Below are 72,089 nucleotides of genomic sequence, written 5' to 3' on the forward strand. Positions count from 1 at the left end.
GCTACAGGGCTGTGCCAGCTCGGGTTACAGGGCTGCTCCAGACACACCTCACAAAGGCCAGCAAAGCAGAGGCTAGAAACCAGCCCCTAATGAATCACGGACCGTTCGTGGCTGAATCGTCGTCAAAACAAAACTCTCTCAGACGCTCAGAAATCCAGGGTCCCTACAATGCAGCTCCCCAGGGCCCATTGCAAATATAAGCAGAATATAGGACGCACACTTCACAAAGGAGGTATTTCAACAGTGGATGTGTGTATGCAAATGCCCTGTGTTAATGGTCGTCAGGGAGATGAAAATTAAAACCGTCCTGAGATACCACAGCACAGCACAGAAGGGCTAAAATTTAAGAGTTCAACAACCTCAGGGCTCCTGGGTGGCTCAGTCGGTTAAGCATCCAACTTCAGCTCAGGTCGTGATCTTGAGGTTCGTGGGTTCAAGCCCCGCGTCAGGCTCCGGGCTGACTTCTCAGAGCCTGGAGTCTGCTTCAGATTCTCTCTCTCTCTGCCCCTTCCCTGCTCATGCCCACTCTCTCTCCCTCTCAAAATAAATAAATAAACTTTAAAAAAAAAGAATATTGAATAAGAAAGTGCGGTGTGTTCATACTAGGAATGCGACCCCACGCTGTTTTTAAAGGAACAAGGTGCATCACTCAGTAACCCAGGGGACCTCAAAACGTGCTAAACAACAGTCGTGAGCTCCAGAACAGGTCCAATCAATCAGCTTGTAGGGTGTCCAGGTGGAAGGCAGACTGTCTGGAAAGGGCCCGTGGAAAGGTTCGGCGTGCTGCAAATATCTCATCTTTCAATAAAGGGTTTACATGTTGGGACTCGCTCCAGCTCATTGAACTGTGACCCTTCAGGTTGTGGGTCTCTTTGTATGCAAATTATAAAATAAGCAACGACAGTGCACGTTTTTTAAAAAGCATTCACTCAATCCAAAAGAAGGAAGAAAAGGAGAAAAAAGAAAGGAAGCAGAGGAAAATCAGGACAATACAAACATAAGACACAGCAAGGGTGTCCCCAAGAACACAAACTGCATTCTCTAACCGCAGTGCAATTAATTCAGGTGAATCACAAAATATCTAAAAAATAAATCAAAACATTTCAAAAATTTTAAATATTCTACACATATTTTTTTTTTCAAAGGGGAAATCATAATGTCAATGAGAAATTCTGGAGGCTGGACTATAATTTTGAAAATGTCAAAAATTGTCGTATGCTGCTGAGGTGGTACTTAGGGGCAATTCAGCCTTAAATGCTCACATCGGAAAGAAGAAAGGCAGGAAATTGATGAGTTAAGCATTCAACTTCAGAGTATGCCCAAAGAACAGGAGAATAAGCCCAAAGAAAAGAGAGAATAGGAAATAACAAAGAAAGGGGCAGAAATCAATAAATAGATAGTAATACGAGGACACAATAGGAAGCTTACAAATGGATAGAAAATTGTTCGAAAGTGTATATGCCAAACGATTAACCAAAGTTACCTCTCTTTGGAGGTCAGGGTAAAATTGAGGCCAGAGTGCAGATGTGGAATACAAAAAGGAGAATTTTTAGTTTATATCATATATATAATTGGATGTAATTTACATCGTGTGATCATATAACTTGCTTTTCTGAGTAGGAACAGATTATTTATTTTATTTGAATGCTAACATATACTAGAAGAATAATACATTATTCTTTTGCCCCCCCTCCCCCGCCCGCTTCCCTTTAGGGAAGATGGAAAGGGAGAAGAGGGAGGGAAAGATGTTAAGGACACATGGTTATCCCTGCACATGGCTTTGATGAAGGAACCCTTACTCTCTGGCAAAAAGCAAATCTGAACGAGTCAAGTCAAAAGAAGATGAGAAAGATGAGAAAACGCCACAAAAAAATAGACAAAAAGCAGTAAAAGGGATACAATCATGACAGATCATGCTATGATCTCTGAATGGTGTGGGAGCTTGATGGAGGGCAAGAGATACCTTCCTTGGGACAGAAAGTTTAAGATGACATTTCCGAGATAAAAAGGCAGAAGCCCTCGTAAGAATGGAGACATTTAAGAAACAAAACAGAGGCATGACGGCTCAGTCAGTTAAGTATCCAACTTCGGCTCAGGTGAGGATCTCATGGTTCTTGAGTTCGAGCCCCATATCGGGCTCTGTGCTGACAGCTCGGAACCTGCTTGGGATTCTCTCTCTCTCCCTCTCTCTCTTCTCCACCCCTTCTCACTCTCTCTCTCTCTCTCTCTCAAAATAAATAAATAAACTTAAAAAAAAAAAGAAAGAAAACAGAGACAAGGAGAAACAAAACAACAGACTTAAATGCAGAGAACAAGGTTTCAGGAGCGGAGGCAGAAGGGTTAAGGAGGTAGGTGGGGGGTTAAGGGTGCACTTAGGTGATGATCACTGAGTGATGTATGCAGCCAGAGGTCACCAGGTTGTACACCTGAAACTCCTAGAACACCGTATGTTCACTGTACTTCAATGAAATTAAAAAAAAGAAAGAAAGAGAAATGTTAAACACAAAACAAAAGAAAGAAAGGGCACAAAGCTCTTGAGGCAGGAGAAATCTTAGCACATCTGAGGGGAAAGAGAACAGAATGATACGGCCACCGCGTGACTCGCTGGGAGACTGGCGGGAGATCAATCAGGGATTCGGGCCAAGGGACAGCACAAGGGCCCTCCGGCTATGAGATGCTGTTTGGGTTTTATTTCAGGGAGAGGACCCTCCCGGAGTTTCCCAATTCCCCTGTGTGATAAATCCTACCCACTTCATAGGTCGCTGTCTCCCTAGCTCTGTGGTCATTTTGCAGCTCTAGGTCGTATTTTCCTTTTAAATTGTTAGTTGCCCCCTTCCCAGACGAGGGGCGAGTCTGGGACTTCTCTGACGCCCATCCCGCCACGCTGGAGGCAGAGCTGCTGTTTAATCCGTTGGGGCAAATGGGCAGATTTCTGCTCCCGCCTCAGAAAGCCTCGCAGGCTGCTGGTCTCTGGGCCTGTGATTGCTGCTTGATAAGGCTCTAGATGTGTTCATAAAAGCAGCCCTCGAGTCTGGGCATCCCCCGCTGGTTTATTGCTCTTGACATGGCATGTCCATTACAGTTAACAGCCCTGTACCGGCTGCCACATTTCATCCTTAGCTCACCTGGTTGGACCACACGGAGGGAGCCCACGGGCTATGCAAGATTACTCCCAATTTAGAGACCTCCGTCACTCAGAAGAAAGATCGAGGAGTCAGACATTCTTCAGCGTTGGGGTGAGTCCTTCCTGCTAACCTAACCGTGTGCTTCCCACTGAATATGTAAAGCAGCGTGATGGGCAGGCGCCCTCCCCCCGCCCCCCGTCTGGGCAATCAGCACAGCCAGGGTTCAATCCAGACGGCGCTGTCCTCACTGCACGCGGGCACTTGTAATCAGTCTCTCCCTCCAGCCCACGGGACCCACATCGACTGACAGGCAGAGTATAGACATCCCTTTGCCTTTTTATCACAAAGAGCACATCTAGTAGGAAAATTGCATAGTTGATTGCATCTGCCTTTTGTTTAAGATTTTTCCTCCCAGCTTACCATGCAGCCCATCAACGTATGGAGAAAGAAGACAGCTAGTTTCGCCGAAGAAAAGCAGACCTGCTAATGACTTCAACCGGCCAAACCAAATTAACTCAGTTAGGGAAAAATTGCCCATACCCTGCATCTCTCAAAGATCTTTAGACCCAGATCATCCTGATTTTGTTCACTTCAGGCAAAGCAGAGTTGAGGAATGTGAAGCTAATTTGCAAATCAGACTCAAGGCAGCTCCAACCCTCCTGAACACAGCCATCAGCTTGAAAGTCAATGAGGGGCTTCTCGAAAGACGCGCCCCCAACACTGTGCCCTTCTGGGGAGGAGAACTTCATACCCGTTTGGGTCCTTGTCAGTTAGAATTGCCCACCCAGGAAGCAGAAAGTTAGCCACTGAGGCCGCTAGGGCGGTGACAGGAAGTAACGTCTGGTGAGCAGCAGGTTATAGAGGAACACAACCCAGAGGAGAGACTGGGACGGCAAAACGCTCTGCTTGTGATGAAAGTTCTCAGTTTCACAGAGGTGAGACTTTCCAGTCAACCACGGGCGAGAATGGTGTTGTCTATGACAACCCTCTCCCATCACAGAAAAGCTAAATCCATCATTCAACTCCATCATTATAAGAAGTAAGCGGTTTGTGCTTCTATAGTATGATTTGAAAAGCAAAACTCGAGGGGAGCCTGGGTGGCTCAGTCGTTTGAGCATCAGACTCTTTGATTCGGCTCGGGTCATGATCCCAGGGTTGTGGGATCGAGCCCCACGTCAGGCTCTGCACTGAGTGAACGTGGAGCCCGCTTGGGATTCTGCCCTTCCCCTGCTCATGCGTGTGCTCTCTCTCCGTCAGTAAAATAAAATAAGGTAAAATAAAATAAAATAAAATAAAATAAAATAAAATAAAATAACACACACACACACACACACACACACACAAGAAAAACACATAAAAGCCAGTCAAAATAACAAAAAGCTAGGCAGATGGTCTTTCCAACTCAAGGCAAGTCACATAACTGTTACATTTTGAGTTGACCAGCCGTCCCAGGTTGGCAGGGACAGATTTAGGGACTGACTTGGCTCCTGGGACTCAGGAACTTTCAGTTTTAAAGCTGGGATAGATCGAGGCAAAGCAAGTGAGTGATCACCCTACTTACCTCCCTACTTACCTACTTACTCTTCTCTGATCCAGGCACACGGATGTGGTCCCTGAGGTGATGCAGCGTTCTGCTTCCAGAACGGGGTTGCCGTGTGAGAACGTGATACATAGAGGAGTACTTTTCTGTCCTCACAGATGCCTCCGGGCAGGTGAAGGTAGGCGGGAAGAAGTGTCCCCAAGGGAGCTGGGACTCTCAGGTGAGAAAGTGACAGTGGGACCCTCCCTCACCAGGGAAAAGCCAAGTTCCCATGTTTTCCACTCCTCCCAGGAATGTCTTGAAATCCCTACTCATCCCCTTATTTTAATCGATGATAAATCATGGTGGGCTTAAGGAGGACCCTTTATCAGGCACTTTGAGAAACAGGTAAGTGAAGAATCTGACCAGCCTCCTGCAGGCTGACCCTCCCTCAGGAGTTGTCTGCCCAGTGACTATCTGGTCTACCAGATTCTTTGTATTGAGAAAACTATAATCACAGCTTCTAGGGAAGACACAACTTTATTTGCGGAGGCTGTCTGTCACCGTGACTCCACTTACTGGTCTCTGTAAGTATTCTCCTATGGTCTCAAGAGAAATGCACCATGTGAGAACCATATTGGATCCTTTCTTTCCTAAAAGTCCCCCAACAGCATCACCAAAAAGAGCAAGGCTCCCACGAATCCCTAAAGCCCACTGCATCATGTTGCTGAATAATATATACACCAACATTTATTTACATGTTGCTTTTAAATGTTTTCTAGATATTTAGCATGATGGAAATCATCACGCATGGGCTTAGGAGCTGGAGTCCTGTCTTCCATTCCATCCCAGTCCTTCAGAAAAGCCTAAAAAAAGAGAAACTAAGTGAACAAAGCATGTATTCAAGGGACAGGACTCCTGGGCATTGCCTTTGCCTTTGGATCAGTCCATTTGGACAAAAATGTAGCACCTTCTACTTTTTTTTTTTTTTTTGATATCATGCAGCTATGAAGAGTGCCTGGGTGGCTCAGCTGGCTAAGCGTCTGACTTCGGCTCAGGTCATGATCTCACGGTCTGTGGGTTTGAGCCCCGCATCAGGCTCTGTGCTGACAGCTCGGAGCCTGGAGCCTGCTTTGGATCCTCTGTCTCCCTCTCTCTCGGCCCCTCCCCCACTCACCTTCTCCCCCACCCTCTCTGTCTCCTTCTCTCTCTCTTAAAAACATATAAACATTAAAAAGACATTTTTAATATCATGCAGATATGAGAAGTTGCAAAAATGTGAGGACCTTAGTTTATCTGCTTTAATCTTCCTTGTCGAAATAAAACAGCTGCAAACATCTTATTAAATGGATGATGCCAGAGGAAGAAATAATGGAAAAGTCAGTATTGCCGTGTTCAGAAAATGCTCAGAGGTCTATTAAGTTAAAGTCTATAGCGAACTCATTAGGGAAACATGGAAAGATTGACCTTTTCTGACACCAAACAAACTGGAATCCAACCTTGAACTTTAGGAACATTCCGCTAATAATTGAAATGCTATTTTAATGGTACTTACAAATTAGCACATGTTCAAAGCTCTGTGATCCGAACATTTCCCAAACTGGCTTTGGTTACAGAAATGTTTAGGGAAACAAGAAACGAGCTCGATTTCCTGGGTAAAGATACCACATCACATGACGTGTCCTGGGATACCACGACACGTCGCGTGGACCAGAGGGTGACCGCACGGCCGAGTCCGGCCTGGGAAGGGGGGGATAGGAGACAGGGCTCCTAAGAACACCTTCCATTGACCAGGAATTGTCAGCACAGCTCCACAGGACTGGAAAGCAGCCACCGACTCCTCAAACAGGCCTTCATTCTGGCCCTCTGGCACGTGTGCTCTCGGTTCTCGATTACAAACGAGCAGCTGTGACCACCCTCCCCCTTGCTGGGCGCCCCCCCAAGCAGCCCCTCTCCTGAGCGGCGCCCCTGAGGTCACTGAAGCACATTATCTCCCCATGTGACTCGCTCCCCTCTCCCCGCAACTATTTCCTACACGGACGCAGCGTTTATAGAAAAGGCTTTCCTCAGCTTTCATCCAATCTAGGCTGCGGGCCTATTTGGCAACATTAATTCTCTCCCTCACCAACGGCCACATCAATTCAGTGCTTTATAAACTATTTCAGGGATCCGATTTATCAGGCCTGACAGTGTGCACGCCGAAATACACAGCCCTGCCTCAGCCTAACGCTCTCCGTGGCTCCTATTATGATTATTTAATTCAAGGGCCTAAAATTCTCTGACATTATTAATAGTAAGATGAATCACTGGAAAACTACAGAATCTGTGACCAACGAGGCTGAAATAATCCATTTCGGTGGAAATGTCTATGCGGGATTGCATCCCCGGATGGCGGGCCTCTCTCATTAGCAGCCGCGCGTACATCCGTGCTGGAGTGCCAAGGCATGAAGTCCCTCAAGACGGAGATAATTTGATGGCAATTGTCTTCCAGGCAGTTCACACCAGAGCTCGGAGGGAGGAGGGCGGGGGCCGTGGGGAGAGGGGCCGGTGTCAGCCACGGGATTCTTCTACTTTGTCTGTCACTCGACTTGCCGTGTACCAATTTAAGCCATTTTGTACTCGATTAACTTTAACTTGTGTGGCTTTGAACCCGGGAAGGCGCTGGACCTGGAACTCTGCTGGTTAATTATGAGAGCTGTGTGACTTAGACGCTCCGCGAGCATTGCGGGGCGGACTTCTGCCTTCAGCCTTCATTCCTGCCGTACTCCTCCCCTTCTGGTTGGCAGGAAAGACGCTTGCACGCCTACGTGGACATTTTCGCTTTGGAAAGAAACAATTCAGAAACAACTACGAATACACTGGTTTGTCCTTTATTCTAGAATCCAGGGGACACCGCGAATAGCACAAGTGAATCATCTCAGGGACAAGATTAATGGTCTTGAGCGAAGCTATGGAGTGAATATAATGGTAGAAGGATCCCTCCAATAAGGATGTGTTTCTTCTTTAAGCCTAGCAGGATAATCTTCCTAGAAGAAAAGTCTTTTGAAGTGATTTTTTAAATATTATAATTTTATAGTTGACCCAAGCACTATCAAGTAGGATTAAAATTAAATCTTCCCATCTTAAATATTTGACGGGAAAGACAGTGCTTGACTTTTCCCAGCAAATGCTCCCAGAAATACCACAAGGGTTATTTCCTATAAATAACTTCACTAACTGTACAAATGTAAGCCCGTGCCCTTCATTTCTATTCTCCGGAGCCAAGAAAGAAAATCTGGGCAGTGTGCTGTACTTGCCAGACTCCATTCATTTTCCCCCCGGCAAACCCTCTGCGTCCCAGGCTGTGTACAAGGCAGTGAGGATAGGTCAGACTAGTCACCGTCACTCTCAACATTTATTGGCAACAGGTGCTTTTTGCTGGGCACGCTGCCTTTGCGGAGTATATCATTCGATAATAGAGTCAAGAGAACCAGTCTGATCTCCCCCAGATGGGATACTCCCAACACTCCCACTGCTGTCTCCAAGATCTTATTCCTCAAGTCTTGAAGTGTTCCAGGTGTCTGTCTCTGTTTCTTCGATGTTCCTCTTAAGGTTTATGGGGAGAAGCCAAGAAAAAATAGCATGGAATTGTTCAAAAATAAACTTCTGTTTACCTACAAACACCCGACTTCTTGTCCTCCAATATGAACCAAATTCCATACTACCAATAGAAGGTTTATTTGGGAAGTGCATCAGGGCAATGGAGAGAAGGAGAAAACGAATCGGTTCGTGTGTTTGTATGTGTAGTCTCTGTTCCGTCTCCCTGCAAAATTGTGTCCTTACTAGCTATCTCATTTGATGGCAAATACCCTTCATCCTGCTGACTGAGGAGGAACCATGGATTGCTTCAGAAAGGATTGACCACACTGACTTCCAGCTCCTGGTCCAGCGTGCAAGAAGCTTAGAAGTCCTCACTGCCTCCAGCAACAAGATAAAAAAGAAAATAAGATGCTGAACAAACCGAAAATCACAAGTCTTCGTAGTCTCACCAAAGAACTGAGGTCCCAGAGCAAACCACTGCCCCCAGCACTGGAGGGACAGACAGGTGGCTACAGAGAATCACAACTTACCAGAGTGCAAATTCACAGGCAGAAACCACAAGAACCAGTACTCGGTTGCTTCTACCCAGTGCCTCATGTGTGGCCTGCAGCGGGAAGTCACAGGATACACCAAAAGACAAAGCACACAAGCAAACGTCAGAACCACACTTGGCTCCGGCAGGGATGTTGGGATCATCAGAGCGCGGAATTTAAAACAACTGTGACTGATATGCCGAGGGCTATCATAAAACAGGCGGACACCATGGAAGAACAGACGGGTAAGGTAAGCAGAGAGATGGAAATGCTCAGGAGGAATCAAAAGGAAACGCTAAAAAAAGAAAAGAATAAAAAAATAAAAACAAGAGGACAGAAGTGGAGAACGTCGATGGGCTTATCAAGAGACTGGACATAGCCAAGAAAAGAACTGATCACACCAAATCCCGTGGACACGTTTTCCTCGGCTTTGTTCAGTGGGTCTGAGGTTAATCCTAGCGACTTCCCCCTCTGGACTGCGCCGTCATGCACCGAAGATGAGCTCATCACCAGCACTCTCCACGTTACCATGTAGACCGCGCTCTCAAGCTGAGGGGGAGGCTCCCGGAAGTGGACTGTTGTCATGGATCTCTCCCACGTGTCGCCAGGAGACAGCAGGGATGCCTGCCTTCCTGAGCTTGATAATTAAGCTCAGAAATGCCTTAACTCTTTCTGGAGATCCAGGAGCACTTTGCGTTTCTGTTCTTTTCTTTTCTTTTCTTTTCTTTTCTTTTTCTTTTCTTTCTTTCTCTCTTTCTCTTTCTTTCCTTACTCTTTCTTTCTTTCCTTCTTTCTTTTCTTTCTCTCTCTCTTTTTCTTTCTTTCTGTCTTTCTTTCTTTCCTTTCTCTTTTTCTTTCCTTCCTTCTTTCTTTCTTTTCTTTCTTTCTTTTCTCCCTTTCTTTCTCTCTTTCTCTCTTTCTTTTTTCTTTCTTTCTTCCTTTCTTCTGTCTTGTCACTCAATTCAATGCACACGCACATCAGTATCAGGAACATTTCAATCAATCTAGTAAAATTTTTAAGTTCTATTGCAATAGTCACTGATTCAAAGACATACTTGTGTAAATAGCAATGATGAATTGGTTAAGAACGAAGCCCTTTCCCCTAAACAAATGTCCACTTTTTATCTAACGAGGGAAAAAAAATGATTGATTTGTTGAGGACAATATGCCTTGCAGGATTTCATCACTGAATTGTACAGAATGTACCCAAATGTTAATCACTGACATGAAATATCGGCTATTGTCTCAAAAGCTGTTTGTGAGAAAATCTGTAGTGACGATCTCCAATAAAGTGAAGCATTCTTAGATTGAGATGATTTGCTCTCAGTGCCAGGGAACTGCCACCCAATGCGAGAAGAGATATGTATATATATAGTTTCTCTTCTACACTCCCCCATCCCATGCAAAACTCACAGTTTTTCCAAAAGCAAATTCAGATATCTAAATAAGAGGTTTACAGGGCACCTGGGTGGCCCAGGGGGTTGAGCCTCCAACTCTTGATTTTGGCTCAGGTCATGATCCTAGGGTCACGGGATTGAGCCCTGCATCGGGCTCTGTGCTGAGTGTGGAGCCTTCTTGGGAGTCTCTCTCTCTCTCTCTCTCGCTCTCTCTCTCAAATAAAATTTAAAAAAAAAGAAAGAAACTTATGACCTGTGTTAATAGACTATGGTTAGCAGCACCAGGGCTCCATGCATACTTTATCTTGATTTCCCTGCAGCATTTTAGCTGGTGTTCTCCACCCCACAGTTGGGCAGATGACACAAACCCTTGGCCCTGAGAATAACCAGGTCGAGCATGAATTAAAATATGCATTTTGGTTAGATCTTCATTAGTCAATGTTCTCCAGAGAAAACAGAACCCATAGGGTATATATAGAGGTCTCTAGAAAGAGGTTTATTTTAAGGGTTAGGCTTATGTGATTATGGAAGCTGAGAAGTCCCATGATCTCGTATCTGCAAGTTGGACACCTAGGGAAGCTGGCAGTGACATCCCGGTCCCAAGCCAAAGCCCAAGAACGCGGAGCTCTGGCGTTGGAGGGGAGGAGACGGATGTCCCAGCTCAAGCAGAGAAAGGAAAGTGCCCTTCCTCTACCTTGCTGTTCTATTCAGGCGCTGGGTGGATGGGACAAAGTCAGCAGCATCGATGAGGCACATCTTCCATACTCTGTCTACTGGTTCAGATGCTGACCTCTTCCAGAGACACCCCCACAGACACACCCAGAAGCCACCTTTTACCAGCCCTCTGGGCATCATTAGCCCAGCCAAGTTGACACATAAATGTAGCCCTGCAGATCCTGGAAGGAGGGAGTACCACCAGAGTCTGCAAGAAAGCACTGGGTGGAGTCAAAAGAACCATCAGACGGGTCCCAGTAGTCACAGCCACACACTGCCTCTTACGGCCCACCCAGTGGGCGATCTAAACCAGCATGCTTCCTTTCCTTCACCTGCATTGGCCCCTCACTCCATTTGATGTGTCTCGTCTTTCAGGGCCAGGCTGCCAAATCTCCCCACGTCTTCACCCTTTCAGGGGCCTAGCCCTTTGCCGTGTGAGTCTGTGGCACCTCCCCCTCATCGGGTCAGGGCATCATATACGTCTGTTGATGTGCCCTGGGACTGCCTGTATGTTGTGAATAATACCAATGTATGATACCACACTTTCTATTTCATGGAGGAAAGCTTTATTAATTATAAAGGGAAGCGAATATATGGAATTAAACAATTAGAGTAAACATAAAGACGAAGAGAAGTACAGAGAAGGACAAAGAAGGGTTCACACATCAAATCGGGCACTCACAACATCCAGCCTCCTGGCTGGGGAAGCCCCACAGTGAACAGCCTGGCTGGAGTCCCCGTTGAGGGTCCTGGGCAGAGTGTCCCCCCCTTGTGTGAGGCTTCCAACTAGCTATTCCCCCAGGGCAATATATACACCACCCGTGGTGATCTACAGGTAGTCATTAAGTTTGCCTAAGTGCGGTCCTTAGCGAGCTGAGTTTTCTTCTCTGTTTCTCTAATCGTATCTCACAGTCTTAGGAATCTGGGCACCTGCCCATATCTCCTCCCGCCCTGATCCAGCCTGGTCTGCCTCAAGTTGGTGAGGCAAGTTAATCCCTCTTGGTGTCAGGAACAGAAGGGCCAATTCTGATCCCGAGACCAGACACGGAGCACAAGACAACTAAGCCCCCATGAGTGTGTATGTGCGGCTCTGGGCAGAAATGCATGACAACTCACACAAACACATTCTATACAGAGCGGTGTAGTAGGATGTTCGTCGATGTGATAAACAGAAACCCAATAAAGACCTGTGCATTTCCACTTCTGCTCTCACATTGCCGTCTGAACAAGCCAGGGCCAGCCTGCTGGACAATGAGGCCTGAGTGCTCTCCACTTCCCTTTTAATATTCAACCTACTGTCACAAGGGTGAGGGGGCCCCACTGAGACCAAAAGAATCTCACAGAATCTCACAAACTCATGAGCTAAATCAAATCCTCTCCTTTTAAAACACTAAGTTTGGCTTGTCATGTAATATTACTGTGGCAATGAGGACCTGAGATTCTTGGTTTGGCTCTCTGACTCCATCTTTGTTCAGACTTTGCCCAGTATGATATTCTCTCCGGTCCCTTTGCTGTGCGTATCTGTCATATATACGCACTTTGTAACAAACAGCCCCCAAATCTCAGTGGCTCAAAATAACAAACACTTGTTTCCTCCCCACATAATTGAGGTCTGCCCTATGCCCGGGCCTCTGTCCCAGGCTACCGATCTATTGCAGTGTGGCTTATCCCCATGCCTTCCCATTCTGGGACCCCTAGTGAAGGAGTAGCCCCTCTCCAGGAGACGACGTTCTCTTGAGAGAGGACAGGAGCAAAAGAGGCCGAGCTGGACACTGGAAAGCAGAGGCTGTGGGTTTTCCAGGGAGACCTGAGGCGCCGTCCTGAGGGCAGGCAGTGGGAGCATCCGCCCGGTGTGGGCAGAGAGCAGGTGAATCATCTATAGAGATCTCCAAGTCAACAATAAAACGGAACACAAATTGGAATGTTGCATGTTGCCGCCCCGACTTGGCAACACTGGACAATGTCAGTAATTAAATTCTCCTCCACGGGAACAAAAACCTGTCGGTGACTGAGGTTCTAAACAACAACCGTGCTTGCTGTTGAGTTTTGGTAACACACAGGTAAGCTTCAACTCAGCACATTTTATCACCAATCCTTGGGTGGGTGCTGCGTCTCTACGGCGGTGAATTCAGCCCCGTGTGGACTCACTTTCGACGCTGAATCCCGGGGTAAGTCCCTGGGGCTCAGAACGTTCCAGCTCCCTCTGAGCACAGATCCTGGCTCCCACCCACGGTCCCACACATTCTTGAGTGGAGAGAGGAGATTCGGATAAAGGTTGATAGCACAAGGATTGCAAAGAGGAAGGAGAGAAAGAGGGTTAACTTAGGTCAGGCGTTCTGTGAGAACACTTCTATTTCAACTGAAAACAATGCAAATTTCATTTCAGGTGTGGAATATTTCCCTAAGGAAGAAAAATGTTTAAAATGGAAATTAATCCGTTATTTCCATTTTAAAACAATTAATTCAATTACTATTTCATTTAAATTATTAACTACTTCATTTAGAACAAAAAGGGCCAGGAATATCAAATCTCAATTCAGTGGTATGGTTTAGTCACCTAGATTTTGCCTTTAGCAATGCTTTGCTTGTATTAAAAAGAACTTATAGGCTCCTGGACAATAATATTTATTTAAAATATTGTTATATCAGGAGGCCATCAAAACATTAAAAGTTATTGGTGGCTCAGTAAGTTGAGCGTCTGGCTTTTGATTTCGGCTCAGGTCACGATCTCATAGTTTGTGAGATCAAGCCCTCGTGTCGGGCTCTGGGCTGACAGTGCGGAGCCTGCTTGGGATTCCCTCTCCCGCTCTCTCTGCCCACCCCCCTCTCTCCAAATAAATGTATAAACATTGTAAATTAATAAATAAATAAATGGATGGAGACCTCATAAGTGTCTTCCAATCCTCTAAAAAATAAAAAAGTTATTGTTAGATTTTTAAAAAAATTTTTTGTGCTGTGGTATTTTTCTTCTTTATTTTTATTAACATTACTTTATATATATAATATATATAATTTTATATAACAAAATATTTTTATATAATATGTAATATATTAAATAATATATAATATATATTAATATATATAATATATATTTAAAATATACATATATATTGTATATGGCTCCATAAAAGAAAATGTTCCCTCTCTGTGATCTTTTCTGTTCACTACTATTATTTTATATTTCACCTCCTGATGGTTACAGAAAATAAGTTTATCACGTGGGGAGTGAGATGCCTTGGTCAGCAGGTATCAGTCTGCTGGAGAAAATGGTCAAGTGACTTCCAGGAGTGCCGCTTAGTTTGAGCTCGAATCTTACTGTGTTGGTGGGGATTATTAAAACACGAGGAACACCAACGCCGCTGTATCTCCAATCTTCGAACATCCCAAACTACCACAGCAGAAACGGCAGACACGCCCTTTCGTGTGCCCGGGGCCACCGTGTACAGCTCCCTCCAGACCTCACCAAAGTGCTCCCTTTAAACGCACGGCTGGGTCCGCTCGGAAGTCTTCAAGGGGCGTGCTTCTTTCGTGGGCTGAGAATGGAGAGTGTGTGAGGTCGTTGATTTTAGGAATCAGAGGTCCAGGCCGCAGCAAGACAAAACCTCTTCCCCACTGCAGAAAACGCCCTTCGTCTCAATGCTGCGATTTTTGTCTTTACCATGAACGCCGGAACTCTCACAGGGAGCAAATCCAGCCTCTGAAACAACGGCACAACCTCACCCACGAGCTGTGTTTATGTCAAATGCTGGAGAGGCTTGCCAAGGACGGGACCCTGGAGCCCAGCCAACCCGAATGAATCCAGTGGCCCTGGGTGTGACAAGTTGTGCTGAAGCCAGCCGCTATGTAGACAAATCAGTTGGACACACACAAGCACACAGCCCAGGCACACTCACATACACACAGCACACACGTGCGTGCACACTCACTCACACAGTCCTGGGCAGCCTCAGGGACACAAGTAAATCAAAGTAAACCAAACCCTCACCTGACCGCGTCCATGAAGAGAAGGTGTGAGCCCCGTGGGCCAGCGGGTTTAGAACCACTGACAGTTTCACCGGATGCTGGAAACCCTGCCTCCAGAGCACAAGCCTATTTAGTTTGTCTCCTTCATTAAAGAAATTTCAAAAACATAAAAGCTGCAGAGGAGAAGTGACTAGAATCACATACCCTTCCATCAGAAGGATACTCTTTAATATTCCTCTCAAGTCTTAACCCAAAGCATGAGTTTGGGGAGGGGAGTTTTTCCATGGTCATGCTCATGAGCGTACCGCATAGGTAATTTTGTTCCATTTTTTACATAATATTACAGCAGAAGCAGTTTTCATGTTCCATGAAATACTTCATGTTTGGCAATTACAGGCACTTGGTATATAGCCGGGGTGTAAATTAATTTAATGGCTTTTTGTATGTCATCAAGTTACTATGCATAATTTACTCTAATAAGATCTGATACCTGGTTGGTTGAAAGACGTGCTTTCTTTTTCTTTGACTGTTCCGCGCGTATTTGCGCCGATTTCTCTTAAAGCCTAGTTCTGGAATGGAATCCCTAAATCGAAGAGAATTACATAGATACAGATGAGCCGTTCTGTATCTTTCTGTTTCTCTGTCTCCTTCTTGACACACCTGACGAGAAGCGAACACAGGTTGTAAAGTTTAAGGAGTAAGAAACAGACATAAACCTCGAGTGTGGAGCTCACATAAGAAAATCCTACGATGCTTGGAGGCAGCTGAGACAGTAGATATTAAATGTTCTCACCACACGCGCACGCACACACACGAAAGAAAGAAAGAAAGAAAGAAAGAAAGAAAGAAAGAAAATATAAGAAATCATAAGTCTCTCTCAAAATAAATCCCCCTCTCTCTCAAAAATAAAGAACGAAACTTAAAAAAAATGGCAACTATATGACAAAATCAAGATTATAGCCAATACCCTGGTGGCAATCATTTTGCATTTTATAAATGTATCAGACCAACACGTCTTACACCTGAAACTTACACAATGTCGTGTGTCAATTCTATATCAATAAAGCTGGGGGGAAACACACAAAAGCTCAGCCTCCATCAGATACCCTCTGACACTGCCTGGATTTTTTTTTTCTTATGTTCATTTATTTTTGAGAAGAGAGAGAGAGAACTCAGTGAGGGGAGGGGCAGAGAGAGGGAGACACAGACTCGGAAGCAGGCTCCAGGCTCTGAGCTGTCAGCACAGAGCCCGACGCGGGCTCACGAACCGAGAGATCATGACCTGAGCTGAAGCCAGATGCTTAGCTACTGAGCCACCCAGGTGCCCCTGGGCTTTTTCAATCTCTCCCTCCCGGCCCGAATCTGTTCCATTTCTCGCCAACACCAGTGCCCTGTCTCTAGTTATCCTTCCGCACGACACCCTCTGTGGCTGAGACACGGGGCTGAGCCCACACTCCCCTCGGCGGCCAGAGGCCGCCTGGTTTGCTTCTCCTCTCAACGTCCCGATGAGCCATCGGCTCCGTGCTACAGACGGGCTGAGCTTCCAACGAAGCCAGGACTAAGCTCGGGGCACTTGGTGGGCACACAACATAATCAGAGTCATGGGATTTGCTCCCACCCGGAAGGAAAGCTCAGGAAATGACTTGGCCAACAGAAATCGACCTGGGGCGCGCGTGCACCCAGCGCTTGGCAAGCGGAAGGCGGTCCATGAGGCACAGCCCTCCTCAGTCCAGTCCAGTCCTTGCCAAGAGTCTGGACCCGCTGCTCTCACTCCAGCTCGCATGCCCACACGCACGTGCACGCGCACAGAATCCCTTCGTCCTGCGCTTCCCGCTCCAAGAACCTCCCATCCTTCTCGGCACACTCGGAAGAGCCCTGTTGGCGCCAGACGGCTTTCCCGCGTGGTGCTCTGCGCTCTCCCTTCCTCTGGCTTTGCAAGCCTCCGCCATCTGTCTCTTTCGCTGGCGAAGTTGATAATATGTTGTGATTTGTTACCTAAACGGTGCCGTTGGTTGGGGCACCGCAGCGAGATCGTAATCTCCAGGCAGCAGAGTCGCTGCCTTGCATTTCTTTTGTATCTTCCCAGCCCTGAGCCTTCAGCCCAGGGTCGCGAACAATGAGTCGTGTCCCCAAAAGACAAATGAGCATGGGTGTGCATTTATTCTGCTGTCAAAGACGCAGTTTTGGTGGGAGGGATCTATCTCTTTCTCCCTCTTCCCACAGGAAGACAGCGCAAAAGAATAACCGTCTGGGTCCCCTGCACTTCTTCCTGCCCGGATTATCCGACCGGCAGACTGGGAAGCAGCCCGGGGAACTCACGTTGGCTCCTCTTCTCTGCCCGTGGACGCCTGCGGCCAGCAGGAAGCACGCATCCGGTCTGCGCCCGCGTGCCGTGATTCTCAGACGCAGAGGCCGCCGGGCACTTGGTCGACGCCAACGGTTTTTATGACTTTGGGGGTAAGTCTTCTTAACTGGGGGGTGAAACACAAACTTTTCCACGTGGTGAACAAGCCGCACACTCCTGCAGCTTTATCTACATAAACATGATACTTTAGGGGCGCCCCAGGGGCTTAGCCAGCTAAGCATCTGACTCTTGATTTCGGCCCAGGGTTCGTGAGATCGAGCTCCAAGTCGAGCTCCGTGCTGACAGTGCAGAGCCTGCGTGGGCTTCGCTCTCTCTCCCTGCCTCTCTCTGCCCCTCCCCTGCTCATGCTCCCTCTCTCTCTCATGAATAAATAAAAAACGATATAATGATATTTTATCCTGTGTCTTCCTGACCTCTTTGTCTGCGTCCCGGTTGATTTTAAATTTGGGTGGAGGAAAGAGGGTGTGGTGGGCTGGACCCCCCGCACGCCTCTTGCCTGCACCACCTTGCAGTCTTGACCCCAGGGCACCCGCGCTCCAAAGGCTTTGCAGCCAGCCCACAGCCCCACGGACCGCTAGCCCGGCATCCGCACCCCTGCCCTCAAGGAATGGAGTGTGGAGGCACTGCTGGAGGCAAGAAGGATGCACACTCTTGGAACATCCTTGGGTGTTTCTTGGAATGCACAGATCGGGAAGATTCCTCCCCAGCCTGGGGTCCCCCAGCCACCGTGGTTCCCCCCACTCCTGAGAGGAGCACCATCAGGCTAGTTTCCCCAGCTCTCGGGCCTGCAGCCCCAGTATAATGTCGGGAAGGCCAATCAACGCTCAAGGCGGTAAATGCCCATACACTGCACAGGATAATGTGAAGACCAGACCCCTGGCCACGCGCCTGCCTTCCCAGCCTCCCAGCGGGACATTTCGGCCGCAGGAAAAACGTACACAGCAGGGCAAGTAAACCGCTGTCTGCAGGAGGGGAAGTCTATCCTTACACATACCCCCCGAAATCAGTAACTGCTTTCTTACCCTTACTCTAGACAAGAAATCCTGGAAACATCTCCAAGAGTAGGGCTGATGATTTGAAAGAAAGTCGTGCAGGAAATTTAAAACAACGATTACATTTAACATCGGAAATTGGCAGCCGTGGTGTGCATTCAGAGCTCCTTGCATAAGAATGCTCCCTGCATATTTTGTCTAAATAAAGTGCACCCTGGTACGATCAGCCATTCCAACGAGGGTGGGCACTGATGGTCTCTCATTTGAAGAAAAAGCTTTCTTTTTCTTTTAGAAACAGGTTTCTAAATGCATCATGTTCTGGCTGGTAAATAATCTACATTTTTTTTTGTATGTCCCTAAAATGATTTACATAATCCACCTTTTAAAAATATTGTAAATATGCATTAACATGATAAAGTATGATTAGACTATAATGTCAACTCATGTATTTCCATGAAGAATGTTTTCTTCTTTAAGAAAAAAAAAAAAAGCACAAGGAAAACAAAGGAAATTTACACAGTTTTTACTTCCCATTTGTGCATTTTAACTTAACACGTTTATTCTGAGACGTAATCAGCTGATTGACATACTCAAAAACCAATCATTTATGGATATATATAAATATTCTTTAGTATTTTAATTCTTTTTTTTTAATGTTTATTTATTTTTGAGAGAGAGAGACAGACCATAAGTGGGAGAGGGGGAGAGAGAGAGAAAGACACAGAATCTGAAGCAGGCTCCAGGCTCTGAGCTGTCAGTACAGAGCCTGACATGGGGCTCGAACTCGTGAACTGTGAGATCATGACCTGAGCTGAAGTCGGATGCTTCACTGACTGAGCCACCCAGGTGCCCCTAGTATTCTTAAGTAATGTCCTCAGCTTGGTACCACTGAGCCTCTTATATGAGGGAAACACTCAGGCTTTTGTTAAAGAAGTTCATTCCAAAAGTTTTATGTCATTGGATTTTTTTTTTTAAATAACCTTTTTAAGTTAGAACCACTTAAGATTTACAGAAATCATACACATGGAGTCCTCGTGTGCCTCGTATAGTCCTCCCTTCAATTAACATCTCTCACTAGTTGTCACAGCTTTGTCACAACTAACAAACCAAACTCGATGAGTCATTGTAAAGAAATGTCCACGGTTTACCCACGTTCTCTTGGTCTGTTCCAGGACTTCCCACAGGACGCCTTGTCGCACATAATCATCCCTGCGTCTGTCAGCTCCTCTCGGCTGTGACAGTTTCCACATTTTCTTCCTCCTGACAACCTCCACGGTTTTGAGGAGTCCTGGTCAGGTGCTTTGCACGATGTCTCTCATTTGGGACTCGTATGATGTTTTCATCAAGAGGAGACGGGGTGATGGATTTTGAGGGGGAGACGACAGAAGTAATCATCAGGTTTTTTATATCATGATTATTGACATCCATATCACTACTCCTGATCTCATTATGAAGCAAGTGATTAATGATATCAAGCATTCCCGAGACACCCAGTAAAATGAGGATAGACGGGCGCGTGGGCAGCTTGGTCATCCGGAGGCTGTTGGTCGCCCCACCGAGGACGGGCTGTCCGAGTTGTGAGTGGTGAGCCACGTGAAGTGGGGTGAGAGCACCCTGAAACCGGGATTGCAAATCTTTCAGGACATTTGAGGAGGGAGAGAGTCGAGAAGCAGTGGAGGAGTAAGCAGGCGTTAGTGTTTCACGGCTGTTGCTTAAGGAGCAACACTAAGCATGTTTGGAGATGGACGAAAAGGAGCCCAAAGAAGAGGAGAGAGAGAGAGACAACAACAGAGACGGAAAGAGACGGAGAAGCAAGGGGTCCCGGAGGAAAAAACAGAGTGGGTCAAGGTCAAAGCCCAGAAGTATTTACCTTGAGCAATAGAAGCCCTCATTCTCTGTCAGTGAAGGTGAGAAGGCAATGTTGACTGTCCCTGTGGACACGCCCACAAATATCCTCCCAACTGACTCCCTGTCCCCAAATGACGCTGCTTTCAACCAGGGAACCTCTGCCAAGTGTAGTCTCAGCTCTTCCCGAGACCCCCCCTTGTTGGAAATTACCACCTTGACCCAGATCGACTCCCTTGTGTCCTTTGTCTGCCCTGCCCTGTCCTGCTCTGAGATCAGGGTGACCACACGTGCCAGGGTACCTGCGGTCGTCCCCGCAGACACCTGCCAGCCCAGCTTGTGGAGCATCCCAGGTGTGGAGCCCACTGCCTCCTCTCAGCAACCCGCCCTCCCCGGCTCAGCTCCTGTGCCAGCTGAGGGCGACGTGTCCCCCTCTGTGCTGCGTGTTCCGGTCTTCTAGCCGCTGGACACACACAGATGCGTAAGACGCACGTGTCCTGCACCGTCAGGGAGCTCACGTGCCAGCGGTGCTGTGGAGAGAAGACTCGGGTACCTTGTGATGAGGCCCCGGAGCTGCGCTTGGTTGCCATGTGGACACGCAGAGAACAGGCTAACGCAGGAGGCTCGCGCCTTAGAGGAGGAGGCTCCCAGAGGGGTCCGGCCACTCGACCCGTCCCGTGTCAGCTACCGCTGGACTCTGTGATGCCGAGGATGTCCCTCATCTTTCAGGTCCTCCCTGCACCGTGACCTAGGTCCCCCCCATCTCTTTAGGTCCGGGTCACACAGAGGATGGCAAGACAGACGTGCTTCTAAGATGCTGCTTGCATCAAAGGAGCCCTGGCAAGGGGGTCTGTGCGCCCTGCTTACTGTCCAGACGGCCGTATCGCTCACTGCAGGGTAAGATCCACCCCAGCCCCCCAAATGACATAACTGCCAAGCAACTTACATGAATTGGGAGACAGAAGCCTCAGCTTCATTCGCTTCAAAACTATGAAAAGCCCACATGTTTTACCAAAAGGGGAATGTAAACAAAACATAGCGAAGTGACGAACAGCCCCACGGAAAGAGGATTTGCTCTCACATGGGTTATGAGTCCCCTACCGTCACCCCATGCTCCCCACATGCTCTGCTTACGTTTAGAAGGTGAGCCAAGAACCATCTTCTGCTTCAAAAAAGATGGCCGTGTGTGCCCTAAATGACATTAAAAATGAGGCATTTACTCCATTCCCGCTCCTTGCTTTTTAATCTAATATCCCATCATTGGTTTGATTATTTTTGCAGGAATAATAGCTACTATTTATTGATCACATACACTGTTGCAGACAAAATATATACATTATCATCAATCTTAAAATGGTGTTATTATCAACATTTTACGGGAAGGCTCACAGAGATTAAATGGGCTGCCCGAGGTTACAGGGACGGTAAGTGATAAAGCTGGGTTTACAGCAGGTGTGCGTCTCCAGAGTAATCGCTTCCCCACAAAATGCAGGTGAGCACAGACCTAGTGAAGCAGAAAGTGCTGAACTTAGAGATTACAGTTCTTGCTGACAATTATGGGCCAAACAGATCCGAGGACGAGTCACTTCTTCAAATGCCGGTTGTTTCCAGAAGTAATGAGGATTTTCCAAGGGTGTCGTCTGAATTTACAACTCACAACTCACCTGCACTCATGACACAAGTGGAAATACATCAACGTCTGTGGGCTATCGACAAAAAAAAGCAAAAAAGAAAAAAAAACTTGGCATGATATTTATGTGCTAATTTTTAAAAATAAATTATCAGAAATGCTGGGCTTGGGGCATAGAGACAAAATATTGCTGTAAGACAATCAATCTCTTGATTTATCAAGTAAATTGGATTGCATTCCAGCCATCTAGATATTTAAGGTCATTAGATGGATCTCATATTGTGTCCTGATCGTTAATAAATTCCAGCTTGTCCTGATAATATGATACTGCTTTGGACTTAATTAGATCCAGGCACCTCCCCCTGTGGTAAAGAATAGAAAGACGAGAATTCTCATGTACCCAAATTATATGGTTTTATTATTCCAAACTATCAATACCCTGAACAGCCTACTGATTATTTTGCCAAACTTATTATTAGGGGGGAAAAAGGGGGTTCTAAATAAAAATTCTCAAACCAAAAGATTTAGTTAGCCTTTATAAATTGTTCAGTTTTTAAAAGCATATATTTTTAAATTTTTTAATGCTTATTTTTGAGAGAGAGACACAGCACAAGCAGGGGAGGGGCAAAGGGAGAGGGAGACACAGAATCCGAAGCAGGCTCCAGGCTCCGAGCTGTCAGCACAGAGCCTGATGCGGGGCTCGAACTCACAAACCGCAAGATCGTGACCTGAGCTGAAGTCGATACTTAACCAACTGAGCCACCAAGGCGCCCCTTAAAAGGATATTATTAGTTGCATAAAAGTGACATGTACTCATCGTAAAAATCTAAGTAATACCAAAATTACCAAGAAGGAAACAGAAATCGTCAGAAACACCACCGCCCCTCTACCCTCCCCACCTTCATAGATAATGACGAACAGGATTTTTGCTGGGCGTTCTTTCCAATTAACTCTTCGGGCATATATCCACATGTTAGGGACATGGGCAATACCACGTTTGTGTCTTATAAAGCGCTCCATTTCACACGCGATGTGCTGTGGACGCCCGTCTCTGCCCTGAGGAAAAGGCAGAAAGCTCTCCGGAGAATCCTGCCTTGGGTGGAGGCATTTGCTGTGCTGGACTCAGAATCTCCCTCTGCTCTTGCTTCCCAAGGTCCAGGCCTGCCCTCCAGCCGGGACCCGATCAGACACGAGGTTACAGGGACCATCTGCAGCCTGGCCGAACGCCAGGGTTTACCACCTGTGCGCAGAAAGCAGCTCAGGGGGCCAACCCTCCCGGGGTCTGATGGAGAAAACAAGCTTCAGCGTCCTGTGGCTTCATATTTATCAGAACTTGGTTGAGAAAAACAAGATCCTGGGGGACTCCTTGCGGGATGGAAAGTCCGCCAACCCTTAGAGTCACTGGGGAGTTTGGCCCCAGAGAATATGGTGACGCCCGCCCTGCCGTGGCAGCCGGTGGCTTCGGCTTGGGCGGGAGGAATGTCTGTCTAGTTGGTTCTGCTCAGGGAGATTGGTAACTAGAGTGTAGCTCTTGTCTCCTGGACGTTATAAGGGATCCAACCAAATGTGCCATGACTACCGTTGACCAGTGAGTCTTCCTCTCACTATGGGTAAAGAGAAGCCCAGTTCAGATCAGCCCCCCCAAGGAGGGGTGCCTCCAGGAGGCCACGACACAGCGGCTGCAGGTGTGGCCAGGGGCCTCCCTCTCCCCGTCCTCAGGCCAGCATCAAAATGGCTACTGCGGCGCTGGAAGTCACCTGCAGACAACACAAAATCCAGGGAAAATGGCTTCTGTCCCTTCCAGAATGTCCACCTTAGAGCCAAGGGAAGTTTTCCCAGAAGCCCGCAGCTGGTCTTCGACCCCCTCAGTCAGGTCTCCTTGTCTAGCGGCTGCTAGGAGCCTGGTGTCACCATTCTTGGCTTACAACAGCAGGAGGCAAGGTCTGCTATCCCTGAGTTACAAGCAAAAGGCACACACTCTGCACAGGAAGAGGGACATGGTGATGGGCAGGTAATTCCCACACTGTGCCACTGATGGGACCCGGCAGGTGTGACCTCACGAAGACAGGCTTCTGGCCCTCTCCTCACTGCAGCAGAACTCTGCCCACTTCTGTTCCTGGCATCCATGCCTTGAGCAACCATCTTACTTCGTGCATTCTGGTAAGCCTCTGCCTCCTTTCTGGTTACTAAATATCACTCACATGATTGTGTGCCATGTACAGGTGCCCATGTGAACGTCTCCAGCATTCAGTTATATGATGGCTCCTCATACACAATTTCATCCGATCCGAACATATATGGCGGCTTCACATACACAACTTTGTCTGATCCGAACAACAACCCTGTGAGGTGAATGGGCTGTGTACCACTTTCTAAAGTCCGGTGTGCAGAATAAACTCCCAGAGGGAGTAGATGACGTGACCCACATACCAGCTGGTTTGCTGCCAGCTTTGGATTTGAACCAAGATCTCTGACCACGATTCCAGTGTTTTCCTACGGCCCCTCCTCATGCACATGAGTACATGTCTTTGGGAAACCCTCCCTGCTCCGGGGAGATAGAAATTCCAAAGATATGGAAGTCAGAAATACCAGGAATGTTCCTTAACATAGGAAACAAACTTTTAAACATAGGAACACGAATCAAACATCTGATTTTGTATCTTGGCCAGGATGCGCTGAAAGCACACAGTATAAAAAAATTTTTTTAAGGTTTTCATATATGCTTTGCTATGGAGCGAATGCTTGGGTCCCCGCCTAAACTGTTACGTTGAAGCGTTAACACACGGACGTGATAGTGTTACGAAGTGGAGCCTTTGGGAGGTGAGGAGGTCATGAGGGCTCACATAACGGGATTAGTGCCCTAATAAGAGACATTAGGGAGAGAACTTTCCTTCTTTCTTCCTCTCTCCCTCCACCATGGGAGGCTATAACAAGATGGCGGCCATCTGTGGACCAGGAAGAGGGCTCTCACCAGAACCTGACCGTCTTGGCTTCCTCATCCCAGACTTCAGCCTCTAGAATCATGAGAAATACATTCATGCTCTTTATAACCCACCCAGTCTGTGCTGCTCTGTTATGGCAGCTCAAGCTAACTAAGACATACTTGTAGCAGCTTAAAAATATTAATGTTGGCTGTAACAGGCAAAGTCCTGATGAAGGACATTCTGCTTTCCTGTACCCCCCTTCCTCACTCCCCCTTTATATAGCTGATTGGAAAACTGGCTTCCAACTGGGTGCCAATCCTCAACTCAGAATATTAAATGAGGACAACTCCACGGTTTCAAGCATTTCATGATCTCGGAAATCACATTTAACTATCTAACATATTCTCCTCACACGTACCAGAAAATCAGTAATATCTGAGCAAAGTTTCTCTGAACTCAAAACCACGGGGAAAAATTATAACTTTGGGTAGCTGTAACTTTGTTGAATCTTTTATCAGAAAAAAGTGAAATGATGTATGTGACTATTTCAATATATTTTCCTATTGATTCCATTCACAAAGGAAGAGAAAAGGTAGCATTTTTTAAAGAAAAAGGATCCCGGGTGTAGATGAAGTCTATCATATAATGAATTCTGGTCTCCTCGTGTCTTTTCCTCTCCTCGGCAGTATTAGTTAAGGCTCTTCCCTGTTACTGGAGACCAGCGCTGAGAGGCAGCATTAATGCAATCAACATCATTTTATCAGTTCCATTATTCCTACTTTCAGTGCCTGCTGAAAAGCACTGAAAGCACTTTGAAAGATTGAGAAGTTCTTTGAAAACCTTTTCCAGTTGCATATAAGAAAAGAAGATTTTCATTCAGAATGCCTCCCCTTGCCTTATAAATATGTGTTGCCAAGCCAGCGACATCTTCTCCCATGACACCCTGTATGGGTTTTCTCTTTCTTTTGGTAGGGGGCAGGAACACGGGTGTAGCTATGATCGAGTCCACTGACCTAGGAAAGATGACCGCTCCCCATGTTAGTGAAGATAAGTCAGGAAACATAGCACGGCATCTAAACTCTGGATTCTGGAGCCCCGTGTGTTCTAGTCCGCCCCCAGCGCTGAAAGCCGTGGGACCGTGGGCCGCTGCTTAACCATTCTGGGCCCAGTTCATCTGATGCACAGCAATGATAAGAAACTATGAAGATGAACGAATTAATAATTTAAAGACCTGAGGCTTATGCCGAGCATATACTGTCACATATGTGTACTTAGTAAGACATATGAATAAGCCATCTGATTACGGACTTAATCATTTCTTCTGACGTCAGGAATGTAGCTGTTCCTGTCAGTTCCATCACCCGCCATCTTCCCATGTGAGGTGATCTCTGTCACCTTCACAGGTCAACCATCCCCAACCATCTCAACTCAATGTCCTCCAGAAAAGTAAAGCTCCCACTAGACCATGATACAATGAATCACATGGAGGAAAAAGTCCATGAAAAGAATTTTGAAAAGGAGCGATATGGACGTTTCAATTTTAATGAAATCACAAACCTGAAATAAATTCCAACTATTCTCTGCTGCATTCTTTTTATTCTAGTAGTCAGGTAAAAGAAAAGTAAGCAGAAAGCAGGACGGAAGGAAAGAAAAGAAAGAAAGAAAGAAAGAAAGAAAGAAAGAAAGAAAGAAAGAGAAAGAGTAAAGAGATAAATAGTTTTACTAATTGTAAAAGACTCAAAGTTCAAAGAAAATGATTTCAGGAAGAGAGAATGGAACATTTGCTCGGTTTGTGAATGTTACTGGTTAACCTGTGGAACCACTTGGTTTTCACGCAAGAGTGTTTCAGACAGGGACTTCCATCTGGCTCAAGAGAATTTTGAAATTATTCGAAAGTGACAGCTTCATATCGGGGAAATAAGAAATAAGTGATGTTCAATTGACACACCTCCGGCATGACTAAGGTGTTTAATAAAACGTACCTGATAAATACTGAAAAATTCTAACTCTGGGTTCAATGAGTGATCGCCACGATGTGGCATAATGCGTGTTCATACAACTTCACAAAAACCAATAAAGACATAGAGAAGCTAACCTATCTTTAAAGATTTTCTGGAAAGAAGATGCCACGATATCACAGAAAATATTTTGTTCGAGCACACAATTGCTTCTTGTTGTTGTTGTTGCTGCTGTTTTTTAAAAATGTTTTTTTTCAACGTTTTTTATTTATTTTTGGGACAGAGAGAGAGACAGAGCATGAACGGGGGAGGGGCAGAGAGAGAGGGAGACACAGAATCGGAAACAGGCTCCAGGCTCCGAGCCATCAGCCCAGAGCCTGACGCGGGGCTCGAACTCACGGACCGCGAGATCGTGACCTGGCTGAAGTCGGACGCTCAACCGACTGCGCCACCCAGGCGCCCCTGCTGCTGTTTTTTAAATCTGAGAAGGCAAACAAACAGCCACATATACAGAGGCTTTATCTGGTATTGTTGTGTTGGCAGAAAAGTATCATATATCTGCTACGAAGGAAAACTAATACCCCAGGAGATCTCCAGCCAACTGTCAGAAAAGATTTACGGATGTCTGCAGAATTATGAAATACTCTATTAATTTGCCATAGTTTGTGATTAATATGCACGGATCATTGATACGTACTGCTGGAGACTTATGTTAAGGAATACCAATGTTAAAAAAGGAATGGAATGACAGAATAGGAACAGCTTCGTTATTCACACCTATGAAACATCCCAAGGCTTTCTCAGACATTTTGGGCCAACCTAAAGCATTTCGCTTTCTTATACTCAAGCGCCAGAATAGATAGTCCCTGCACCAAGATTAATCCTTTCAAGGCAAAAAAGGATTTTACTAAGTCCTGCCCAGCTGGCTGATAACCTCAGCAGAGGTCCCAGATAAGGGAATCGCACCGAAAAGGGAAAATAGAACACTGAGTTGGCAAACGTCTGGAGAACTCACTGTGAATGCTGTATATCTACAGGAAGATACCATCAGCATTAGGATTTTAGGAAACAGGGCTTCATCTTAAATACGGTCATTCCAGACTGAGAGAGGCAGAAATGCTAGGATAACCTTGGCAATTAACAAGGGGTTAAAGCTGATATTTGGGTTCATTTGTTTTCTTTTCCAGGCAATTAGCACGTTTCATTTAGTTCTGAACAAACTCATCAAATAGGAATGACCCCCAAAAAAAAAAAAACAAAAAAACAAAAAACACAGGTAAATTTAAGCTTCCAAAAGAATCTCCTTCAGGCACAAAGAGGGAAATAAACTGTGTGAGATAGTCATTGGTACAAGATAATCAACCTGTACGAGTGAAATCGGGGTCAATCTATTCCTCACGCTCATGGAAAAGGCGTGCACATCACAATAAAAACTTTCCAGACCAGGTGCACGGGGTTCCACAGAGGGACAGACATGCCTTCCCCTCCCGGCAGCTGGGATGCAGGCCCGCCACCAAGAGATGCCTACTCCTGATGAGGACGAGCTCCCCCAGCCATCTGGGGGGTCGGCCTCAGGGTGCAGAAGACGCTGCTTCCCCACAGTGGCGAGGAGATATCCTGCTGATGGCAACAAGTTCCACAGTAGATAACTCCTTCTACACGCCTACTTCTCTGCTAGTTTTGGAAGCAACATCTGTTTAACAAATGTCACGTGGCTGCTTCCAGGAACCTCACACACGAAACGTGCAGGTGTTCTGGTTCCATCTATATGACAGCCTTGTGCAAGCACACCCGCCTGGGGCCTGGGGAAGCAGGACAGTGATGTCCTCTCCAGGGCTGGTCATCAAGGGAAGGGAAAGGGTGGGGGGGCTCTGGGGTCCGGGACTGTCCTAGTTTTCGATCTGTTTATACAAGTGTATTTACTTTGTGAGAATTTAGTAAGTTGTATACATACAATTTGGGTGCTGTTATGTACGTGAATTGTATTTTAACTTTTTACATTTTTTACATGTCAAAGTATATTTTAGCATCCTCTAAAACTTTTATGAGCTGAAAGGATTAGTACGAAATGAGTTGAAATGAAAAGGTCACGAGGAATCACCGTATGACTTAGTCCCGTGCCGCCTTGCATCTTTGCACCAACTAAACTAAACCGTGCTGCCTGCATTTTGAGGGGTCCCAGAGGGCCCTGAGGGGCAATCGGGGTCCATTTCTTTTGAGCGCTCTTTTTCTAGATGCTTAGGGATTCAGCACAACCACTGACGAAGCCTCAGTGGCACTGGGCATCCGTGTGATTCCCTGAGAAACCTCCCATACACACGGGATCTATCTCAGCTTCAGAAGTTTTGAACATTCGTATTCCAAAATGTTCCATGGAATGTCTTCATTTGGTTCAGGTATTTTTTCAAGATTCTCAGATCTTCTGGGAAAACGAAGGAGCTTCTGTTGGGACTGCCGGTTGCCTTGGTGCTCAAACTCTCCACTTACGAAACCGCGGGTTGATAGCACCTGGGCTCACATGCTTCCCGCAATGGATATGTCCCCTGTTTCATATGCATAATCCATATGATATGTATAATAACTGTGCTCTATGGTACAACTATATAATATGGTATAATGAATATATATATGCAAAATAAATGCATACACACACACACTTCGGATTTCTACCATGGTTCTTGAGTTGCCTCACAATCTTATTGGTAGCCTTCTAGATCCGAGTTAATTAGCTGTCTTGTATTTATTGAAAATCCAGACCTTTCTCATCCATACTGTAGATGTAGATATTAACCAACACTTACCTGGTGATCATGGGCACAGGAGGTGCAGAGAACTCTGCTGCAAACAGGGGTGTTGGCAGGTGATGAGGAAGAACAGGGACAGGAATAACCTTGCTTGTGGAGCTGAACAACACATGCGTGGGGTTAGCAAATACCAAGCGGTTAAGGTGGACCTTGAAGAGAGAGCTGTTCAGGAGATTACTACTGAATCGGGTCAAATTAGATCACATCATTTGGCACTTATGCCGTGAGGCCCCATAAACCTATTGGTGACTTTACCATCACTCTTGTAATGATGTTGTTGGTATAGGCAGAAAAACCTTTCCTAGGGGTTAGGAAAAAATTCCTTTTCCCAGGCCCGCCATAAAACCAAGAGCTCCTTTCCCGCCTTTATTGACTCATCTTTCTCCGAAATCAACTGCATTCACCTGTTCTTGCAGAAGACTTGACAACACAATCAGTTGTGGTAGAATTATTCCTTAACGAGGGACTAAGTCTTCCCCTGCGCTTTTCTGTCTTGTGTCAAGATTACGGGGCACTCATCAATATGGATACTTCTCTCAATGGCTTCTCTTTTCCTTTAAGCTTTGAAGTTCACGTTTTTAAGATTGTTTTCCTTTTGCAAGCGGTTGCTAGTACTTTTGTCTGACTAGTATTAAATTTGGCACGCTCTAAAAGTGGTGCATGTACACAGCGATACACGCATACGTTCATATTTGCATCTCCGGGCAGGACAAATGGCAAGGAAACCACAGCCCATTGAGCAGGCCGTCCGAGTCGTAAAGGGAAGCACTGAAGGGCTCTTGCTTGTGCTCTGCAGCAGTTGGTATAATTTGCTTCTGATGCGTTTACAAAACTGCAGATTTGGCAAAGTTCACTCATTATGTTCCTTGTGAAATTGTCAAAAAGAAAAAAGAAAGTTGCTCAAGCCTCGAAAAGTGATTACGAGAGAGATATCTAAATGAAATAAAATATTTATATCCCATTGTAACACGATTTTTAAATACCCAGTTTTAAACTATTATGACTTTCAGCTTAATAGGTAAAGTCCATTAAATGTCTGTTTATAAACTGCTTTTTTCCCTACATGATAATTCCTTTATTTATGAAATAAAAACACAAGTGAGTAAATTAATAACAGAATGGACAAAGAATATTCTCAAAGGGCAAACCTAACTGTCATATCTTCATATGGTTTTTTGGTACAGTTATTTCTGCATTGGAGGAATTAATCAAATCTAGCCACCCGCTAGTGTCACTCCAAGATAATCCAAGTACTCATGGCCTTACAAGATCACATTTCTCAGCAATGTCTGAGTGGAGTCAGAAATTCAGATAAATCATTTTTAAAATGTTTCATTAAGGAAATAATTCCATATGCTTTAAAATATGCTATTTATAGCAATGGTTGTTTTTATTGCAAGACTCTGGGTTATAATACTGGGAGAAAAACACCACAGTTACTAATAGATTGCTGAATATTTCTTTTCAAATTAAGATATGCATTCTATTCACAGATTAATTCCATCAAAATTAGTTTGGGGACAGGGAAAAAGGCAAAGAAGATACTAGAATGTTTGAGGCAGATCTTCACATTCCTTTTCAACTCAAGTTAGTTCTATATTGGAAGAAAATAAGCTGTAATTGATAAAATTCACACATTTCCTAATGATACTTTAGTTTGAGTATGAAATATTAAGTTTAATTAACCTGCTGAAGAATAACCGTAAGTCCATAAATTCAAAACTTTACACATTACAGTTATATCTTCAAATGATTAATTAAAAATTTATTATTAGTGCTACTACAGATGCTGGCCATTCTGCAACTTTGGATCCAACTGACTGGAATCAGCAACTCTGCTCAATCACTTAACTAAGTGGTTAAGTTTCTAATGGGAAAAGCAGCCACCACTTACTCCCCTGGGAACAGGTAAAGCAAATGGTTTCTGTAGCCTAATTCAAAGTTAAAAGTCTGAAAAACAAAGAACAAAAAATAAGAAAGAAGAAGAAAAACCTAAAGCAAGTACAAAGAAGGGGGAAAAAAACCAGAAATCACTGAAACTGAGACAGAAAAACAATAGAGCCAATGGCACCAAAGTCTGGCTCTTTGAAAATAAATAAATAAAATTGAGAAAACTTTATCAAGACAGATAATAATCTCAAGAGAGAAGACACAAATTATTAATATCAGGAATAAAACACGGGACATCACAACAGATCCTGTAGCCATTGAAAGGATAAGAAAATATTACAAAAAACTTTACACTCAGACATTTGACAACTAGTAAGAAAGGGACCAATTCCTCAATAATCACAGACTACTGAACCTCAAACACAGTCAAATAGACAATCAGCATAGCCCCATAACAGTTAAAAAAATCAATTTGTAATTATAATACTTTCACCAAACCTCAAGCCCAAGTGGCTTCACTGTAGACATCTACCAAACACTTAAATAAGAATTTACAGCAAACTTACTCAATCTTTCCCAGTAAACAAATAGGAGGAAAGTCTTAACAGCCCACTTGTATAAAACAAGTTTGGTATAACTTGATACCAAAATCAGACAAAGACAGTACAAAAAAAGAAATCAACTGACCAGTATCTCTCCTGAAATAAGATACAAAAATTATCCCCAACCTATTAGAAAATCAAATCCAACAATGTTCAAAAATAATATGCACCATGACCAAGTGGGGTTTTTCCAGGTATGGGAAGCTCATTCAACATTTAGAAATCCATCAATATAATTCACCATATCATTAGATTATAAAGAAAAATCACATCATATCAATTGACATACACAAAATATTTGATAAAATCTAATATCCATTCATAATTTTTTAAAAAAACTCTCATTAAATTAGGAATTGAGAAGTATTGCAGTTTGGTAAAAAGCAACTAAATCTACCTACAGCTAACATTATACTTAACTAAATACTGCATATTAGTTCCTAATATCAGGTACAAGACATGGAGGTCCACTTTCACCATTCTTGATTCAACACAGTATTGAACATTTTGACCACCACTAGAGCAAGAAAAAATAAAATAAAATGGATACATACAGGAAAAGAAGAAATAAAATAACTTCAATGTGCACATGATATAATTGATAATTAATGAATCCAGAAATAGCCCTACATAGACATAGCATATTGATAGGAATATTTTGCATGGAGGTGTAAACCAATACAATGAAGGAAAGATAGCCATTCAACAAATGGTGCAAGAACAATTGGATGTCCAAGAGCAAAAAAACAAAACAAAACGAAAGGTCGACTTTATACAATTAACTCAAAGTAGGTCACAGACTTAAATGTACCTGTAAAATAATTAAAAAAGCATTAGGAAAAAAGTAGGAAAAAAAATCTGTGGGACTTGAAGTAGGCCCTGAGTTCTCAGACTTAGCACCAAAACACAAGCATGTCCGTAAAAAGAAAAATTGATGAATTAATTTCAACAAAATCAGAGACTTTTGCTCTGCAAAAGATCTTATTAAGAGGATAAAAGGACAGACTATAGACTGGGAGATGATATTTTCAGACCACATATCTAAAAAGGACAAGTACCTAGAATATATAAAGAACTCTCAGAAACAAACAGTCCAATTAGGAAATAAGAAAAGATACCAATAGTCGTTTTACTAAAGAGGATAAGCAGATGGCAACTGACTACAGAAAAGGATTCATTATCTATTAAGAAAATGCATATTAAAACCACAATGAGATATCACTGCACGATACACCTATCAGAAGGGTTTACAAAAACAGTGACAACATCGAACACTGGCGAGGGTGGAGCGGCATGGATCCCTCACACGTTCTGGTAGGAATGGAACATGGTAGAGTCACTCTGGAAAATGGTTTGGCAGTTTCTCAATAAAACTACGCAGGTAACTAGGGTAAGATTCCAGTTACACTTTAGGGGCATTGGTCCCAGGAAAATAAAACTACGTTTAAAAAAGCATACACAAATGTTTATATCAGCTTTGTTCATAATATCCCCAAACTGGAAACAACCCAAATGTCCTTCAGTGAGTAAAATAGTTAAACAAAACTCATGTACACATATCATGGAACAGTCTTCAGCAATAAAAAGAAATGAACCATCGATACACACAACAACTTGAATGACTCTCCAGAAAATTATGCTGAGTGAAAAAAAAAGCCAATTCCAAAGGTTACACACTGCCTGACACCACTTGTACATAATGTACTCGAAATGAAACACAGATTAGCAGTTTCCAGGGTTAAATATGGGAGAGGGCTGGGGGAGAGACCACTTCTCCCCTGTTAAGTGTCTCCTCTGTCTGTAAAATTACAGCACAAGGTGCCCTTGTGATGTCAGTGGTCTAGATCTTGACTGTGCTGGTGGATACACAGACCTACACATGTGACAAAATGTCATGGAACTAAACACACACATACAGAAAGAGGACAGGTAAAAGTGGGGAAAATCTGAACAAGGTCAGTGGTTCATGTTAATGTCAGTTCACTGCTCGTGATATTGTATTATGGTTTTGTCAATGTTTTGGCTGAAGGAATCTATGTAAAGGGTATATGAAATCTCTGTATTATTGATCACATGTGCATGTAAATCTACGATTATCTCAAAATAAAAAGCTTAATTGAAAAGCAATTTTCAGGGGGATCTGGATGGCTCAGTTGGTTAACCATCTGACTCTTGATTTTCTGCTCAGGTCATGATCTCACAGTTTGTGGGATTGAGCCCTACATCAGGTTTTGCACTGACATGGAACCTGCTTAAGATTCTCTCTCTCCCTTTCTCACTGCCCCTCCCCTGCTTTCTCTCTCTCTCTCTCTCTCTCAAAATAAATAAACTTAAAAAAATAAAAAAGTTTTTAAACTATTTTTCGAGATGGGGCTCCTGGGTGGCTCAGTCAGTTAAACGTCTGACTTTGGCTCAGGTCATGATCTCGCAGTTCATGGTTTCGAGCGCCGCGTTGGGATCTGTGCTGACAGCTAGGAGCCTGGAGCCTGCTTCAGATTCTGGGTCTCCCTCTCTCTCTCTCTGTCCCTCCCCTACTTGTGCTCTCTCTCTCTCTCTCTCTCTCTCAAAAAATGAATAAATGTAAAAATATATATATTTTTGGAAATAGATTCAAAAATCCCAAATAGAAGCAAACAACATTCATGAATGAACACATTACATTTCTGACAGCTATGTGAATCTGACCACTGCTGTGCCGCTGTCTCCATCCCGGGTAATTTGCACTTGGCCACATGACAACTTGGGTTGAGGATATGCTCGTGGTTTGCACAAATGACTGTATTATGTCTCATTAAAGATCATAAACACCAATCAACCTAATCACAAAAGTGTTGTTTCAGTGTTCATATGGCTATTTAATCTGGAGGATGGTGACAGAGATGAATAACTTTATTATGTTAATCATCGCATTGGCTACTATGGAGAAGAGGCATACATCCCTTATGTTGTTTTGAGTGAGTCACATGGGAAATTTCGTTTCTGAGATTTCTTCTAAAAGTGGGGGGTGATGGGGGAGGGAGGGAGGAAGGAAGGGAGGGAGGGAGGGAGGAAGGGAGGAAGGGAGGAAGGGAGGAAGGAAGGAGGGAAGGAAGGATGGAAGGAAGGAAGGAAAGAAGGAAGACAGGGAGGAGGGAGGAAGGAAGAAAGGAAGGAAGAAGGGAGGAAGGAAGGAGGGAAGGAAGGGAGGAGGGAAGGAAGGAAGGGAGAAAGGAAGGGAGGAGAGAAGGAAGGAACGAGGGAAGGAAGGAGGGAAGGGAGGAAGGGAGGAGGGAAGGAAGGAGGGAAGGAAGGAAGGAAGGAAGGAAGGAAGGAAGGAAGGGAGAAAGGAAGGGAGGAGGGAAGGAAGGGAGAAAGGAAGGGAAGAAGGAAGGAAGGGAAGAAGGAAGGAAGGAAGGAGGGAAGGGAGGAGGGAAGGAAAGAAGGGAGGAGGGAAGGAAGGAGGGAAGGGAGGAGGGAAGGAAATAAGGGAGGAGGGAAGGAAGGAGGGAAGGGAGGAAGGGAGGGAGGAGGGAAGGAAGGAAGGGAGGAGGGAAGGAAGGAGGGAAGGGAGGAAGGGAGGAGGGAAGGAAGGAGGGAAGGAAGGAGGGAAGGGAGGAAGCGAGGGAGGGAGGAAGGAAGGAAGGAAGGAAGGGAGAAAGGAAGGGAGGAAGGAGGGAAGGAAGGAGGGAAGGAAGGAGGGAAGGGAGAAGGGAAGGGAGGAGGGAAAGAATGAGGAAGGAAGGAAGGAGGGAGGAAGGGAGGAAGGAAAAAGACCTTACACAATTTAACATCACACCTCAAGGGACTGGCAAAGGAAGAACAGACTGAGGCCAACGCTGGCAGAAGGAAGGACGTAGTGAAGATCAGAGCCGAAATACATGAAATAGAGGAACGAAAAATGAAAACGATCAACAAAACAGAATCGGTCCCTCGAAAAGACAAATAAAATGGACAAACCTTTAGCTGTACTTACCAAGAACAGGAAGGAGGGAGGACTTGTGTAAATTGAACTATAAATGAAAAAGGAGACATGACGACTGATGCCACCAATGCAAAGGACCCTAAAAGACGACTCTGAACAGTTACATGCCAAGGCAATGGACAACCTAGAAGAAATGGATACATTCCTAGAAACACACAGCCTACCAAGGCTGAACCATGAAGAAACAGAAAATCTGAAGAGACCAATAAAAAGAAAGGAGATTGAGTCAGTCATCAAAAGCTTCCCAACAAACAAAAGTCCAGAATCAGATGGCTTCACAGTAAATCCTACCCAACAGTTAAAGAATTCACACCAATTCTTCTGAAACTCTTCCCAAAAACATTGAAAAGGAGGGAATACTTCCATACTAGTTCACAAGCCTACTATTACCCTTAGAGATAAGGAGACTATTGGGGTGGCAGGGGCGGGTGGTGGAACAACCACAGGCCGACGTCGGTAGGTGCAAAAATATTTAACAGAATACGAGCAAACCAAATTCAACAGCACAGTTAAAGGATCTCACACCACGATCAAGTGGGATTCATCCCTGGGTTGTGAGGATGGTTCAATGTCTGTGTATCAATAAATGTGATCAACACATCAAGAGAATGAAAGACATAAGAATATGGTTATGCCAATCCATGCAGAAAAAGCATTTAACAAAACTCAACATCCTTTCCTGATTTAAAAAAAAAAAAAAAGTCCAGGGCGCCTGGGTGGCTCAGTCGGTTAAGCGGCCGACTTCAGCTCAGGTCATGATCTCACGGTCCGTGAGTTCGAGCCCCGCGTCGGGCTCTGTGCTGACGGCTCAGAGCCTAGAGCCTGTTTCAGATTCTGTGTCTCCCTCTCTCTCTGACCCTCCCCCGTTCATGCTCTGTCTCTCTCTGTCTTAAAAATAAATAAACGTTAAAAAAAATTTTTTTTAAAAAGAAGTCCTCAACAAATTAGGTGTAGAAAAAAATCAGACCTCAACACGGCGAGAGTATGCGTGCAAGGGGCATGGGCCATCAGGAGTGGTCATTATAGTGATCTACCACCCAGTGTTGAAAAACTGGTACAATAATATTACCTAATATTTACTGAATGATGTGTTGGGTCTCTGCTAAGCTCTACACTCAATCTCATCTAAATATCAGAGCAACCTACTGGGGAGTTCATTTGAAAGATAAGAAAGTGAGTTTAGAGATGCCTGGTACTCGAACCAAGGTCGGTGTGACACAGTCTGTGTTTGTAAATACCATGTTACGCTGCCTCCTTCCGTACCGTGCCTCTAAATGAGGTCCTCAAAGCTATTCTTGGGTTCTGAGTCATTTTATTTAAAGGATATTTATTTTCCATCATCCAGATACGAGAAAAAAGTGTTTTTCCGTACTATACTTCTGTAGGAAATATCGACAAAACCACTAGTTATTTTCATGACTAGCTTTACCTGATCAGTACACATTCATCAGAACCAAATTTTAGAGTCATCAAATGAATGGTCAAGGTCGAGTAAGAAAGCTGAGTTTGGACCCCAGTTCTGTCACGAAGCAGGTGTGTGAATCCTGGGGTATGGCTCATTTCTTCTCTGTGTCCCAACAGTTTTTCACTTGTAAAACAGAGACAGTAACCTTGTCACGGTATTATCGTGAGGATTGAATGTGGCTCTGGAAAACACACACACACACACACACACACACACACACACACTTTGTTAATCATAAAATGCTGTAAAAATACAATACATTAAATTGATAGAAAAGAATCTGGACTATATTTGTGCATAACTACGCCTCTTTTGTTAAAATCTCTTTCAGGCTGTTGCAATGACCCAATAGAATTATAGATTAATTTGTCTGGAATGAGTTTTCTACCTCCTAGCTAGAATAATCATAATAAATATTTAATGTGGCATCTTCATAACAATTTTTTTTAATTCACCTTTATTCCCCTTGGTTCTTTACACATTTTTCTCCTCACAGCTCCTGGAGAGTTCACCATTTCTTTCCTTGGTCAGACCTGGCGTGTGAGGAAGCCCTATGTCCCTACTCCCTTGCTCAGACCATCACTCTCAACCAGGTCCATTCGTATTTTGATCTGCATTCACATTTCCAATAGATTTCAGCTTGTGTCTCAGGCAGGTTTCCACCTCTGTTCCCTCACATCTCTTTCTATTTACCATTAAAACGCTATAAAGCAACATCAGATCCTGTCTTGGATACAGTTTTCACACATCACTGTCAGCGCGCTTCAGATGATAGAGCGTTTCTCTTCACTGCTGCCGACGGCTTGAAGAGCTCTTGAAGAATTGCCTGACTCTTTGTGACAACATCTCTGCTCCCGACAAAGAGCCTGTGCTGTTTCACGGAGCCTGGTCTTTCAGTAAATGCTCGGTAACCATCCAGTTGGCTTGATAAACCTTCATGGAGCACTTACCATCAACGCACCACCGCGTCCAAGGAAAGAGTCAGAATTCTTGCCTTCAAAGGACGCAGAATCCAATGGAAGCCTAAAATCTCCGTACGGAGAGCTCGAACACAAGCAGAGTGGTCACCTCCCAGGGAGATGCCCGGCTGAACCGGCATCTTGCGAATGTATTTTCCGGATCTTTGACAAACATTAGGCAAGCTATCTTTTTGAGAGTAAATCATAAACCAGCATACGACGGATCATTCGGATTTTGGATAGATCCTTCTTGGATTTTGTTTTATTTCCCTTTACAACTATTTCTGTCTGTCAAGACACTTAAATTACTTCTTCAGAATTCTGCTAAAATGTGAGTCAGTGGGAGATCGTTAATATATGTAGCTCTTTGTTTTGCTTTTAGTGGTAGAAACCCAGCCCAAATACTTACTGGCGATGGACCCATCTCACTTTATTCTAGGTTTCTTAATTTTCATCGTATTCCTAACACGCAGTTAACTTCTACGTATGTGAAAATGATCTCAGCTTATTTTAACTGACTGGCTGCCAGCTGATTCATCATCTGAGGCCTTGATGGCTTTTGTCGACTCAATGCCTTTTCTTGGTGTACCCGGACGCTAAAAAGACTTTTTCATATTGTATCTGAACTTCCTGCTCTCCTTTGTGGCTCCTTTTCTTCTTCATGAGAACACCTTTCCTACTGCAATGCCAAAGGACCATAAATCAGCACGCACACCGCTACCCCACAGAACCATTGTTAAGACCTACATTTTCCATTACACTCGTCGCTGGTTATTTTTCACACTTGGGTGGTGGTGTGCATGCTAGCACCCCTCGACCGCGGCTAAAGTGCTACTTCTGGTGGGAAACTTCCCTAATTCTCCAGGCAGGTGTTAAAACTTCCTCTGGGCGTCCACCTCACTTCAGACAGGCCTTAATCGAAGAATAGTTTATAGCGCAAAGTGCTTAATGGTTTGCATGTCTGTGGCATCACTAGACTATCACGTGTGGCCACTCGTCAGCAGCTTGGCGGTTCCCTTCACCACCACCCCTCCCCTCCCCGGGAGGCACCCTCCACCCTTCCCGCCCTGCCCTGTGCTCCCAGGGCTGACCTCCAGCTGGGCCTGGAGAAGTGGGGCACCGGGGGAGGCAGAAGAAGGAAAGGAGGGAGGTCAGAGCAGTGGCCTCGTGTGTCTAGGCTGCTCTAACAAAGCACCACAGACCTGGGCTTATAAACAGCAGGCATCTGTTCTGGAGGCTGGAGGTCCAAGATCAAGACAGCAGGAGATCCCATGATTCTAGCCGTGTCCTCACATGGGGGGACGGGCAAGGGGGCTCTCTGGGGCCTCTGTTATAAGAGCGCCAATCCCCTCATGGGACCCCACCCTCACTACCTCATCACCTCCCAAAGGCCCCGCCTCCTCACACCATCACCCCGGGCTTTGGTTTCAGCATAGGCGTTTGGGGGAACACTGCATCCATCCCACAGCTAGACTTCACTCTCTCTGTGCCTCTTGGTGGGACCTCTGCAGGCCAGCTGGTGTCCTGCATGATCACAGCCTCCCCTTCTGGCTGGACTGACCCCAAGCTGCTGTAACTTCCTTACCTCCAGAGCCAGGGGTCACCAGCCCTGCTGTCCCAAGCCCCTGCCTATCGTTCTTTTCCCTGCAACCTGCCCACACTTATATAAAAGCTCCTCTATTAAACTCTCTCAGATGCTCCAATCGAGTGTGCCCACTGTTTCTTTGCGAGGCTGTCCCTCCTTTTCTAACTGTTCCAGCCGGTGACTAGCCCAGTGCCTAGCACGTAGAATGGGCTCACTTATTGAAGGAAACAAATAAATAGACTCGCAATCTGACAATATCTTTCGGGGGGGGGGGTTGGACATTAAGGAAAGGAGAATTAACTTTCGAATTACCTACCTAGGATGCGTGAGGGAGGGAGCGACAGGCGAGAACCAGAACGTTTCCGCACAAAGTTACTTTTGAAATTCAGGTCACCGCGTTCTTAGAAGCAGAACCCCAACGTAAGAATTGCACAACGGCTCATGGGTCTGACCTCGATTTTTGCCTTTTTAAAATAAATCTGACCTGTAAGACATATATTTTAAAAACTGACCTAGTTTATGACCTGGGTAGAGTTCCTCAATGGACACATCAAAGACTCAGGTCAGGTGTAGAGCCTATTCTTGAGAGAAAAGGAGAGCAAAGCGGTTTAAAGCACATGAGAAAGTATAGCTTATTCAAGGGGCAAATATGGGGCCTGTTGTGTTACTAATTTTAATCAGTATATAGGTCACTGGCCGATAAGATGGTCAATTTTGCTTTCCTGAGGCAACCTCAGCTCCAGACATAACGATTTCAACAGAAGCTTCGTCCACAGGCAGCAAGCAAGACGAGTCCACAAATGAGGCTGTAAGACGGTGACAGTGCTGGGGGCGGGTGGTGGAGGGGAGAGTCAGGGCCAGAAACACCTGACTGCAGCCTGGATCCGCCTCTGCTGTGTCAACACGGGGAAGGTACTCACCACTCTGAACATCAGTTTCTTTACTTGTAATGTAGGGATAACATAGCAACCTTGTATGAGGAAGAGAAACAAGGTAAATCCTACAAATTTCTAGTCGTGCCTAAAAGCACATAGAGAGTACCTAACAGCTGTTAGTGTGTTGCACATTTGTTGACAATTAGAAAGTAAAATACTTCTTGCTGATTGTAGGGAAAACTAGCTTTGTCCGTGATTCGCTGTAAAATCCAGGAATCACCGATCTACTCGAGGCTTCTGAGAACTTGGAACTTACAAGAACTGAGTGTCCTTTGAGGGCAGGTGCATTGCCTGAATCCCAGAACCTGTGTTTCTCCTCCGGCGCGGGTTCCCTGAGATGCAGGGTTTGGACTGAGTCCACACTCACACCATCCAAAGGAGAGCCTTCCTACGAAACCTTTCCTACTGGCCCAGAGCGAAGAAGCAACCCCCATTAATTTGTGCTAATTAATTTAACAAGTTTTGAGCAGTCCAGACCCCCAAAATCACCTCTCCTAGGCTCTGAGGCTCTGGGCACATCTTGGCTAAGGGAGGCTGCCTTAATAATATTGATAACCGGAGATCAAGGGCACAGGCAGGCGGACACAGCTCAGGGCCCTGGCGGCTGGGGCGCAGACGGCGTGCAGTTCCCGGGGGAGGCGCTAGGTGGCGCGAGTCTCCTTGCCCCCGCGAGCTGGCTGCAAAACCAGGCTGAACGCTCTGTGCATTTAGTCTTCCTCCTTAAAAGCAGAAGAAAGGGGCCCCTGGGTGGCTCAGTCGATTAAGCATCCAACTCTCAGTGTCGACTCAGGTCGTGATCTTGTGGTTTCACGAGTCTTGCATTGGGCTCTGCACTGACAGTGTGGAGCCTGCTTGGGGTTCTCTCTCGCGTTCTCTCACTCACTCTCTCTCTGTCCGTCGCCTACCCACACTGTCTCTGTATCTCTTAAAATAAATAAATAAACTTAAAAATAAATTTAAGAAATCTTCTTCAGATTTCTTTTGGCTAAGAAAGCAGGTACTAATGTAAGTCTTTTCTTTTTTTTTTTTTTTGTTAAGTTTATTTATTTATTTTGACAAGAGTCAGAATCACTCAACGGACTGAGCCACCCAGGCACCCCTAATGTAGGTCCCTCATAAAAGCAAAGTGGTGTGACCAATGTCCAGGAAGCAGGGCATGCCTGTATGATGATTTGGACGAGCAGGACGGTGGGCACACAGTGGGCACGCAATGGAGGAGGGGGGGACACGGCAGACATTGGGATGAGCCGGTCACCACAATAAGCCCCCGTAGCTCGATCCCGCTGAGAAGAGCTGAGGAAGCCGGGCCATCTAGAGCCCACGAGCACCAGTGTTTGGATCAGTGCTGCTCCTTGGAAGGGAGTTGGTGTGCAGGCCGAGGGCACTCCAGACCCACGGCAGCCATCCCCAGAGAGCCATGGTGCTGGCCACCGGGAGCCCCCCGGCCCTCCTGGAAACGGCAGAAGGAGCCACGCTTGGGCAGAGCGCCGGCTCGCATGCGTCCTGCTCCCAGTGACCACTCACGTCCGTTCATCTTCCTTGCCACGTTCACCCTGCCTTGTCTTTTCCCAAAGATGGTGGGTGACCACAGCCCTGAGAAGAGAAGGAGGAGGGGAGGAGCCGGGGGGGGGGAGAGAAGAAGAAAGGAGAGAAAGCTTTGCCCAAGTTCTAGTGAGACGTTCCCCAGCACCTCATGGCTGTAGTCGGACAGTAGCTCATGTTAACCATCTCTCCCTTGCACCCAGTCTAGATACCCCTTCACACTCGGTCAGCATCTGCTGGTTTAGCTTACATGCGGGGGGAGAAATCCACACCTCAGAGCCTGAAGGGCTCAGCTCCCCGGCTGGGGCGCCCCAGTCAGGCCACGATTCATGTAACTTCCCGTTTACGGTTTTCTTGACCTTGGACGTGTCGCAAGGCACCCCAGTGATTCTTCCAAGCTCTAGACATTGTGAGCAGTTGACCCTACCATCTCCTGAGAGTCGGGTCGATCACCATCCCTCCTAGTGCAGTGATCCCTGCAACCACGAGGAATTCAAAATGTGGGATCCTAGGGCCGTAAACTCAGATCCAATGCAAACTGGTTCAAGTGTCCCTCTCCTTGGATCCAAGACCTCCAGGTTGTCAGAGCCATCATTTCAAGGATGGGAATAACAGCCACCAGGAATACATGGTCGCGGGGAGAAGCCCAGCCCTCTCTCTCCCTCTTGTTCCCCAAAGTGGTGTTTCCCCCATTAAAGATGGAGTCTCGGGTGCTCACAGAACCCTAAGGCGAGCGTCCCAGTACTGCGGGGGCATGCCCACATTGGAGCCTGGGGCCTCCCTAGGAGTCCAAACTGATATCTGAGAGCCTGATATTTCTGAAAGTTGCTTTATGTGGTATTTCCCACAACATCCCGTGACATGTGCCTGCTCGCACCTACCCCATCTTCGCCATGACGGGGGGAATGAAAGGCAGAGGACACCCCAAAATGTCCCGGGAGAGTCAGTCATCCACTTTGAACCTCACTTTCTTCCGTTCTAAAACTGCCCAGGACCCACAGAGATGTCACAGTATGGACGAGAGGGGATTAACGTTGCAGATGAAGTATTTAATAAGCTGATTTTAGAAACAGGTTCTCCTGGATCATCCAGATGGGCAACAACGTAATCGTGAGAGTCTTTACAAGTGGAAGAGGGAGGCAGGAAAGTCGGCACGGATGGAGTGGGAGATGGACCCCACTGGTGATCACTGTGGGGGATCACTGGAGGTGGAAGGGGCCGGAGCCAGGGGGCATGGGCAGCCTCTGGAGGCCGGGACAGCCCCCAGCTCGCGGCTATGTGACCCCGCAACCCCGCCTTCATCCGCTGGGGCTGCCATCACAAAACACCATCGACTGGGGGCTCATAAACAGGCACTGACTTCTCCCAGCTCTGGAGGCAGGACGTCCAAGATCAAGTTGCCGGCAGATTCAGCATCTGGTGAGGCCCCTTTTCCAGGTTCATAGATGGCGTCTTCTGGCTGTGTGCCTAATGGGGGAAGGGGCGAGGGGGCTCCCTGGGGTCTCGTTTATAAGGGCACAAGCCCCATCATGGCTCCGCCCTCCTGACCTCGTCGCCTCCCAAAGACCCCACCTCCCGACACCGTCACCTTGGGGATTAGTTTTCCACATAAGCATTTTGGGGAAACATGAACATTCAGACCATAGAAAACACTAAATATGTTTTTTAATGGGATGAATTACATCTTAAAGATAGACTACTGTATTTCTGTCCTTTAGAGCCACTGAAAATATGTAAAACTGAAGGGTGTGACTTCCCAAAGTTTATGTAGCTGGAGAGGCAACTGTACAAACACAGGGAACACTTTAAGAAAAAAAGAAATCTATTCAAGCCAATAACACTGGAGCTGCAGCAGGAGGCAAGGGATTAATTACCATGTGAATGAGGCGGCAGAAAAGCTCTCCCTGCTCAGAGGGTGCCGAGGTCTGCCTTACCCATAGTAATATTTGCTAAAATGCACGATCAATCACCCCGATGCCAGCTCCTCATCACAGGTGTATTATACTCAAATTTAGGACCACGTGACGACATTGTGCTGGGGAAAGAGCTCAATCATGAGTTAGGCATTTCTAACACCCATTTTGGGCTTGTTAACCCTAATAATAGACTCAGAGAAGTGAAAAAAATTACTTATACTACCAGTTTCTATGTGAATGGGGGAATCTATATATAAGACGTTTTTGTTCAACCTGGTGACTGGAATGAAGCAAAAAAAGAGAAAGAAACCAGAGTCATTTTCTCCTTTCGTCCATTTTTAGCAGAATTTGTAGAAGATGAGTTTCAGAGCCTCTTAGCAGTGAAAGAGGGTGGTGGGAGACACTGTCACCATGGAGACGAGGTTGTTAGCTCGTTCAGACCCCTCTCGACATCTTTGATCATCCCGTTATCGTTGGCTTTGGCTCCTGCCTCTCTGCGCCTTAAACGTAAGATTTCTTTATCTTGCCACCACTTCAAAGTCAGAAGATCCACCATCGGGAGCCTTGGAGCATTCTGGCCACACCCCTCCATCAGCCCAAGGACTGCCCGCCTCCCTCATGTCGCCAACCTGCCACACCCCCCACCCAGACACTGGACAACCTCCCTTCCACGTGTTCCAGCCACAGTGACATCAGGAAAGGCCCGGCTGACATCAACTGAGGAGGGCTGTGCCATTGTCTATCCTGTCTAAGCCGAGCTTTGGTCGGCTTAGATTTCCAGAATTTTTAGATTCCAGAAATTCGATCTCCAGAATTTTTTTCTTAGTATTTTCTCCAGTGTCCATCACCTTCACAAGTTGGTCGGTTGGTCCCTGGATCTTTGACCTACAATGACAAGTGTCCACCAACCAATGGGGACAAAGCATATTGCATGAATGATAGAGAAGAACCCAAGGTAAGATGTGAGCACGTGTTCAGTGATCAGGACCCACCATGGGCTCCAGCGGGGTCTCGAGGAAACAGACAATGTTACAGGTCCTTGTGCTGTGGATTTTACAGAAATTGACCCCAAAGTGAGCATATGCTGTGGGCAGGCTTATAGGAAAGGGGGAATATTGAGGTGCTGTGCAATGCCTGCACAGATCTTGTCTCAAAGTCTTTTCCTGAATGCTTTCTTTGGAGATGATGGGACTCCCTTGAGAATTTTTTTTTAATTTTTTAATGTTTATTTATTTGCTTTGAGAGAGAGAGATGGAGAGAGCAAGCAGGGGAGGGACAGAGAAGGAGACAGAGAATCCCAAGTAGGCTCCACATTGTCGGCACAGAGCCTGATGGAGGGGCTCGAACTCACAAACTGTGAGATCATGACCTGAGCCGACATCAACAGTCCAGGGCTTAACTGATTGAACCACCCAGATGCCCCAAGAATTATTTTCAATAGAGCTTCCCAGAGACCAACTGCAAGAGATTTTCCAGGAAAACCACACCCTCAGAGGTTCCAGTGCAGCCCCGTATAAGACGCACATTTCTGGAGCTCATATACACAAAGCCTGCATTGAATTGGCTTTTTGCAAGGAGAGCTTTAAGTTAGTGTTATTGCCTTTATGCTCACTATGAAAATAAGTAAGTAAATAAATAAATCCGGGGAAATGTAAACACTGCCCATGTTCCCACCACCAAGGGAAAAACCACTGGGAATATCCCTACCTTACAGACAGTTTTCTACAGGAAACATGATGGATATGAAATACATTTCTGCACACAGACACATGGTATTGCACTCCACATAACATGCCACACCATTTTCCACTTAACAGCTGTGGCCTCAGTGGACCACAGATGGGTCTCCTTTCAAAAATACAGTCTTCTTCATTGACTCATTAAACAAATAGCTATTGAACGCTTCCTGTGTGTGAGGCACGCTCCTGGGTGCTTGGGATTCAGCAGCGAATCAAAGGTCTTGGCCACGTGGAGCTTACATTCTGGCCGGAGAAAAAGGAAAGATAAAATATAAGCATAATACACAGTCGATCATATGGTATGTTTAAAGAAAAGAAAAAGTAGAGCCAGGTAAAAGAATGAGGGGTGAATGGCAGAGAGAGTTGAGGATTAAATAGGGTCATCGGGGCCCTCACTGAGGTCAGGACTAGAAGACATGCACTGTGGGGTAGTGTGGAAAGGCCTCCCCAGGCACGAGGGCAGCATCACAAAGCCCCAAGGCAAGTGAGTACCTCACATGGCTCAAGATAAAAGTGAAGGAGACAAAGGACGTGAGACCAAAAGGGTCTGGGGTGCGAAGGGCAGACCACACGATGCTTTCAAGCCATCGCGAGGACCTGGTTTTTACTCCGAGTGAAGTAGGAAGCCACTGGAAGATTTTTAGCAGAGCGGTGATCTTGGGCTTTCCGAGAATGACCCATCTCTGCCCAGGGTCCAAGACAGAATTAAGCCCTAATGCTCCAAGACACCTGTCTAATCAACCAGTCTTCTTTGCATCAGAAATGACACCAGTTACATATCACGTCTGAGATCGTTGAGAAAATACTCATCAAATGACTGGTTGCATCTGTAGTTCAGATGAAGGATGCCAGGCCAGGCACTTGTCCCCTGCAGAGGAACAAGGGTACACACGGTAAGTACAGAAAAGGTCAAGGACACAATGACAGTGACTGATCATGGAATTAAGCTAAGAGGGGAGAGAAGACACGGAGGCACCATGAGGGACACTTGGTGAGGGACACTTGGTGAAGGACACCAAGAGGGGAGGAGAAGGAAAACACCATGGATTCAACAGCTGGAGGTGCTGGACACAGAAGGATCACAGCTGAGGGTTCTGGATGGGGGAGCGGGGGCCTCAGAAGCTGTGTGTCCCAGACACAGGCGTTGGAATTTGATGGTGGCGGCAGAGACCTGGCGGCCGACCCACAGCAGAGGACAAGACCTCCGGGGAGCTCCAGGAACCAAACATCTCCCTCATGTACACTGCAAGAGCGATGGTCTTGGAAAGGGTTGCAGTGAGCCCAGAACTGTCGAGAAGCGAGAGGATGACAAAACCCAAAACCCTGCAGGGGAGATGCCATCCAATGACTGATGTCCGGAGCTGGGAGTTTTAGGAAGGAGAGAGGGAGAGAGGTCTACAAGTGGCAAGTGAGGAACAAGAAGACAATGCCCTTTCCTCCAGGCCCCTGGTGCGTCAACCACCTGCACTGGGGGAGAATCTGGAAAAAATGTCATCTTCAGTCAAGAGCCAGGGGTCCACCAGGACAAGATGAAAGCACATCCAGGGACAGCAGTGATCGGCTGCCGAGGGACTGGACCTCTGTCCCGGGCTGACCTGCCCCTTCTCTTTCACACCAGGTGGGTTGGGTTCCTCCATCCTAGGTTTTCCAGAAGCAGAACCTACAGTCACTGTCACGTAAACAGTTGACATTTTCGAGTTTCAGTCAGGAGCAAGCCTGTGGAGAAACCAAGCAAAATCCCAAGATGCGCAGCCCTTCCTGAAAACTTAGTAACTTGGGGACCCACCCTCCCAAGGGCTCAGGGAAGGACGTCAGAGGGGCTCTGGGGCAGCGGCACGTGTATACGACCCCCGAAGCCGCAAGCCCACCCAGAGCCTGGACGGTATCATGCGAAGCGGGGACAGGACAGTTCTTTGCTGGACAAGCGGATGAACTAGAAGTCACTCTTCTTCCCCATTCCAGAGTTTCACGCACAGGGAGGACAGGGGGCCGGGGCAGAACACCCCACACTCACTGCGACATTTGTACGAATCTCCTCCCATCTTCTGTCTTTGCTGGGAAGTCATTTTCACATCCTCTCTGCCCAGAGGGGTAATCATGAGAAAAGTCAAGATTCCAGAATTATTATCCTGCTGCCCTCGACCATGACATGGCTTCTACGTCACATCCACACATGTATGTTTTTCACTGTTTCCCAAAATTTATCTATTGGGATCCTCTTTTGATTCTGATGATTTCTGACTTCTTATAAATTTAATTTCTGAGACTATATTTGCTTATTCATTTCTCCTAGCATTATATGTTTGCTTCTTATAGAAAAAAAAAACTTAATTTATCCTTACGTATTCTTGGAATTCTTATATATTCCTTTTACTTTAACAATGAAAGGATTTCTAAATACGAACTTTCTTTGGAACTCAATTTTTGCTGAATTTCATGTGTTTGAAACATAATATTGTTATACTTAGTTCCTACCTTGTATATAATTGCAATTGTTATTTTCTCTCTGAATCAAGACGTGGATTTTGTTTTCAAAAGTATCCAAATCAATTTTTTTGTTGTTAATTGCCATTTTTGTTGTGGTTAAGGAATATTTTCCGAACACAGCCCCCACTTTCGGGTATTTATTCCTGTTTTCTTTGAGTCCAACTTTTGTTTATGTTCCAAAAGCACTTGGAAGGCAAGTGCATTCTCTTTACAGTGTATAAATTTTTGAATAGAACCTAATAATTCTACTCCCTCATCTTTACTCTCAATTTGTATGTTTTATTCTTGAGCTCTGTCAGAAAAAGAGAAATTTCACTGTGATGACAGTTCAAAAAATTTTAACAGTTTTGTTGACACTATGGTATTTATTAAACAAATGTTCATAAATTCTGCACCTTCATTGGAGATGATCGGGGTTTTGCCTTGAACCCTACTTTCTTCCAGCTTCCTCTAACAATGCATTTTATGTGCCTAGGCTTTGTCTACATTTGCTAGTCCTTCAAGTTTTATCTTCTCTGTGTCCTGCCTTCTTAGACCTCTTCATAAATAATACATCATGCTTCTGACTCAAAAAGAGAGATTTTTATCTTTTAATATCATGAAAATGAATATAGAAGGCCTTTCATTATAGCCACCATAAAGACTATTTTGATTTTCCTGTTTAATGCCTTCTTGCTGTTAATTCTCACGCTTTTCCTATGGTCTAATGTTATATGGAATTTCACGAAACTTATTTTTATCCTACCAATAGGAAAAACATGTTTAAAACCCCATTCTCTACCCCATCAAGAGTGTCGTCTGCTCTCAGGTTAACTGCTCTGGGTATAAAACTTGGCCATGTCATTACCCACCTGCCAAACACACTTGGAACTTGCATGCGAACAATCAGAGTTGTTGACCCAGATAGTTATCATCAATATGTCTCGGTAACCTCTCTCTTTTTCTTTTAGTAATGTTTATATTTGCACTAAAATGTGAGTCTTTCCTGCCTGACTTGTGGTGACGAGCTCCCATAGTATATGTTGAAGGACAGAGCTGTGGGCATCAGCCAGAAAACCAGAGAGGTACAGGAAGGCTGGGCGTGAAACTCAGACCCTCCGCGATAGGATCTTCCAGACTTTCCCCATCCATGTGAATGGGCACCAAGTTCTCTGAGTTTCTCTGTCTCCCTGTAAAACCCTCCACACAGCCCACTGCACTGCATGGCCAATACTGCTTACCTATGTTCTGCTGCTGGCCACGGATGCCACGCAGCCTCCGCTGGCCCTGGGTTCTGCATATTCCTCCAGCTTTGCCCTCATCCCTGCAGCTCTGAGGCTGGGAGTGGAAGGTTCTAGACTTCCTGTGGAAAACTATCCATGAAACAGCCCAGTGGACCATTTCCCTGGCTTCTCTCATGATCTCTTGTCTCAGAGTTTCCAGACACATTTAAACCATATGGTTAAACCCCAGGGGACGCCTGGTAGCTCAGTCAGTTGAGCATCTGACTTCGGCTCAGGTCACGATCTCACGATAAGTGAGTTCGATTCCCATGTCGGGCTCTCTGCTGTCAGCACACAGAGCCTGCTTGGGATTCTCTACCGCCCTCTCTCTTTGCCCCTCCTGCCCCTCTCAACGATAAATAAACCTTAGAGGGAAACATCGTTGTTTTGATAACATTCTTCTCTACTTTCCAATGACTGGATTATTTTCCATACTTTTATATTTTGGGTTCATTTTTTGAGAAAGAGAAAAAAAGCAGAGCACTGAGGCTGAGGTTGTCATCCTGAAACCAAGACTCTAGTGGGGCTGGTGTTTACCCCCCTCTCTCTGAGGGCCCCAGGGAGTTAGGGACATGGAAACGTCCCTCTTCTCACTGGAGCACAAATGTTAGTCTCACTGCATTGCTACCAGGTGCCGGCCCGATATTGATTTTGCCTTAACCACACTGAAGAATACCTTTAAAAAATACTAATGAGCGGCCCATAGGGCTTTCTGAATTTAATGAAATTCTTGCTGGTGAATGCAGACACCATGTGTGTGATTACCTCTCATTTGAACAATTTCTCCTCTGTATGTAGGTCTCAGGAACTAAATTGCCATCCCTACCCAACTCTCTCCCGCCTCCGTCCCTCCTCTGGCCAGATTCCGACCTGCATCTAGGCCTGGGGAACAGCAGAGGGGACCGGTTGTTCAGTGAAAGGGTTGAGTTTTGTGACAGAAGCAGAGCCAGTGCCGTGGGAGCCCTGAGAAAATCAGGTAACGGGGTGGGGGGGAAGGCAGACCACGGAGAGCTGGAGACAGACATCCGGGTGGGAAAGGGGTGTGGCCGCGTGCCCATCGGCTGGGAAGACAGACCCAACCCCAGCTGCGTCTAACAGCCAGGAGACTGGCCAGGAAGGGACGAGCCCGACAAGGGCCAGAGCGCAAGACCCAAGGTGCACAGACAACCTGAGGGAGACAGACCTGGCGGCCACCCCTTCTGGAAAGCCCACGTCCTGCCCTCCTGAAGCCAGGCCACTGCCCCCCACCAGTGCCCCTTCCTCACAGGGACCTCGTCACCCACTCTGGTGCCTGTTCACGCAGCAGCCTGCACTCCCAGACTCACCCATGCCACTGTGTGTGCAAGATGGCAGGAAAGCATCCATCTGAGGACTAAATCTTTTATGTCCCGTTAAATGCCCGTTTGCATTTTTTCGCAATCTCTCTTTGTAATTCAATGTATTGATCAAAAAAGTGGTTTCTGTCTGTGGAGAGAAATAGAGCTACATGGCTGGCTTTTGTTTGTTTCTGTTCCTTAATGTTTTGTACTTTTGCATTATCCATGTACCCAGAGGCGCCACATGACGGCCACATTTTTATAAATCCCCCAAATAAATAAGTAATAGCCTATTTAGAAAACTACTTTGGTTTACCTAGGACTTTGACTACTGCTGTCTGATCAGTAACATCCAGCAACGCAAGCCAAAGGCCAGGTCAAGGCAGAGTCATCTGGCCTGCTTCAGACATTAGACGGGAAAATCACAGCCACCCCGCCAGTGTGTGAATTTGACGTGACCATGGCCAGGTTGGCTCCCCTGGGAAGGCCTCCTCCCTTGCTTTACTCAGGAACCTCGCTCACTCATAAATTCCAGACAGCACACAGGTAATTGAATGACAAATGACTTTATGAGAGCCTTTCATTAAGAGAAAATAAAGACATTTTTTTGTTCAAAAGCGCTTTTTTTCCGACAGTTTGCCTACGACCCATGAGGCTCAGTTCCTCCAAGGAGATTCATCAAGGGCTGACTCGCTTTGTGGAACTGGGATGAAAAGGAAGGTTATTTTCCTTATTATGCTTGTCCCGAGTTCCCGTGACTGATGAAGGGAGAGGAGGAAGACGAGCCTTTTCCACGGACAGAAGCCGCCTGCGTCTCCACACTGGGGGGGGGAACCGCTGTGGTCCCCTCCCGCTGGGACCCACCTGAGGGCGTCCAGCTGACCTGCCCTACGGGGTCGCCCTCCCGGGCAGCAGATCCCCCAAAGCACACAGAATGTGGCTCCCGTGCTGTTGCATCATGGGACTTGCGATACAATAGAACATTTAAAATGACTCACACAACATGAAGCTACTTCCCTTCTCCTTGATCCCCCCCCCCCCCCCGCCATGTCTTCCAATTGCAAGGGCAAGTCTCCATGACAACATGTTCAGCGGGAGCCAGGCCGCGGCCGACTCCGCCTGGTCTCCTTACCTTGATGCTCTCGGGAGGACCTCAGGCTTCTGGATTGTTCTGTGGCTCTCCTCCCAGATGCTTCTCTTCACGACGTACATTTAAGCACCCTTCCCTGGCCCTCTCCTTTGTGCGGAAGCACATTAAACTTTCCCTTAGTTTCACTTTGGCTTAAGATCAATATTTCGACTAAATTCATATCTTTGATATATAGCATTTCACTAGGAGAGTATAAGAAGCCATATATTATTTTGCTCTTAAGAAAAATGGGAATCTGATCTGGAGATTACCTGCTAAGCGGCTGTGAAGATTTATTTGAATTCCTCTAAGAACCTGTTAGTGTATAATTTGTTGCACAGGATTTATGACCCTCCCAGGAGATTTCACTCACCGCATAAGAGCATCTCCTGACATGTCAGAGACGTGCCACTGTGAGGGGACTTTTGTGTATTCACGATTGGATCACTGGGTGCTTCTCACAAAGATGTGGCTACTCAGCCTGGATGTGCCTTGGAGATGTTTCAACATGACAACAGTCTAGCATGTTCCTTCTATCTCATAGTCAAGTTCATCACATTTTTTTATGTTTATCTTGGAGAGAGAGAGAGAGAGAGAGAGTGCAAGCAGGGCAGGGGCAGAGAGACAGGGTAAGAGAGAATCCCAAGCAGGCTCCATGCTGATGGCAGAGAGCCGGACCCAGGGCTCGAACCCACAGACTGTGAGATCATGACCTGAGCTGAAGTCGGAGGCTCAACACGCTGAGCCATCCAGGCGCCCCCATCACGGTTTGAAATACAGCCCAACATGGCCTCTATTTTCTCTGCTCTCTCAAATCTCTGAAATGGGTATTCATTGCAACAAAACGTCTCTGGGTTTTACTGATCTTATCGGTGGTGCAGGTGATGGGAACACACCAATATGACCACGGCCAAAGAAAACCTCTCAGGCTCACTTTAAGCTCTTCCTACACTGAAGAGTGACAGGTTCAGGAAAGGAGGGCGGGGGTGGGCGGGACAATGTTTTGCTGCTCTTTGTTTCTCAACCAGCTCTTCGGGATTGAACGATAATCTCATAGTGTGCTAAATTCGGCTTGGGCAACACGGCTCAGGGGACTATGATTTCTCATGCAAACTGCATATTCGGGCATAAGAAGGGATGGTGTTAATAATCAGGGTGACAGGAACATCAGTCAAGACCGTCCCAAGCCACCTGGAAAGTTGGTTCCAGGACTGTGTGAGCAATGCCAGATGAACTGCCGAATCCCAATCCCTTCAACTACATGGAGGGGTTCTGTGCCAAGAGGGGACCTGGGGGCTGAGCTCTGGGAGTTCTGGAGCCCCTCATGAGTGCCCAAGCCTCACGTGGTCTCACAGTAGCTTTGCATCTGTTCCCAACACCCATTCTGACGATGCTTTTAGATACCTGCTTGCTGCTCACCTCACATAAGGTGCTGGATTTTATCAGCCAACACATACAACGTGACGGGCCTCATCATCCTGGGACAATGCCATCAACTTCAGGTGGTAAAGAAAAAAGTTAATGAAGACACTTGCCATCCAGGAGTGAAGAAACCAAACAGGCTTGTACCTGGAGCCTCGCTTCTAGGTCTTAGGTTTGCCCAGGAGGGTAAGGAGCGCCTGGATTGGTTTATAAACATCCTTTGACTTGCCATTGGAAAAGGAGCCAGAGGAAGTGGGGGGAGAGAGAGAGGAGGGGCTGAGCTGCGTAAGGCTTGTTAGCCGCAGGGGCATTTCATCCACATGACTCTGTGGAGACGGCCATCCTGAAATGCGGATTAGGATGCCAGAGGGAAAATGGAAAATAAGATTATAATATGTGTGATGCACAAGAAAGACAAGACCTCAACTGTGAGCTCAGAACAAATCTCAAATGTTCTTCTCTGAAAGAAGAGAAAATGTGTGTGGTTGATCTTCCCGCCAAATATATGGTTAACGGTCCATTTTCTCCCCATTGAATTTAGATTTCTAGAATTCTCGGGGCCACTGGCCTTGTAGGATGGCCATGGGGCTGAAAGCAAGAGCTCTCTCTGACTTCCCTTCCTCCTTCAGGCATCAAATGGCCTCTGGCAGCACAACATGGGTCTGGATTGTGTTTAATTCAGGCTTCTGAGGTTTGATGGCTACTCCAGAGCTAGGGATGTAATCTTTTTTCCCAAATTAAGTGGCTCTCAGGTCAACAATGCGATGATCCCATGTTTTTTGTTCAGTCACTAAACAAGAATCTCTGGGGTCCTAAAGAAACTGAGTCTCGTGGTAGACAGCCTGGCTGAAGACTGCCTCCACCCAGATTTTGGAAGGAGATCCATCTGACTGAGTCTAAGAAATAAGAAAATCTTTGGATATTGATGCACAAGGTTAAGAAAATTTTATTCTATTTTGACTTTAAGTTTAAAAAAATGAACTTTAATACTTTTTCCTCAAAAGATTTCTAACTAAAGAAGTTTCTCTGGTATATCAGGATTTTTGGCTGCAAAGAACAAAAATATCCCACATCCACCTAAACAAAAAGGAAAATCCATTCATAAGAGCCTCACACTCCTTACATGTCAGGTGAGGACATCCCTGGTCTCTCAGAAAGGGCCAAGCATCCTTGGCTTCCATTTGCTTCCTTAGTGCTTCCTAGACTTCAAGGTGGAAGTCTTCAAAAGCACTTCCTGTGGCCACCTCATGTGGGGCTCTGCACCAGCCCTTAGGTTCTGGGCCATCCCACCAGTGCCAACACGACTTCTTGTTCTGTTCTTGTACTTGTTCTTGTTCTGTTCTGTTCTGGTTCTTGTTCTGTCCTTGTTCTTGTTCTGTTCTCGTTCTGGTTCTTGTTCTGGTTCTGGTTCTGTTCTGGTTCTGGTTCTTATTCTTGTTCTTGTTCTGTTCTAGTTCTGGTTCTGGTTCTTGTTCTGGTTCTGGTTATGTTCTGGTTCTTTTTCTGGTTCTTGTTCTGTTCTTGTTCTTGTTCTTATTCTTATTCTTGTTCCATTCTTGTTTTTGTTCTTGTTCTGTTCTAGTCCTTGTTCTGGTTCTGGTTCTGTTCTGGTTCTTGTTATTGTTCTGGTTCTTGTTCTTATTCTTGTTCTTGTTCTGTTCTTGTTCTGGTTCTGGTTCTGTTTTGTTCTCGTTCTTGTTCTCTTTCTGTTCTGGTTCTGGCTCTCTTCTTCTTCTTCTTCTTCTTCTTCTTCTTCTTCTTCTTTTCTGGTTCTTGTTCTTCTCTGGTTCTGTTCTTGTTCTTATTCTTATTCTTTTCTGTTTCTGTTCTGGTTCTTGTTCTGTTCTGGTTCTGGCCCTGGTTCTTTTTCTTGTTCTGTTCTTGTTCTTGTTCTGTTCTAGTTCTGGTTCTGTTCTGGTTCTGGTTCTCATTCTGTTCTTGTTCTTGTTCTTGTTCTGTTCTAGTTCTGGTTCTTATTCTGGTTCTCTTCTGGTTCTGGTTCTTATTCTTGTTCTTGTTCTGTTCTTGTTCTGTTCTTGTTCTTGTTCTGTTCTTGTTCTTGTTCTGTTCTTATTCTGGTTCTGGTTCTGGTTCTGTTCTGGTTTTGGTTCTTGTTCTTGCTTTTATTCTTGTTCTGTTCTTGTTCTGTTCTTGTTCTTGTTCTGTTCTTATTCTGGTTCTGGTTCTGGTTCTGTTCTGGTTTTGGTTCTTGTTCTTGCTTTTATTCTTGTTCCGTTCTTGTTCTTTTTCTTGTTCTTGCTCTTATTCTTATTCTTGTTCTTGTTCTTGTTCTTGTTCTGTTCTGTTCTGGTTCTTGTTCTTTTTCTTTTCTGGTTCTTGTTCTTAATCTTTTCTGGTTCTTGTTCTTGTTCTTGTTCTTGTTCTGTTCTGTTCTGGTTCTGAATCTGTTCTTGTTCTTGTTCTTCTCTGGTTCTGTTCTTGTTCTTATTCTTGTTCTTTTCTTGTTCTGGTTCTGTTTTGTTCTCATTCTCGTTCTCGTTCTCATTCTGTTCTGGTTCTGGCTCTGTTCTTGTTCTTGTTCTTGTTCTTCTTTTCTGGTTCTGGTTCTGGTTCTGTTCTGGTTCTGGTTCTTGTTCTTCTCTGGTTCTGTTCTTGTTCTTATTCTTATTCTTTTTGGTTCTTGTTCTGGTTTTGGTTCTGGCTCTTGTTCTCTTCTGGTTCTGTTCTGGTTCTGGTTCTGTTCTGGTTCTTATTCTGGTTCTGGTCCTGGTTCTTGTTCTTGTTCTGTTCTTGTTCTTGCTCTGTTCTAGTTCTTGTTCTGGTTCTGGTTCTGTTCTTATTCTTGTTCTTGTTCTGTTCTAGTTCTGGTTCTTATTCTGGTTCTGTTCTGGTTCTGTTCTGGTTCTGGTTCTGGTTCTTATTCTTGTTCTTGTTCTTGTTCTGTTCTTGTTCTGTGGCTTCTTCACACTCAGAGATAAGGCTTTCACTGTGCATTAGGGCAAGCTTTCATTCCTGGCCACCACTGTGGACATTTGGGACCAGATGCATCCCTGTAGTGGGGACGTCCTGACCACTGGAGGGTAAGGAGCAGCATCCTTGTCCTCTACCCACCGAAAGTCAGGGGCACCCCTTCTTGCTGAATTATTGCAACTAAAATGCCCTCAGACATTGTCACATGTCCCCTGAGGGGCAGAACCACCCTCCAGGAACCATCCTTCAGAGAGAAAGATACCTGCATTTGTGCTCTGACTCCTAATTTCCATGCGACTGCAGGTGAATGCGTGCATCTCTTTGCATCTCAGTGTCTCCAACCATAAAGTGAACCTAATTAAAATTATAAAAATAATAATAACAGGGAAAATATTATGACTTTCATGAGATAATGTAGAAAAAACATTTAATGCAGTAGCATGTCCTGAAATACTCAAAATTATAGTTATTATTTACAAATAAATCCAAATAACCAGCTAATATTTCTTATTTTAGAAGAAAAATTTTAGGTATCAATTTAGTGCCCACGGGTAGCAAATTATTCTTTAAATAATATATTCCCTTTAGTCAAAAGCTGTGTGTATCTGACCTAGATGAGTCTTGTTATCCTTTGCTTATGAAGATCTCAAACTAGTTCTTATATATTTATATATATTTATATATATATTACTTATATATTTATATATAGTTCTTATATATTTATTTATTCTCTCAAATGCTTATTTCCAAAGATGCTTAAAATTTATATTTACAGTCTTGAATTTATCCTCACCCCATTATTACCTTTTTCAAAATTTTAAAAATGGAAGAGGTGAAAGAATGAAAACAGAAGGATAGAAGAGGGAGAGAGAAACAACTTTAAATTTGATTTTGAATGGAAACATAATAATGAAAGCCTCAGGGGAGAAATTCCTGGAAGTGGAGAGATGTGGTGCGCAATGATATTTAACTCAAAACTCTTTGAACTTTAGCAGTGAGGAGGTGTGAGGGTGCCTGTCCACGAAGCATGGTGGCCACAAGGCTGGGGTCTCCTATTTCAAAGACTCTCATTCTCTTGAAAATAGAAACTAGATTTCTAGAAATTCAAGGAATTCTCTTAAGATGTAACATGGGGCTTAGCATGATTTCATGTGCGTTTTCCCAGCTTGAGCCACCACCTGTCAGGCTCACGAGCGCCAAGGATGCTGTTAGTCAATTGTTAGAATTGCCACCTGCAGTGTTGATTCCAGGCCCCAAAGAAAGGTGACACAGCTCTACAAACTGCGTTGTCAAAATGCATCATCCAATTTCTAGCAGATACTGGAGAAGTCCCATGCACACACCTCTGAGCCCAGCTGCCAGCCTCAAGCCCCTGGCACCCACAGAAGGGAGAAGGGAGCACTACGCAGGACCCTGGAGATAAAGAATGGATCTGCACCCTCGGATCACTACGTGTCCCGAGCCAGTGGGGGAGAGGGGGCAGAGAGCAGGCAGAGGGTTTTTAGGGCAGTGAATCTACTCTGCTTAACACTATAAGGTGGATACGTGCCATTACACATTTGTCCGAACCCATAGACTGTGCAACACAGAGAGTGACCCTAATGACATTATGGACGTCCACGAAGGTTCATCAGTTGTAACAAGACCCACACTCCATGGGTGTGGATAGTGGGGAGGTTGTGAGAGGACAGGGGGTACATGGGAAATCTCTGTATCTTCCCCTCAATGTCGTTGTCAACCGAAAACTGCTCTAAAATATAGTCTACTAAGAAAATGGGAAAGAAGGACGATAGCTTTTATTTTTTTTAATATGAAATTTATTGTTAAATTGGTTTCCATACAACACCCAGTGCTCATCCCAACAGGTGCCCTCCTCCATGCCCATCACCCACCTCCCACCCCCCCACAACCCTCCGTTTAGGACAATAGCTTTTAAACAAATCACAGATATTATAATAACGGATGATAAGACAGAAAAAATTCCATTTTGTTTCCTAAATTCACCGCATCACTTTCCGTACATAAAGAAACAGTAAACCAATCTAGTTTAGTTATTTGCTTAACCAAAGCTCGAACGTGTAGGGGGCCACCGTTCCAAGCTCTTGGCATGAATGCTTCACACAGATTACCTCCTTCCATCTCCGAAGAGAAGTGAGCTACGTGTTATTCTATCTCTATGTTCAGATGAGGAGACGGAGACCATGAGAGATTGAGGAAACGGTCTCGAGTTGGGCGGGGGGGACAGAGTGGCAGTGAGACCCACACCAGGGGTCACGCCAGGCTGGACTGTGAAGAGGTCAGTGTGATGAAGACATGGTCCGGCTTCCGCGAGCCCACAGCCAGCCTGCGCGGGAAAAGTGTGTATCATACCACCTTACAGACGGAAGGGCCAGCCGGAGGAGCGAGCCCAGAAACCCCCGGCAGGGGACCCCAGAGGCATGTCGGGACGTGGCGGTGCTGAACACAGGGCTGACGATTTTACCTGTTTGGAAAACAGCAGCCTTGTTCGATTTGGAGAGGTGTTTTCAGAAACAATAAATCGAATCAGTACAAGTCACTTTGAGCGGTATGTGCAGAAATTCAGGGCACATTTAAAGATGGGAGCCACAGGAAGCAGGGCGCAGAGGCCCAAGCAGACGTGGGGAGCGGGTCTCAAAGGAGGGGGACCCCGGGGTAAGAGGGGTGCCGCACACCGACTCGCAGAGAACAGTCCAGAACTTGAAAAACGGCTGAGAATGCAGGAGAGGCCTCGCCGTTTCCCCGTGTAAAAGCCACAGGGAGACGCCAAGAAACGACCGGCTCCCACCCCTGCGTCCTGTCCGCTGCCCCTCGGCCGGCCCGGACCCCGCACTCTGCCCCCCGCACATGCAGGTTGTCCCCAGGGCATCTCCGCAGCACTGCCCGTGTCACCGTCCTGCCTGCGGCCTCCGCGGACAGAACCTGTGTGCCCCGGGCAGGCCAGGCCAGAGCTCCCCGAGCCCAGGGTGCACCTGCCCGGGCCTCCTCCCGCAGGCTGGTCACCCCGGCCTTGCCCTCCCCTGACCCGAGACCCCCACCACCAGGCCCTTTGGGGCTCAGAGGCCTGTCTGCTCCCCTTACCGGGAGCTGGTCCCTCACAGCCTCTCTTCTCCCTCGTTCAATACCCCAAACCTGCTGAAGGGCGTTCCAGGCTTCCAAAGCAGAAATCTTCCTGGACCCTGTTCCCCCGAGGCCACGTGGCTGCGCCCTCCCCCTCTCAGCCCCACTTCTTGAGGGGCACCTGCCCTCAGCCACATCCCAGCCTGGCCTCTCCTCACGCTCCACGCAGAAAGGACGGGAAGAGAAGGGCCAGTCCCACGCGTGAGCCCAGTGCACACGACCTGCCCCACCTGAGGCTCGACGGCAACGACAGCGTGTGTGTTGAGTGTGGTTCAGCCCCAGCCGAAGCTCCTTGTCTACACTCTACGTTCACTCGGTGTGGCCGTGCGTGCTCGCTCAGGTGATGGGTCGTGTTAGCTCTCAGCCAGGCAGGACAAGCCCAGCTCCTGAGTCAGACACCTCCTCCCACGTACGGGAAAGGGGCAGCTGGTGGTCATGCCCCAGCCACTCACACAGGAGGCAGGATCTCCTGAGGGGCTCCTTAGGAAGACTCTGCTTCCCCGAGAGCAAGGAAGACACAGGGGAGAGCTCGCTGATGCCGTCCCTTTCCCCTCACCCTGCCTTGACATGGACGTGATGCCTGGAGCTGCGGCAGCTAGTTTGTAACCATGAGGTGGAAACATACAAGCAAGGGCCAGCAGTGGGAGTGGGGGGCGGGTGACCTGTGCCACCGTTCTAGTTATTAAGCAAACAATAAACATCCCCTCTGCCTTATAGCAGGAGGCATTGCGAACTAACACGGTGCCTGGCCCCAAATCTATTCCTTCCAGAAGCTCTAGCTGGCTTGATGACTCAAGCAAGAACTCTGGGCGTATTCACAGACTGATCATTCTTCTTCTTCCCTATCTACTTGGCCAGGTTTTCCTGGAGTCGCTCTCTCTCTTCCTTTTATGAATACTTCTTCCTTCCGCCTTCCTCATCTCTTACTATGGTTAGTCCATCATTATACCTACATTTGAGCCCTGTTCATTGGACATTGAGTCCAATTCACCTGCCATGCCGCCAGCCTCTTTGCAAGCCGGACGGCCGATCGCTGCCCTGCTTGAAAACCTCATGATACCGCCTGGCCAAATGTCCCTTGGAGGCCACCCCACAGTCTGACCTCTCCAGCCTTCCTGCCACCTGGCCTTCGGCAGATACCCCGTATTCAAAACTACAGTCTCCTTGGGATGCCAATGTCTCAGACCTCAGTGCCTTTGCTGCTGGCTGGCTCTCCACATGGAAAGCTTTTCTTCTTCCTCTACCTGGCCCGAGATATCTGTCTTCCAAGATGAACGTGTTACCTGTCCTATAAAACCTTTAGGCTCTCCTCCAACCCAGGGGAAATCTGTGTCCTTTGTATGCCCGCATTATAAATAATTGTGTTGTGTTCGGTGTAGTATTTTATGACGTGCGTTTGTCTCCACGTCCCTGTTAGTCCCGTGAGGACAGGGACCACATCGCCTTCGTACCTGCAGAGACTAACACGGATCTCGGCAAATAGCACACACTCAGTAATCACTGCGCTACGTGATCACTTTTGGGCACACCCGTCCGTCTGTCGTACCAGAGTGCGAGCTCCTTGGGGCCGAGATTCATGCGGCTCGTCGTTGAACTCCCAACATCTGACACGCTGCTCAGTAAACAGTGAATATTCAATAAAGGGTTGCTCTGGACAAAATGGATGGGGGTCACTCCCGCATCGTGGGGACAAGCAAGCCCATGTTGTGGTCATTGTCTGTAGCTCAGACCCAGCTTTGCACCGAAAGGAATGTGAGGCTCGGCGGCCGAGGACACGAGCTGAATCGAGATTACCTCTTCTCCAGTTTCCTCCTGTCAAACAGTTCTGGGTGACCTTGGCCAGGACGATTAGCCTCATCCATGCTGTAGGTCCGAAAGGGCCTCACGCGGGCGGTGGAGGGGTTCAGTGGGGTGGCAGGTTTTGACTGCTGAGTACAGACTGAGCATCAGCGTAACGAGCACCCCAGCCTGGGGCTCACACAGCAGACAGTTACTGTGTCCCATCCTGGAGGTGGGGAGTCCGGGATCCTGGTGGGGGCAGGCTGGATCCTCCCAAGGCCTCTCTGCTGGACGTGCAGACGCCGCCCTCTCCCCATGTCCTCACGTGGTCGTCCCTCTGTGCCTGTCTGTGTCCTGACCTCTTCTTATAGGGACACCAGTCAGATTGGATTAGGGCCACCCAGTGACCTCCTCCTACCTTAACCACCTTTCTAAGACCCCGTCTCCAAATACAGTCACATTCTGAAGTCCTGGGAGGTTAGGAGTCTATCACATGAATTTGAGGGAACGCGATCCTGCCCATAACACCCTGGTATATGGAATGCCATTGGCACTTAACAATACTGTTAATAAATATTATTTGTTTATTCCTATATTTATCAATTTACTTATAGATTAAAAATACATGTCTCAAGGGGCTCCTGGGAGGCTTAGTCAGTTGAGTGTCCGACTTCGGCTCAGGTCATGATCTCGTGGCCTGTGGGTTCAAGCCCTCCGTGTGGCTCTGTGCTGACAGCTCGGAGCCTGGAGCCTGCTTCGGATTCTGTGTCTCCCTCTCTCTCTCTGCCCCTCCCCCGGCCAGGGGGACCTTTCCTAATCTTGCTATTATTACCCAGAAGTACAAACCGCCATGTGCCTGAGCAAACCCCAAACCATTTGTCTCCACCTCCAGCTTGCCAGTTACCCCCTCACCATAACCCGGCTCTGAAGTCTGAGGCGGGAGGGGCGGGGAGCTCTGAGGTCACAGGAAGCTGCAGGCTGTGTGCACAGAAAGGCCGCACGGAGGAACCCAGGGCGGGGAGGAAATAATCGTCTTTAGAACAAGAATGAACAGGGCGCCTGGGTGGCTCAGTCGGTTGAGTGTCTGAGTTCGAGCCCCACGTCGGGCTCTGCGCTGACAGTGTGGAGGCTGCCTGGGATTCTCTCTCTCCCTCTCTCTCTCTGCCCCTCCCCTGCTCTCTCTCTCTCTGTCTCCGTCTCTCAAAATAAATAACCTTAAGGAAAAAAAAAAGACCAAGAATGAACAAGGTCAGTGCTCAAACTTGACCTTGGGGCTGCCATGCATCGTAGACTGACATGTGCTGAGTGTTTACCTGGGTTCAGACACTCTCTCCTGCTTTTCCAGCTGTCCCCTTTAGTAGTGTTTTCAAGAATCCTTCTGGGGGTGATGACGGCTGTCTGGAACAGGCCGACCAAAATGCCCACTGTACTGAAGGAAACCGGAACGTGCCATTCGGGCGTAAGGGTTGTTTTGGAAAACATCAGGCCCAAGAAGGATGCTCTGACCCCCCCTTCCTCCTCCTGGAAGCAGGAGAAAAGATCCCACACGGACGACGACCCCGTCACCAGGGACGGGCAGTTGAAGCCGAGAGAACTCTGTACAAACGGCCCTTGGTGATATGATCCCGTCTTCCTTTAGCATCCTTGAATGTTTAGTCACTTTCCCAAAACTTCCTCCCTTTGTTCAGCCTGGTGCAAAAGCCTTTGGGTTTTGCCTCTCCTTTGGGTCTTCATCCCGTGTGAAGTCCACAGGTCACCTAAACTCCACACTAAAAGACCGTGAGCGTCCCTCCTGCATCAGGGACACACTCAGGCCCAGCCCACAGGACAGCCTCAGAGCAGGGGACACCTTCTCCCACCCCCACCCCCCGGCCAGACCTACAGCTCCTTCTGAGCGTCACTGGGGCCTGGCTCCCCCTGCCCCTTGGGGACCCCGCAGCTGCAGCCCACACTGCCCTCTGGACACAGTCCCTGCTCGTTGGGGGCAGCACAGACAGCCACGAGATGACGGCTGCCACCCTGCACAGGCAGCAGACTAGGAAAATCGAGCATGCGTGAACGACATTCAGTGTTTTAATCAGATAAAAAGAGTGACAGAGCCCTCTGACACATTTGGTGGCACACATAATTGTCATTGCACTGCATGCTAATCGGGCATCTGTCCTAAGTCGCACATGCGAAGGTCTACGATTGGAAGGACACATGCAGGGTCAAGGCCAGCATCCGGGGGACAGGAAGGGGAGCGGGAGAGCAAGGGCTAAAAGGGAGACACCCGTGCCCGGACCCTAGACTCGGCCCTGCCCCCCCCCACCGCCCCCCCCCCCCAGGCTCTCAGTCCTAGGAGCCATGTCCTCAGGCCCACCATCCCTCGCCCCTGCCAGGCTCTCTGTCCTAGGAGCCTCATCCTCAGGCCTGCTGTCCCTCGTCCCCACCGGGCTCTCGGTCCTAGGAGCCGCGTCCTCAGGCCCGCTGTCCCACTGCCCCCACCAGGCTCTTGGTTTAGGAGCCGCATCCTCAGGCCCACTGTCCCACTGCCCACCCCCACCCAGGCTCTCAGTCCTAGGAGCCACATCCTCAGGCCCACTGTCCCTCGCCCCCGCCAGGCTCTGGGTCCTAGGAGCTGCGTCCTCAGGCCCGCCGTCCCTCGCCCCTGCCAGGCTCTGGGTCCTAGGAGCCGCGTCCTCAGGCCCGCTGTCCCTCACCCCTGCCAGGCTCTCGGTCCTAGGAGCTGCGTCCTCAGGCCTGCCGTCCCACGTCCCTGCCAGGCTGGGTGTCCTAGGAGCCTCATCCTCAGGCCCGCCGTCCCTCGCCCCTGCCAGGCTCTCCACTGAAACGTCTGTTGCTGCTAAAGGGAAGTGTTGTCCCAGCTCCCTTCACACGTGGTGGCAGTCAGTGGGCACAGGGGCCACTTTTCAGCTGTTCCAACGCTGGGGACACCTGGGAGCCAGGGCTCTCGTGGTCCCCAGACACGTTCTCCTGACCACCGGGTCCAGGAAACTTTCAAGAGGCCACAGAGACTGCCCTGACCCAGCCACCTGGTTAGTTCTCCTTCCTGCTCTTCCCAAGAGGGTCACAAGCAGGTGAGGAAAGCCCTGGGAGCTGCAGGCAGCAATGCCAGATGCGGGAAGGTGACCCGGGACGGAGTCCACCGAAAAACGTGTCCTTCTCCAGGGGTTCCGGGGCACAGCAACCATTCACGCAACTGTTTCTCCAAACCCTGAGCTCCGCAAGCACTGAACTTCATCGGCCCCTCGAGACAAATAAGGACAAAGAGGCTGACACAACCCCTCCGCCTAGAAATAGAAGTGACCCGGGGCCAACGCCGGTCACTGCGCCCGCAGAGACAGGGCGTCTCTAAAGGCGAACTCCACGGTTGGCTTTTGAAGATGTGGTTTTTAAGTAAAGTAAGCAAAGCGCTTTTGTTTTCTGAAGTGAACAGTGTAACAACCTCAGGTCAGCAGGTGAGCTCCGTGGCCTGCTAGTAAGGCACTCGTGTGGACCCCTGACCTGGGGCCGGGAACCAGACCAGGGGCCTGCTCGGGGGCTGGCTTTTAATTGTATGGTTTCATGGTTATGTCAGATAAGACAAGCCTTTCTAAGTAGAGCACAGCCCAGGGAGGTGATATGTTATCTCCTCTCCGGTGCAGAGCCACTGGAAAAGCCTGGGGAAGAGAAATCAGATACAGTCTCATGTGCATACGTGTGCCCGTGTGCACGTGTGTGTGCACACGTGTGCCCGTGTGTGTTGTGCATGTGTGGGCATAAGTGCTAGCACACGTGTGGTTTGGGTGTGCATGCACGCACGTGTGCACTTGTGAGCACACGTGTGTTTGCATGTGTGTGTTTCCAAACTGTCCTTGCACAGGATGGAAATAAGTGATTATCCGAAACGAGAAATTGTTACAGATAAGCTTTGCAGGCATATTAAAAACTGCTGGTCTGGAGCTGGAAACGAAAAGTGAAGGTCTTTGCTTCGGTGAAGAAGATGGTCAGGACCCTCGTCCTCTCCTGAAAGCCTGTGGCCGAGCTGGGAGGTCAGCAGGGAATCGCCAAGCGTGAGGCAGCCACCAGCCCGAAGTTCTGCATTCTGAACGCGGCCTCTGCGGGCAGCCGTCCTCAGGACACTTGACCGTAGGTGGCTTTGCACTGGATCTGAAGAGCCTTGAACTCCAGTACAGGAGGTCAAAACCGCACTGAATCCTGGGCCGACTCCCAGAAAGTCGCTTTGAGAGCTAGGATGCGAGCCCCGTATTTTCTAACTACAAAGCAAAATGTGAAGCATAAATGTGCCGAGTTATAACCGAGATGCCTCCTACGGGTTTGAGTCTGCATGCTCGTTTCGGTGGAGCCCACAGCAAGTTTGGTTAACCGGTTGTCTGTAAGATGTCCAGGTAATTCTAGCAAAATAGTAGAAAAAGCAGCCAGACTTTTGGGGCATCGACTTAAAACCATCCACTTGGAGGTGCTGGTTGGTTCCCTTAAAATAGGTTAATTCTCAGTCTAGAGACCCTGGTTTTAAGGGCGTGATGTGTGTTGACCCAACTTACCCATCACTTAATTATCTTGCTTTACTTCCTCGTTTCCAAGGTGTTTCTGGTCTAAACATATATCCCTTCCAATTTTTGTTTCTTCAAGTCGCTAATCTGCTGCCTTTTCTCGTGATTTGGAGCTTCCCTCCAGAGAGCTGCTGTCTGTCCAATAAGTCACAACCGCAGGGAGGGCGACAGGAAGTCCCACGCTGCCCTCCAGGGAGTTAAGGAGAAAATCCCCTCGAAGGAGAAGGGGCGAGCTCACACCTGTAATGTGTGCATGAGGCGGGGGCCCCGCGAGCCAAGGCGCGGCCGGGACTCTGCTAAAATCATCAGCAGCTCTCAGGGATGGAAGGGATTCTGTGTTTACCTCCTGTGACAGTCCCCGGGCGTGGGGGGTAGGGGGAGCAGAGGGAAGCCGTGGGTGCCCGGTAGGGGAGCAGAGGCGGCTGACTGGAGAGCCTTCCTACATTTCGGAACTCATGCTGTCCGTGTGGAGAAATCCCCCCTCCTCCTGAGAAAACCTCAACTTTGTCATTCGTCCATTGGCTTTCCCTGACTAGCCCCCGCAGCCGTGGGGACCTGTCCTTGCCCTGCGCCCTCGAGGCATCCAGCGGGAGGGGAGGACAGCTAGCATTGCAGCACTGACCCACATGGAAGTCCGTGACTGATGGTGGGGGGGACCCTGGCCCTGCCCCGTGACCTCGGCCCTCAGTCGACCCCCCACCTTTGGAGCACCCCTGCCCACCAGGCCGAGACCCTGCAGAAGTCCTAGAGCTCCCTCCGGAGAGAGGGTTGGGGAGGGGGGCTCCTGGTGGGGACGCCTGTGCTCGGCCGGCCGCCGAGCTCTATTTCCCGACTGTCTGTCACAGTGACTGATCGTGGCCCCTCGCTCTCTTCTGCACCTCATTTTCAAGTGACTCCTTTTTTTCTCTAATTCATAAATCCTTACTTTCGTGGGAGCCTCCTGTATGATACTTTATCAAATGCCTTTTGAAAGCCTCTGCAGAAAATATAACCTGTGTCCCAGACTTCCTTCTCTCAGCTATTTCTTCGGTAATGGAATCCATTTTTTAGCAAGGGAGCCGCGCAGCGGGGCAGGGACGGTTCCTGGATGTGCTGAGCCCCCCCCCCCTTCCCCAACGAGGTCCCCAAAGCACCACATGCAGACTCCGGGCGATTTACCCTCATCATGAGCCTGCTGTGAACGCAAAAGATAAATTCTTGACTTTTCCTGCAGCGAGATCCTGGACTTCCTTCAAACCCTTTAATAGACACTCAGAGATAATCTTCTCCTCCAAATCACTGACGCACACGCAGCGTCTCCACATGATGACGAACGGCAAGGCATCCAGAAGACACCTATGGGACGGAGGCCCTGCCTTGCTATCTTGCTCCCCTGCTGCCCCAGCTCACGGAATAAGGGACTTTCTCTTGCTCTGTCTTGTCTCAAGATTTTATTTTGGGGGGGGGGAGGAGAGCAGTTTTAGGCTCACAGCAAAGTCAAAAGAAAGGCACAGAGATGTCCTATATGCCCCCTGCCTCCCCCGCCCCTAGACACCCTCCCCTGTGATCAACACCCCCAGCAGGTGACTCCTTTGTTACCGAGGACGAGCCCACACGGACACGGCATCATCACCAGTGTCCACGGCTTCCGTGACAGTCAGGCGTGGCCCTGTGCATTCCGTGGGTTTGGACACGTGCCCATCAATGTACCATCAGACGGGAGCAGTGTCACTGCCCTCCGGATGCCCTGTGCTCCGGCTGCCGGTCCCTCCCTCCCAGCGAAGCGTGTGTGTGTGTGTGTGTGTGTGTGTGTGGAGGGGCACCAGGACCACCTGGAGAATGAAGTCTGTCCCTGGCCAGCAGCGCTGATCAGCGCAAAAACCACGGGGCTCTGGACCCCTCCGAGCCTCTGCGTCCTTTCGCCCGCCCTTCCAAAGCCGAACCCAAGCCCTTCCGAGACTCTGTGCTCATGACCAAGGGGACACGCACACCACACCCTCTGTGAGAGCTTTCTCCTTCCCGCTCACGCCTGAGGGTGTATCTATAAAAGCAGAGAACGATGTCTACATGACCCAAAAAGAAAAGCCAAGTTCAAAGTGATTTCACTTACGCCATCTCACATTCTCAAAAAAATAATAATAATAATAAAAAGTAAAAAAAATAAGAAGAAGAAAAGCTAAATTCACCTCCCGAAACATGAGAGGAGTTGGTACAACATTCCTTAAAAATGGCTTCTCCATTAGCCTTTACGTGACAAGAACACAGGATAACAATAGCACAGTGAATCGGGGCCCCATTTTCCTAAAATATCTCTTCCGTAAGATCCCGGGCCCCTCTGATATTTGGAAGCTTCGGGACTCTGTCCTCTGGAAAAGCTGCATAAATTGAGGAATTCTTACAATGAGGTTTGGTCTAATATCTCCCTGGTCATGACTTCTCAATGGCTCACAGTTCCGACTGATTGGATGTCTCCTCCAGATCCCCTGTCACAATGGCCTCTTTCCCAAACCGCCCCCGCACGGGGCCGTCTGCATTTCCTTCGCTAAACCCCCTCGGATGGAGCCTTATAATTTAGCTGTAAAAATCAGTGTAAGCTGAAGCTGAAGCTTCAAGCTGAGGAGGCCTTAAGAAAAAAATCACTTAAACTGCATTTTCGGGCGCAGGGAGATTTAGAAGGTGGTGAGCTGGCAATAAGAGAAAATAATACTTCATCCCTTGTCTCAATTTTCTGCTTAATCTCAGCGTCCCGGCGGATATGTTGATCTTCTTCCAAACTACTTTCACTCCATGAAAAATATTTTCCTTCTAAAACGCCGACGATCTCTTTAGATGAGCAATCGTTATTTCGAACATGTAATGTGTGTGTCTGGAAATTAATTGGCTGGCCCAGAACACGGGTCATGTGATTAGCGTGGTGAGGTGAGTGTGGGCCGGTGACCAGGGTCCACAGCAGCGCTCCCCGAGGGGGCCCGCGGACCATGCCCATCATGTCACCCTAGAGCCCCCCGCGCCCCCTCCTGACCTCACAGCGCCTGTCTCTGGAGCAGAACCAGACCTTTAACAACTGCCCCGAAGACCCACAAGGTCCCCGCCCCTGCCTGGTAGGTGTGACACAGGTGACAGAGAAACACTGGGTTCGGGGGTGCGGGGAGACAGGCCCCCGAGGAGGGCCGGAGGGGCCCAGGGGGCAGCACAGAGGCAGCGCCACGGACGTGGGGAGCAGCTGGTGTGGGGTAGCTCCTGCTCGGGCGGGTGAGGAGCCTGATGTCTGCACCAGATGGACTCAGGTGCAGCCCCTCCAGCAGTGAGAGCTGCCAGCTGCTGTGCGGAACAGTCTAGAAAGAACCAGCAAGGCCGAGGCCAAGGGCACGGAGTGCCCAGCAGGGGAATAAATCCAACCGCAAGTTTCATTTTTCCAACGTGTTAAGGAAGTTGAATGATGAGGAAGCAGGGTCACCGCTTCCAAATCCAGCCTCCCACCCCATCTCCGTGTCCACGAAGACTGACCCCTCCCCCACCATGAAGTGTGTGTGTGTTTCCCACGACACGCTTCTTCCCATGTTACGACCGTCTCCCCCTTTCTCTTCGGAGACGACTTAATTCTTCCTCTCTTCTCAGCCCTCCAACACCCTCTCCCCCTTCCTGCCGGAGAAAGGAAGCTAGTAGAATAGAACCCGCCCACTTGTCCCAACACGTCCCCTTCACTGTCCTGCCCCCAAAACCACCGACTTGCTGCTCAGGGCTCAGCAGGGACACCCCTACATCACTGACTCAGGCGGGACAGCATGTGGCAGCCCTCCCCTCCTCTTCTGTGTCAGAGACGCCCTCTGCACGGGGACACTGCTTGGGCGTAACAGGTGGTTCCTTTTCCCATCCTCAAAAATATCCTTCTTTACGTCACTCTCCCTCCAGACCTCACCTTGCACCATTCCTTTGTCCCCTTTTCAACAATAATCCTTGTCAACCATAGGCTTTATCTGGAGTCTCTTCTCTTTAAATGTTTATTTATTTATTTTGAGAGAGAGAGAGAGAGAGATCACGAGTGAGGGAGGGGCAGAGAGAGAGAGTCCCAAGCAGGTTCAGCTCTGTCAGCACAGCACGGAGCCCGACGTGGGGCTTGAACCCGTGAACCATGAGATCATGACCTGAGCAGAAATCAAGAATCAGACGCTTAACCGACTGAGCCATCCAGGCACCCCAAGGAGTCTCTTCTCTTTAAACCTCAGCAGTCAGGCGTGGATTCCCTTCAAGACTGAGGGTTGGCCCCAGTCTTCCCTCTGTCACTGCCTCAGTGAGCCTGCCCTGACCACCGCTGTAAAAGCCCAGTGTCGGTGGGAACATAAACTGGTGCTGCCATCATGGAAAACAGCATGGGGGTTCCTCAAAAGCCTAAAAATAGAACTATCCTAGACCCAGGAACCCTGCTTCTGTGTATACATGCAAACGAAATGAAAGGAGTATCTGTGTTCCCACATCCACTGTAGCATTATTCACGATAGCCCAGACATGGGGAGGACCTCAGTGTCCGTTGGGGGATGAGTGGATAAAGAAAATGTGATCCACACGTATCTTGGAGCACTATTCATCCTTACAAAACAAGGAACTCTTGCAATAGGGGACAACATGGGTGGACCTCAAGGGCATGATGCAAAGTGACGTAAGTCAGACACAGAAAGACAAATGCTGTGTGCTCTCACTCATACGTGGGATTTAAAATACTCAGGTCTACTGGGCGCCTGGGGGGCTCAGTCGGTTGGGTGTCCAACTTCGGCTCGGGTCATGATCTCACAGTTCGTGAGTTGGAGCCCCATGTCGGGCTCTGTGCTGACAGCTTGGAGCCCGGAGCCTGCTTTGGATTCTGCATCTCCCTCTCTTTCTGCCCCTCCCCTGCTAACTCTCTCTCTCTCTCTCTCTCTCTCTCTCTCTCTCTCTCAAAAATGAATAAACATAAAAAAAGAGAGATTTCCTTCAAAAAATAAAATGAAATAGACCCACAGAACAGAAGGCAGAACGGTAGTTGCCAGGGCTGGGGTTGGGGATAGGGACATACTGGTCATATTGGTCAGGTTTCATACTGAAACGCAAACTCGGTTTCAGGATGACAGTTTCCAGGGACTAAGCACAGTAGCTGTAGGTAATAATGATGCAGTGCATACTCAAAAGCTACTAACACAGTAAATCTCAAGTGCTCTCACCACAAAAGAAAAAAATGTTAATTACGGGAGGTGATGGAGGTGTTAATTAGCCTCACGCAATAATCATTTCACAATGTACTCACATATCAAAACAATTTGTACACCTCAAGTATACAAAAATTAAAATTAAAAAAAATTAAAAGGTGATGTGCCCTGTGAGCAAAGAAAGAATCGAACATTGAACCCCCGTGACCCGGGCCCTCACCCTGACACCCACCCAGAACTTTCTACCCTCTGGCACGAGACACACTTTCTTTCAAGTTTCCTATCTTTTTCATTCATTCATTCATTCATTCACTCATTCATTCATTCCCAGCAGTGTCTGTTACAGTAATCAGGCTGTTTAGGTTAATAAACACTAGGCGAGGAAAAATTTGAATAACCTCCAGCCCCTTCCAGTCTGACCTCTTGGTCCACACCCTTCCATAAACAGCGATTACAATCAGCGAGAAGAGGAAGTGAGAACATCAGAGAGAAGGCCGTAGAAGTCCAGACCCCCCTGGGAGATCCCAAGTTGTGGCCTATTCTAACCTGCTCGTCTCAACACCAACGTCCCAAGACAAGAAGTCTCACACCCAATGGGGCCAAGGTCACAGCGACCCACCTCCTTGCAGGGTCCGAGGGCTCGACTCCCAGAGACGTGACTCCCACTGTTGGAAAAGATGCCCTAGTCAGCAGACAGTAGATGATGACCTAAGACACCGGACAGGGCTCCCAGACAGAGAGAAATGACAAGTCGGGACGAGGCAGGAGGTTGACATAATCCTTTCCGAAGACCAGGATTGGGCTGGGGTGACTCAGACTCCCACGTTCTCCTGGCGTGGCCCACATCACAGTGATGAGACAGGAGCAGCAGGCCATTACTCGCGATCTCCCAGGGCGTCCTAGACCCCGGCCCCGGCCCCCGTTGCACCAACTACCTGTGCGTAACTGCTGCCCTGACCACGCGCTCC

General features: G+C 47.3%; 2 long non-coding RNA genes across 2 annotated transcripts; both read left to right on the top strand.

Annotated features, from left to right (window-relative positions):
* The first annotated feature begins 33,706 nt into the window (after positions 1 to 33,706).
* LOC122240554 lies at positions 33,707 to 35,988 on the top strand. Its single transcript, XR_006220335.1, has 3 exons — positions 33,707 to 33,795; positions 34,681 to 34,794; positions 35,622 to 35,988. It is a non-coding gene; the product is annotated as an uncharacterized LOC122240554 (long non-coding RNA).
* A 5,844-nt stretch (positions 35,989 to 41,832) lies between these two features.
* On the top strand, positions 41,833 to 51,549 carry LOC122240555. The gene is made up of 3 exons (XR_006220336.1): positions 41,833 to 41,933; positions 50,490 to 50,667; positions 51,328 to 51,549. It is a non-coding gene; the product is annotated as an uncharacterized LOC122240555 (long non-coding RNA).
* The last annotated feature ends 20,540 nt before the right edge of the window (positions 51,550 to 72,089 follow it).

Source organism: Panthera tigris, chromosome B4, assembly GCF_018350195.1.
Source record: "Panthera tigris isolate Pti1 chromosome B4, P.tigris_Pti1_mat1.1, whole genome shotgun sequence".
Lineage (NCBI taxonomy): Eukaryota > Metazoa > Chordata > Mammalia > Carnivora > Felidae > Panthera > Panthera tigris.